The sequence below is a fragment of the Crinia signifera genome, chromosome 9 (assembly GCF_055691185.1).
Source record: "Crinia signifera chromosome 9, ASM5569118v1, whole genome shotgun sequence".
Taxonomy (NCBI): domain Eukaryota; kingdom Metazoa; phylum Chordata; class Amphibia; order Anura; family Myobatrachidae; genus Crinia; species Crinia signifera.
In genome coordinates this window covers 123,868,303-123,929,250 of record NC_139225.1, presented here as the reverse complement: position 1 = coordinate 123,929,250, position 60,948 = coordinate 123,868,303, and the positions used below count along the sequence as shown (strand labels likewise).

Here is a 60,948-nt window from a genome sequence, read left to right as displayed (position 1 = left end):
AAGGACTCTACCTTAGTGACACTCCTCTGGTACCACACCACCTGTCATCCACTCCTGTGGACCAACCGAGCACTACACTCGGTAATTTGTGCCATCTTGGACCGACCCAGTGGAGACTCGGTGGAGGAGACACATACCCTACTAAGTGTGGTATTTATCCTATTAATATTGTGCTTTCCTAGGGGTATTATAGGAACGGACTCTCCGGCACACTAGCAACCCAAAGGGGGCTCCCTTCAATTGTCTCTATTCTTTAATTTACATGCATTGTTTTTAATAGTTACTAATTAAAATTGAGTCAAAGACCATACATTCAATTATCATTTTTCATTGGTTTTCATCACATGTGCGCTGCTCAAACTCTTTTCCTTTTTAAGTGACTAGGTTTACACACTTTAGGTCTACACTGACAGAAGATCGACACAAGCAAAAGGTCAACATGAACATGGTCGACACAAGTTTTACAGGATTTTTTTTTAACCGACCTGTTTGTACTTTACCATTCCAGTGGACACAGAGGGGGGAATATAAGTGTGCTCAGTGCAGCGAGGCACCATGCCTAAAGCATGGCTTGTGCAGCGTACCATACGAGGGGATGTGATACACTTATATAGTGTCTAGGTCGACATAGACACACCGCAAAAAATGAAAAACTTTTTGACCTTTTTCATGTGTCGACCAAGTTCATGTCAACATTTTGCTTGTGTTGACCTTCAGTCGCTGTTGACAGAGTATGTCAACCTACTCACCGTCGACCATTAGTGGTTGACGTAGTGATTGTCTACTATTTATACCAGAACCTTTCACGCTAGGTCAGAATAAATACCAGATCACTTCCTGAGTCAGAAAATATGTCATATAAAGTGTAATACCAAATATAGTAAGAGAATGCATATGCAAATGGAAATGCAGCTAAAGCGATTCGCCCTCCTGTGCCACAGCCGCCCTCTTGGCCATTTGGATCAGGTCTCCAGCCACAGTGGCCTACCAGCTTTCTTTCATTTTGGGCAACAGCTGGAGACTCTGTTATGACAGTAACAAAACAGTGTACATTCAGTGATTACTGTAATTAATGATGGCAAAATTAAAGGCAAGAGGACCGGAATAATAAAAAAAATGGTACTTGTGTATTATCACGGCGCCCACTAAGCAATTTTAAAAATTTAATTTATTCACTGCTCTCTCAGCCCCGGGGGATCGCATCGCATCTCAAGCAAAATCGCATGCGATTTTATAGGGTGTGCGATGCCATGACATTAGCTATACCATAATATCATTGTATGACATACAATGATGTTTTATCCCCCCCCCCACTATCCACGCCACCCTGAAAGCGTGGCGAGTGCATTGAGCCCCACGAGGGGCATTGGAACGCGTCCTACGATGTTTTCATTACCCCACTATCCACGCCGGAGTGGAGTTGATTTTATATAGTGTGGCAAGCGCAGCGAGCGGACGTGGAATACATGTAAAGTAATCCGTGTCTGCTCGCCACGCTTCGGGCTTGGTGGCTCGCTGCCCTCGCCACACTATATAAATTCAACTCCACGCGGACGTGTATAGTGAGGTAATGAAATCGTCGGAGGACGCTTTCCGCCGCCACGCTTCGGGGTGGCGTGGACAGTGGGGGGGGGGCCCTAAAACATCATTGTATGTCATACAATGATATTATGGTATAGGTTATGTCATGGAATCGCACAACCTATAAAATCGCATGCGATTTGGCGGGAGGTGCGATGCGATCCCCCGGGGCTGAGAGAGCAGTGAATAAATTACATGAAAAAAATCAAATCGCATCGCATGACCCTTAAAATGGCCCATGCGATGTGATTTCCCTACGGTGCCGTACGTAGCAAAACTGGGCGCCATGATAATACACAAGTACCAAAAAAATCTATTTTTCAGATCGCAAAATAAATTGCTACAGTGTATGTACATCAGGAACCTCTCCAGCACTTTGGGGGCTATTTAGAATAGGGAGACTAGTCCATTGGCTGACAGAAATTGGTGATTTCTTCCTACACTTCAAGGGGTCACCTTGATTCGCAAGCATGGGGAAGTCTATTTAGCAGCTGTAGCCCAGACTACACACTTACTGTCCTCTGCTGCCATCTAGTGGTCCAGATTTTATATACAATAACATGGAAGTGTTAAAGAGTAGATACAAAATACGGTACTTGTTTCCTAGCACGGCGCCCACGATTTTCATCTTATGGCATCGCATGCGATGCGATCAGACCCGATTTTTAATTGTACAGGCACCCTGATGGGTGATTACTATGTTAAATGCAACCCCATTGTTAAAACCACCCCCACTATCAACGCCAACCTGAAGCGTGGTGAGCGGCGGCGGTACGCGTCCTCTGCCCTTTTCATACCTCCACTATCCACGTCGGCATGGAGTTGAACTTATAGTGTGGCGAGGCTGAAGTGTTTTGCGAGCGCAGCGAGCCCCGCGAGGGGACGTGGATTACTTCACATGTATTCCGCGTCCGCTCGCCATGCTTCAGGCTCAGTGGCTCGCTGCGTTTGCTACACTATATAAAATCAACTCCACGCCGATGTGGATAGTGGGGGTATGAAAAGGTTGGAGGACGTGTGCCGCCGCTGCTCGCCACGCTTTGGGTTGGTGTTGATAGTGGGGGTGGCGTTAACAATGGGGGTGCATTTAACATAGTAATAACCCATCAGGGTGCCTGTACAATTAAAAATCGGGTCTGATCGCATCGCATGCCATTGTAATGGCATGCGATGCAACGCGATATTAAAATTGTACAGTGCGGGTCTTACGACCCGAAAATCGGGTCCCATCGCATACCTTAATTAGTGGTATGCGATGGCATATGATGGGTGCCGTGCTAGGAAACAAGTACCCAAAATACAATGCCTTGCTTTCCACAGTATGCTTGTATATTTAACGAATTAACCATGAGGGTGGGTTTACAATTAAAAAATCGGGTCTGGGGGGCATTTAACATTGGGTCCAATGTAAAAATCGGGTCGGTCGTGTCGCATCGCATACCTTAAGATAAGGTATGCGATGGGACCCAATGGGTGCCGTGCTAGGAAACAAGTACTAAAAAAAAAAAAAACCCTGCAACTCTGCCCAGCAACCATAAGATGCATGCCAGCCATAAAGAATAACCTGAATCTGTAATACACCAGGAACGTTGCACAGACATTTGCGTCCCACTTGCACAATTCAATCTATGTATACAGCAGAAACAGCTCATTGACTTGTCTATGTAAGAACCGAAGTTTTGTTTCAATCTTCAGGCAAAACAAAACTCTATACTTGCGCAGCAGGAGATCCCCAAGTAACACCAGCAGACCTCTCGCTCCTTCCACTATCTGCATCTGTTTGTAATGAAAACACCCTTACTGGTATGCAGCCAATAGTCAGAATGCCGAATGCAGCCTAATCCCTTAGCTAGATATGGTCGTACATACTTGAAGACACTTTAAGTATAATTGTATTTCTGCACTATATAATCATAAATTTATGGTTTCAGGTCTGCTTGCAAAACCTATCCGGTATACTAGAGAAGTATTAGATTAGCATGTTGCACAGTCCCCTTATATCTACACTCAGGGCAGTATTCAATGTCCCTAATCGCGATGTGCAGGGAATCCTGTTTAGGATTCGCTGCACATTCGCCGTGTTTCGGAGGGCTGGAGCCCTCGCTGCCAGCCCTCGCGGACACAGTATTCAATGAGGCAGGGGCTCGCTGCCCCTGACAGCGAATGTGAACCGCCGCAGGGAGCCTGAGGACGGCGGCAGGCAGGGAGATGGAAGTCTCCCTGCCTGCCCCAGAATGTATGTGGGGGGGAGGTGGGCTCTCCGGGAGCCAGGCAGCACAGGCTGCCCCCCGGGAGAGCCAACAGGGGACCAGGTATTCACTGCACCCGATCGTGCATATGTAATGATCAGGAGCAGTAAATATATGAATATCTAATGAGCGGCTCTTGGCTCCCGGCCCCCTGCTGGCTGCTATGTGTAAAAAAATAATATTTTTTTTTTTAAATTAAATATATATTCATGTGCTATAAGCACATGAATAAAAATAACATGCCCCTTCTCAGAATAAAATTCCTGATTTTTTTTACACCAAATGTAAAACAACAACAACAACAACAACTTTATTTTAAAAGTTCACTTTCCACTTCACCATGAAAAGATGGCGATTTGCTACACGGCGACACACGGCGAAAATCACTTAGAAAGATGGCGAGAAGTGCATGTTGAATAGGGTGATTCGCTTTCTGACCCAAAAAATCACCTTCCAACGCGAAAATAGCACAAATTCGCCGTGAAACGGGGCGAATTATCCTCATTGAATACTGCCCTCAGAGCCCTAGGTCAATCTTATGTGTGTGATAACCCAAAGCAGACCCAGTATGTAACCAATTGGTCACATAGATAACAAAACCATATCTACCAGTAGGTGTAGTCCAGTAGGAAATAGTCTATTTTAGGTTTCCTTGCTCTAAGCACATTCTTTTACGCATCATGCGACAAACTAGAATCTTTAAACCAATAAAACATTGTGGCTTTTAATAAATGTGGAGACAACAAGCAATCATTCAGCTGGTTAGTACCTAAAGTGATTGGAGGTGACATTTCTCTTGTGAAGAAAACTGATGTCCTAGAATGATGTATATAGGGGTTACCTAAACCACACTGTCTCACTCCACCCCCCCCCCCCCCCCCCAAACCTTGCTTCTAGCAATGTAACCCTCCCTACTAGTGCCTACACTCCACCACCTAACCATAACCTTATTCCCCACGGCCTAACTGTAAATCCATCGACTAGTATCTAAACCTAACAACTCCCTCCCCCTCTTCCTTCGGCATCCTGGTGTTGGCTCTGGTCTCCCAGTGGTAGTCAAGAGGCCAGCATTTGTATAATGAACGCTTGCATGCTAAACGGATCCTGATTGGACAGCTGCAGAAAGCCTGCTTGGACCACATATAGCTGTTAAGGGAATGCTTTCCTTGCAGCAGGCAAAGTTATTGAACCTCATTTTGTTTTTCAGATCCAACTCCCCTGAAATACTTATTTCTTACAATTGTTAGTTTACAGTCATAAAGTGTGACTCGCATTTACAGATGTAGCCGCGATCATCTATCCTGTTGGTCTGCCATCCTGGCTTCCTCGTCCCGCCATGAGAAATATCCTGTTATGGTGCATTATGGTAATTACACAATTAAATGGTGATGGGCGAGACAACAGCATTCACATTGAATAGTTTTAATACAAGAATATTGTTAGCATTGTGACAAACCTTGATCATCTGCATTTACTCATTTACATAAGGCTTCCCGCTTTCTGCATCTAGAGGACATACCATTGGTACAGTAGCTGTAATGGCCTAGTGGTTAAGGCCACAGCCAGGCAGAGCAACTATTTGTTTTTTTTGTTTAATAAAATATGTTTATATTTATTCTTTACTTGTGCACATAATTTGGGGTGCCAAAAAAAAAGCACGCCTGGTCAGTTTCTCACAGAGTTTGTTCTACTATATGCATGTGGACTCAGCTCCTCCACATCGGACGCTACACTGCTAGTTGACCTGGTAGTGCACTGCAATATACTGCAAGAAGCAAACAGGCAGATTGGAAGTGGTCACATAACCTCAGCTCAGCAGAAGAGACGCTATAACAAAGCGGTTGGTGCTCAAGGCTTCACTCTGGGTTTTGCCACAATGTAAGCAATATGATTGTATATAAACAAACTGCATTTAATGTCGATGCTGCTGTCATTTGCTACATAGTCGCTCATTCAACTCCAGGGACTCTGAGGGGAGACCTATGAGGAACTCAGCATTGGCTCCTTCATGGCATGTAGGCTCTGCCAGCCGCCATTTTGTTAATATGCTACAGTCTCACATTCAGCCCCGGGGATACAGTATGGAAATGTATGCTGAGCTTAGCCCACCTTAACAGAGCGAACCTAAACATATATAATCTGTATTCAGCTATTCTGTAGCCCAGTGCTCATCTGTAAAGCATACTGTACATTACTGCATGTGACATACAGTAAAGCAGTTATTGGACTATATTACTGTACAGCAAGGTTTGCAAAAACACGCTATAGCGCATATTTTACTCTAAATTGGTCACCAGGGACTCAGTTTGTCAAACTGAAGGGATCCGTGAGGATGTGCTGTGGCTGTGACCCAATCATTGTGCAGTGGCTGCCCGGCAGCCAATCACTATACCGGTTTATGATGTGTGGCTGCCCGGGAACCAGGCGCAGAAGAGCAGCTGCCCAGGAGCCAAGCTGGGGTTCCTCCTCCTTTGCCCCCTTGGCTGCTGGAGGATGTGCACCACAGTGATGGTGGTGCAGGGAGCGCTCTCCTACATACTGCCGCCACGCTGCGCTCTCCCAGAGTCGTCCCAGTGAGCACAGCGGAGCTACTTCTGAATAGGGCCAACTTCCTGGTCAAGGCTGGCCAAGCTGGGGCTTAGTCAATGCCTACTACGTCTAGAGAAGGCCCCTGAGGCACTGCCTGGGTGCCAGCAGAGCATCATCCCGAGCCCAGGTCTATCTTCTGCGTGTGCCCATATATGTAGTATGTGTATGTCATGTGTATCAGAATGCTGTGCTCCTGACTTTGCACTGCTGTGGAGGTCACTGAGGCTCACTGTGCGGGATTTTTAATGGCTGGGGAGAGGAGGCAGCTGGTATAAGGTATGTGCCATGCAGGGAGGGAGGGGCTGGCACATGCCTTATACCAGCTGCCTCCTGTTCCCAGCCATTAGAAGTCCCGTACAGTCTCGGATTCAGAATCATGTCTTCTCTAGTAAATATGCATCTTGCTTTATGCGAGTGGGCCGATTGATACTTCCTCCCCGACCCACATGTGCCATGCTGGGGAGAAGTGGAGAGAAGGCTTTATTCCGTTGGGATGCAGAAAAGGTTAAGTAAGGACCTAACCTAGGGGCTCCAGGAACCCACTATTTTTGGGTTCTCAGACGGCACAAATTTAGGTCAAGACTGACAACATGTTTGCGAACAAAGGAAAAATAAATAAATCATTGGTCGGTAACCATCAAATTATTTGATCCCCATACGCTCCCCTGCGAATGGATGCTTATGTAAAAAACATCCATTCACAAAGTGGCGGGGATGTGCAGAAGGTGTGGGGGCCGGGCATTTGCTCCCCTGGCAGGCGACGTTACAGCAGCGAATTAAAGTTTCTTAGCAAGCCAACCAGAATAACCCCCTGTATTTGGACATCAATTTAATTACATATATCAAGTGTACTTTCTTACTAAAAAAAATAATAATAATAATAATCTAATAAAAATACACGTCAACTACTGATTATGTCCACATGAGAATTTGTAGAAGAGTAGAATCTCACACCCCTGGGTAGTAAATGCGCCCTTGCATATTTCCCCGATATAGGGAACCTTGTATACATTAGCACGTAACGAGGAACATTCTAACACAAACACTCAGGAAAGAGCAACCTCCATCCCTCCCAGAAACCAAATTACTTTCCCTTAGCACGATAGCACAGAACAGCATTTACCCATTTATAAACATGACATTTATGTGCCTTGTGTATCTACCATAATGCAACTGTTATTACAGCCCATAGATTACATTCCTAGTCTGTAAGGCAGCTTACATGTAAATACTCCTTTCTAAAGCGCAATGGAAAACAGACGCAGAAGACAAATTAAAGAAAACCATAAAAGGAAAAATAATTTTATAATTTAACAAAAGATTCAAGTTTTCAGTAAAGCTCAAGTAGTATTGCACAAAAATCAATAATCAATCATAAAACACAATTTAAAAGGGTCTCATACACATTAAATAATGTTTTAAGTGATCATCGGGACATCCTGTATCCACTGAAGAACGTCTTAGTTTTCTTTTAAGTTTACTCTTTGCCAAAGCGGAGGGTACAACATACCCTCTTAACCAAAGTGTGAACTTGATGAACATACATCTTATTTCAGCCTAAACTACTATTAAACTATGATTATCTCCAATCTGGTAAACGGATTTACAATTTATTGTACTTTGGATGCCTGCTGATGACATATCTACTTGTGAGCTGGATATTTCGGTCATCAAGAGAGATTCATTTTACTTGACCATAATATCACCTTTATCTACTAATAGGACATGGCGGGCCAGTTAGGTAAGATTTTGAGGGGGTATTCAAACACTGTCGTGCTCCCGCAGCCATCTCCCGACAGGGGAGATGGCTGCGGGGCCCTATTCAATGCGGTCTTCCCCGACAGCAGTGAACAGGGTTTCACCGCAGAACGTGCCCGACATCACAAGCTATCGGGCTCGTTCTGCCGAGAAAAGCCAGAAATAGGCGAGCTCCTCTATTTCCGCCCTCAACTCACGGCCACGCCCCTTTCTCGCTGCCCGGGACATTGAATCCCGACTGCCGTGCTCCAGTCGAGCCAAGCGAGATCGGGACAGGGGCACGGCCTTGAATACCCCCCTTAGCCACAGTCTGTGGGTTTTTTTAGAACATTGTTCGGCCTAATATTTGACACCGGTATTAAGAGAGTATTAAAGTTGTATAAATCTTAAAAAGAAGCAAAAAAGGATTATAGAGAAGAAAGAGGTTTCCTGTAATGGATTGTAAACTTGGGATAGTAAGAACATGACACAGGAGAATGAATGCAGAGAGGGGGCATAACGAGCCTTTCCACAATCCCTGCTTGCAAAAGAAATGTATTTCTATATTTTCTCCAGTTACTCACACAGTAGCAATCTCTGCGGCAAGTGCAATCGGCACAACAGCGCCATCTATCCAATTATAAAGAATCCGTCACCGTGCATGAAGTCACAAAGCAATGGCAACTATGCCTTTCATAAGTTCTTGTATCTGATTTTACTTCACAAATCTAATTTCAAATTGCATACAACAGCTGATCAGTCAAAACATAAAAAAGAACAATGGCAGAAAAAGAAAAATGGAGCATCTTATGTGAAAGATTTCGCTACAATAATATCTTCCCTGTCCTCACGTAACATAGGATAGCATCCGTACCTTAATCTGAGCTAGAGCTGCTCATGAACAGGCGAGGATCCCCACCTGAAACATTTGAAGTAGAGATGTGCAGATCCGGATTTAATGATATCTCAAAACGGGATCTTATTGACTGTCACATGTTTTGGCTCCAGGTAAATTCGGATCTGTAGATCTCTAATTTGAAGGTTTACCAAACTAAAACTACTTTAAGTCAGCCGCTCTCTGTTCTTTTACAGGTACAAAGCTTATTAGGTCGCTAGCAACCTGTGACACCACTGGGAATATGTATTGTTAGTTCACGGAACACCTGTAACATCTTCTGGTTTCTAGCTTTATTCACATGTATAGTCATTCAGCCAATACCGTGGCTGCCGAAACTGTGTGCAGGTGATAGGTACACATAAGCGGACAGAAGTGGGAGCATCTGTGATACACCTTACAGTGGCACAAATCCCCAAAGGTTACTTATACGGTGCCAAATTCCCATACTCTACAATGGGTGCATCATCTGAAAACAGAGCACAAAAACCTGGATGGGTTCACTCATTTTAATGCCCAGGTTGCAAAGCTTAAGGACAGCACCTTGATGTAAAGGACACAAAGCAGAAGCCATCCCCACCATGTTTCAGTTTATAGAAGCTACCGTCCTGCCACAGACTGCCCACAGTGACCCAAAGCTACAGCTGGGACATGGACATTTAGCAACAAATGCTCTAAAAAAAAAAAAAAAAAAAAACACAAAAAAACTAGAAAAGCAAACAATTACTAAGGACACTGTATAAACAGACTAGTCGCAAAACACCATTTATAAAAGTAGTCTTCTCTTGATACAGCAGTGAAGGGTCCTTATGCCTATATGCTAAGCTGAGGGCTTATAATTAATAACTATGGCAACACATTTAGAACAGAAATGGAATCGATCACTGCTCTGTTATGGGATACACAGTCTGGTTTTCACCCTGGACAGGGAGAGACTACATCAAGGTTTGGTCGTCATCTTGACAAACAATCGCAATTGTATTATCTTCAGCTGATGCAGGGGTGGAATTCATGGAAGCCTAAAAGAAAGAAGGGGAAAGAGAAAATAAAAAAGACAACATGTTATAAAGTTGCAACAAATTAAGGAAAAAATGAAGTAAGAGAGCTCGTCCTGTTAAACACCCACTATTAGTAATTGGCCGAGGCTTCATCTACAGACACACACAATTTTTTCTAGGGCTGCTGACTTACCAATGCCAGCAAATTCATCTTCTCTTCTGAAACTAAGTTCTCAGTCTTCAGCTGCTCAACAACACCTTCTATGGCCTCCAGCTTGGAGCAGTGCTTCTGGTGTCTGTGCTGAAGAACTTTCACTTTATTCTGCAAGTTCACCACTACAGACACCAGATCGCAGGTGGATAACGTTTCAGAGACTCCATCTGGTTCTTTTGGAGGGTCCGTAGAAAGTGGTTCCGACATGGTGACAGATGCCTCCTTTCCATGCTTTGACACAATAGGAACCGTAGACGCTATGGGTCTTGTGATGGAGGTTGACAGCACAGTCTCAGGAGAAGGCATTAATGGTGGAAGAGGGCCTGTCGAAACAGCAGGGACAACGGTGGCCGTTTGCATGGTCTCTAAATAGGCCATTAAATCTTCTGCAGACATTGATGCTGGTGGCGCTGCTGGCACTCCGGTTTCAAAACACGGCTCTATCGATATGTTTTCTATAACTAGAGCACCGCTACCGGAATCCTCGCTCACCGCAATAAAAGTGGGGAGCTCTTCCCCAGCACACTGCAAGACTTGACCATTATAAAAGCCACACTGCAATGATGTGGATGCTAGCTGCTCTTCCGAAAGGATCGTTACTGGCTCCACCAGTGGCATTTCATGAATCTGCTGTGCCCCCGTCACCTGAATGGGTAACGCTACAGATGGAAAGCCTTGAGAGGGTGCCAGAGCCAAAGACAACCCATCAAAGGACTCAACGATATGAACGAGTGGTACCAAATTCACCGCACCCATCACTGTATTGTGAACAGCAAGTGCGTTTGTATTCTTGAGCAACACCTGTGCTCCGTCTATGGACATCTGACTGGTTGACGAGTTTGGATCTAGTGTAACCGCCAGTGTGTTGGAAAGAGGCAGAGTCTCGCCGATGCCTACATGTGAAACACTAGGTATGCAGACTTCACCATTTGCAGCCTGAGCAGATGCCAGTGTCTTAGGCTTCGCAGCATGTGTTCTATTCTGAAACATAGGAAAAAGAACAATAAGCCCCCTGATCACCAGTTTCCTGGCTTACACTGCAGTAACATGGGTAAATAAATAGTTACAGCAGCAAAAGCAGAGACACATATACAAATGAGAGGCAAGTGAAGTGGTTTCTTTCTTTGGGCGGAATGCAATGGTTTTTATGGGCGTCTAAATTAATGGGAGTTTATAGGGGCCATTCAATGGTTGCTCTGATCCGACACCCATTAATGGCGGCAGATACATTTCAGATTGCACCCGATGGAGGCAGCCAGCTGAGCGTCCTACAAGTAGGTAGTTTGGGCAGCCAAATAACACTTTATATCTGCATCCATTGGTTAAGTTGTGTTTAGCCGCTTTATGTGGCTAACCCCTAACTAATTAGATGTGATAATTAACCCCTTCATTGGTAATACCGAGAATTTTCCGGGCTATGCTTCAGTGTCCGGATTGCCGCTGGTTAGCGCTCCGGCACTTGGCCCCTTCCGCCGTTCCCCTCCCCTGCATGGCTGTGACAGTGTGCGACATCACGCCGGTTGCCGGGGGCAGGGCCGGGTTGCCGGGGGACAGATGTTGACATAGTGCTCAGCGGCACTGCCCGGTCCCGGGACACAGCATGGTGGGGTTTTTTTTAAGGAGCGCTCCCTCTAAAAAAAAAAAAAAATAAAATAAAAAAAAAAAAACCCTCGCCCAGTGGGGAGTGCTACCTTAAAAAAAAAAAAAAAAAAAAAAGCACACCACTGAAGGGGTTAAAGTGCACTCAAAACAGTAGAGTTGCAACAATGGGAACTCATAAAATTTGAATACCATCCTGTGTCTTATTCGGAGACAATCTCAACTGAACTAGAACAAATGTTCAATTGTTCTATATGTAATACTTTCTTCTGCGGACAGCTTTTGATAAAATGTTCTCAATTAACTCTTACTTAATCATTGATATTCCAGACGGCTGTTAAATTCGGGAACCTTTCAGTGGCTGGGTATAACAAGCTACTTTTGGGACACTGCTCCAAAATGACTGTGCAATTACCTGTGACACATCTATGGTTTAAATGTCAGATCTAAACCTTTTTAAATTTCTTCTGAAAGAATCCAATCTAATATTTTACTTAAATGACATTGAGCTTGTCCCAATATTTAAGGATGGATAACCACAAAGAACAATAATCGTGGTTATAGGTCTAAAAGTTCACATCAAATCCCAAGTTACTTAAATAAATGTGCATCTAAAAAGGACCTATCCTACAAGAGATTAAAACTGGCATTGTATAACCATATATCACGGGCACGTCTAAGTTGACCCGAATATGCTATATTATCTAAGATATTAGCAAGACAACCATACAATCTCTGGATTCAGATGTATACTCAATTATCCATGACGAAGATGTATCACCCCCTAAATAGCTATATGAAAATGTCAGCTTTTCCTAAAGGATAGAACAGACAGCGTGTTGGAGATGAAGTGTAACACACCGCTGAGCTCAGTAATATGGCTGCAGGAGCATGGAAAGGTTTTAAGATCTATGTATTGAAAGAGCTGGTAAAGGCCATCAACAGTTGTCAGGTAGTGATTTTACAGAAGGGGACACCATGTTAGAAAATTATATAATACTGAACATGTGTTGGGCCGGTGGGATTCGGCATGAAAAATCCCGACGCCGGAATCCCGAAATCCAGACAAGGGGGGACGGGGATCGCCCCCCCACCCCCCCCTGCGGGCTCACTGCGCTCGCCACGCAGTGGGCCCGGTGCCTCGCTACGCTCGGCACACTAATTTATTCTCCCTCCGAGGGTGTCGTGGACACCCACGGGGGGAGAAAGTGTCGGGATTTCGAACGCCGGGATCCCGACCACCGGGATTTAAACTGCATCCCGGCCGGTGTGTCCTCAAACATCTTTGCTTCAGTCGTGGTTCCATGAGACGGATAGTGTTGGGCTTCTTATATGCAGAAACTTGTAGATCGGTGTGCGACTGAGTCTCCAAATCTGCGTACTACGATGCAGTGGGGTGTGGTCTAGTGTCCAGGTAGACTATCAATAGGCTGAAATTAGGAGGGGGGGGGGGGGGGTTGTCATCAATGTTGACACCTGTTGACATGGTCCCTAAATTAGTGTAGTGCGTACACTCGCCATGCTTCAGGGATGGTGCCCCATTCTGCTACCTCGGCACACTTTACCATACCCAACTGAAGCCCACATGGACGTTAAATTATTAAAAAGTCCCAAATAGCAAACGGTAAAAAAAAGCACGTTAATGTTGACCTAGACATTGTAGACCTATCAACCGGATGCCAATGCAGTGGCTGCTTTCCATGTCAAGTTCAATGGTGTGTCAGACTCGCACAGAGACCCAGTCGCATATCAAACTAATCAGCACTGTCTTCTGGTGCATCCAAGTCACACAATGTTGCGAGCAAGACGCATTTTTAATAATACAAAAATATAGACTCCAACACTAGCGCAGTTCTACAGCTCATTTACACCCACACCAGGTATCTCCTGCTGTGCAACATACTGAGGCTAGATGTAGGAGGACACATAGCAGAATTATACAAATAGACGCTGGATAAATATAGTTGTATGGGATGATAAAAAGGTTGCACACAACTCTTGCTCGCTCTCTCTCCCCACCCCCCCTCAAATCAGTAAAAGGTTATTGCAATTATGCCTATAGTTTCTTAATGATTCCAAGTATTGTACTTTCTATTAGAGGGGGGTGTCTGTCTAAGTCAGGCATGTCCAACGTTGGCCCTCCAGATGTTGTGAAACTAAACATCCCAGCATGCTTTGCCACAGTTTTGCTATTAGAGAATGCTAAAACTATTGCAAAGCATGCTGGGATGTGTAGTTTCAAAACATCTGGCGGGCCAACGTTGGACATGCCTGGTCTAAGTGAAACTGCATTGCACCACAAGCCCCATAGGAACCAAGTATAAGGGACAAATGGCTCTTGACTGAACGGTTGCATCACTTGTTGAATCAGGACCTAGCTGCCATTTCTACATGTGGAACCCTCCAATAAAAGTGCTCCATGCTACAGTATGTTGAGCAAACAAAATTAAATGGGCAATGATCTTCAAATGAATATTTAGCACCTGTGAACACAAAACACCTACCACAGCACTGGATGAGAAAATGGTTGGAACAGCATCATGTCGGAGATAGCGGACACCCCAGCGCACTTGGAAACAAGAAGGTTTGAAGTGCTTGCTGCACAGATACTGGGTTTTGGTGGGGAAGAAATTCTCCATATCTATGTTTGCCAGCCATTGCTTGAGCCGCACTTTGTCATGTAAAGGAAACCTAATCAGACACAGACACAAACAAAAACAGGTACACAAATAAAATTACAATTCATAGTGTTTATTCATATAGTACACACATATCCTGCGGAAAATTACAGATTATTTAGCCATTCACATCAAAGGCCCCAGTAGTATTTAGTCTCTTTAAGAGTATGTACTGTATCTACAGGAGGTAGGGAATACAGGGAGATCTGTATCAAGTAGTGAAGAGAGGAGACATTGCTCAGAGCATCCAATCAGCTTTAAGGTAACACTTCTGAATTACATTCTAGTGTTTATTCTAGCACCCGGCCAGCTTTGAAAACTCATGCAGTTACTCCCCCTAGTGCGTTTGTTTCTACATTTGCTAGGGAATACAGCGGGTGAAGTATCAGGCAGTGAAATGAGCAGAGAAGTTTCCTTGGTACTTGTTTCCTAGAACGGCCACAATCGTGAGTGATCGTGGCTCTTAATTAAGGGACACGATCCTCACGATGTGGCCGATTTTTTACAATTTTTTCCCTTTGATTGACAGAAATCGGGTCAATCGGTCGGTCGCGACCAATTAAAATCGGCCGCGATGCGACCGACCGATTGACCCGATTTTTCCATAGACTTCAATGTTAAAAAATCTTTTAACATTGAAATCGGTCGGTCTTGTGCCATTATAATGGCACAAGATGAGATGGGCTTGATTAAGTCCATCTCACATAGGTAAAAATGATAAAAAAGGTGAAATGGGCCAATATGACCCATTTCACATTTTTTATGTGCCCGCCATGACCCCACGATAGACGTCAACCTGAAGCGTGGCGAGCGCAGCGAGCCCGCGAGGGGCGGCGGTGCGCGTCCTCCGACCTTTTCATTCCCCTACTATCCACTAGGGCGTGGAGTGAGAATAGAATAGTGTGGCGAGCGCAGCGAGCCCGAAGCGTGGCGAGCGCAGCGAGCCCCGCGAGGGGACGCGTATACCTGTGAAGTTATACGCGTCCCCTCGCGGGGCTCGCTGCGCTCGCCACGCTTCGGGCTCGGTGGCTCGCTGCGCTCGCCACACTATTCTATTCTCACTCCACGCCCTAGTGGATAGTAGGGGAATGAAAAGGTCGGAGGACGCGCACCGCCGCCCCTCGCGGGCTCGCTGCGCTCGCCACGCTTCGGGTTGACGTCTATCGTGGGGTCTAGCCCACTTAGTAACATTTGGGGGGGCAATTGAAAATAATCATGTGAAAAAAAAAAAAAATCGGGTGAAAAATCGGTCGGTCGGATCGGTCGCATCGCATGCGACCAAATCGCATGCGATGCGATCGATCCGATTTTTTATCTTACGACCACAACGATCTAAATCGTTGTGGCCGTTCTAGGAAACAAGTACCGTTCCTTTATAGCAACCAATCGACTTTCACATATCATTTTATAGAATGTAGTGTTCATTCCAGCACCCACCAGCTTTGGAAACCCATGCAGTTCCTGTTCCCTGCCTGGGGTGTCGCTGTCTGCTGTAGTGCTTCTAGCACAGTGTGGTCTGTATATCAGCACTGATATGAAAACCAGACCTGTGCTAGAAACACCACAGCAGACAGTGACAGCCCAGGCAGGGAACAGGAACTGCATGGGTTTCCAAAGCTGGTGGGTGCTGGAATGAACACTACATTCTATAAAATGATATGTGAAAGTCGATTGGTTGCTATAAAGGAAACTTCTCTGCTCATTTCACTGCCTGATACTTCACCCGCTGTATTCCCTAGCAAATGTAGATACAAACGCACTAGGGGGACTTTTTGGGCAGAGAGAACCTTACCAAGTCCACACGAATAAGGCAGTGGTAGAATTCAACTCATGAACTCAGTGGTTAGAACACATTGGCAAAGTGTGTAGTAGAAACCACAGTTGGTGTATGAATGTGCATATAAATTATGAAGTGGGTGTAGAGATACATAGTGTACTGAAGGGGGGGGGGGTGGAAAAAATACACACAACAGAATGTAAAACAACCTTTAAAATTAATTGCGTCCCTGAGATTACACATGCATTACATTGTACACACACTGCATGTTCCAATGCGCGATAAGTGTGAAGAGCGGTCACATGCTGCAGCCTTGGCAAGACAGAAGAGCAAGTAAAGTATTGGGTGATCTGGCAAATATATATATATATATATATATATATATATATACGCACACTGTATCAATCTCAAAAAGTTGTTGCGGTCGGGCCGGTGCAAGCTGTCTCCCATCCTAAAATTCTGGATCTCAAAAAGTTGCTGATTTATACCTTGGCTAAGACAGGCTGCTACTGCAAGTGGAGATATGTAGGGGCCTATTTACCAGAATCGGGTAACACCCCCCCCCCCCCCCCGATTCTGGTAAATAGGCCCCTACATATCCCCACTTGCAGTAAATAGGCCCCTACATATCTCCACTTGCAGTAGCAGCCTGTCTTAGCCAAGGTATAAATCAGCAACTTTTTGAGATCCAGAATTTTAGGGGATGGGAGACAGCAACAACTTCTCCATCCCCTCCAGATCTACGGCCTCATGTACTTACTTACAATACGCCTCAGCTGTCGCTACATTAGAACAGGCGAGGCCCCGACGGGGTGGCTATACACAGCCAGGTGCTCCCCAGGGGTCCACCCTCCCCCGAGCCGCCGCTCCCGCCTTCCGTACACCGCGCTGCTGCACTCATATTATACTCACTTGTAGTAACTTTCTATGCCTCCCTCCGACCTCCTACAATCCAAGACCACGCAGCACTTCGGCATCGTCTCTCAGTCTCTCTTGCCCTCTCCAAATCTCAGAAATGACGTCTTCCGTTGGCCTGTGACGTCACACTTACGCACACCGGACCTGCGCCGCAGTAACCCAAAAGTTTCCGGCGGCCATTTTGATTCCGGGCAATATGTCCTGGCTGTGGTGGCCGCTTAGTGTTGGTGACACGTCATCAGGCTGCGACTCGATCGTCTGACAGAAGGGGGCATGGTGAGCCCTGCTCAGGGCAAAGTAACAGCGTGTGAGCCTGAGGGAAGGCCGTGCCCGCAACAAAGATGGCGGCCTGGGTGCTGTGTGACTGAATTAGAAGGTAAATATTGTGGACAGTGAGAGTTCTAAGTGTTTGTTATAAGTCTAATGCATTCTCCATAGACTTATATTACCTTCTGTAGCCCGTCCCCTTCCTTCCTTATAATACATGAGTGAGGTTGCTTTTTCATGGGAAAGAATAGTTTAGAGATTTAACCATAATAATAGTATAGTCCAGTGTTCCCAACTCTACACAGTGTGTTATCTTATTATGTCTATAAAGTGTCATGTTATGGATTAGGGATAGTCTTTGGGCCAGCCTGATAAAAGTCAATGTTTAATAAAGCTATTTTTAATACAAACAATAATATGTAATCATACTCAGAGGAAGTTATTCTGCGTGTTGTAGTTCAGCAAGGTCTGGGTGCAGTTCATCGAAATAATTGCATTTATACATAGGCTTGCCCGGGAGAAGATGTCTTCAGAGGAATACTGTGTAGTGACATGTTGGTCGCTACGGAGACGCTTGGAATCTGACCACCACCAGGCAGTGACACCTGTATAGTTGTATTTATTTGTTTATTTACAGTTCTCTTATATAGCGTAGCATATACCATTGAGCTTTACACTTGGAAACAACAGTGATAAAACAAACTAGGTAGTAACAAACCGACATAGAGGTAGGAGGGCCCTGCTCGCAAGCTTTCAATCTATAGATTTAGTGATAAAAGCAATGTCCCATTAATTAGCAGAGTCACCGATAGCATCTGATGTGCTGGGATACTTTTCTGTTCTAAAGCAAACAACGAAAGAGGATTTGTTTCTGAAAATGTTCCTATTTGTCAGTCTCTTCCATGCATTTGTATACTGAATGTGATTCTTACTATGCTCTCTGATACTGTGAGCCTTAGGTTTTCATATGAAGTGCAGCATTTCTGAGGGGAATGCAATTCTATTATCACATACAGTAACTTGATAGGGTTGTAATGTGTCATGATCCGTAGAGACATTGCTGCAGGTGATGTGCCTGGATGCAACAGCTCAGAAGATCTTAAAGAAGAATAAAGGTGCCCATACACTAGTAAGATATTTCTTCAGATCTGGCTGGTTGGAACAAAAACATGGTTATGGATGAGTGACAGTTTGTCAGTTTTCCAGCATTTCCAAGCAAATGGTCAACTGTCATTTGCTCTCACCCATAACCAGGTTTTTGTTCCAACCAGACAGATCTGCAGATAAATCTTCGTGTGTATGGCCACCTTAAGGCTTCTTAATATTAACGTATATACTATGTGTGTGTGTGTGTGTGCAGTTTGGATGCCGGCGTTCAAAATTCCGATGCCTCCATTCCAACTAATGCCAGGAGACCAGTGCTTGAATCCCAACATCAATGAGAATCCCGACTGCCAGGATGCCAAATGTAACATTGCCGGGAGTGCTAGGCTTAGGCTGGGGAAGGAGGCAGTGAGGTTTAGGTTGCAGGGAGGAAGGCATTTGTTAGGGTTCAGCACTTAGAATAGGGGAGGTTAGGCTGCAGGGTGGTGGATTAGAATAAAGCACCAGCGGGAAGAGTAAAGCTGTGTACACACGGTGCAATATATTTCTCAGTGTCCCGTTTTCATCAGCGACCAGAGATGAATGTCCGATATGCAGCATACATCTGGAGGCAGAGGAGAAGGGACATCTGCGCGTGCTGAAAATGTGGGTGTGATATTCATATGTCCCCAATAGTGCAGTGCCACATGGGGTGCAGGCAATGAAAATGGGGGTGTTATATACATATGCCCCTAATAGTGCAGTGCCAGATATACATATGCCCAAATAGTGCCAGATACACTTATGCTCTCACAGTGCCAGAAACAGGTATGCCCTTTATGGTGCCAGATATGCCCCCACAGTGCTAAGTATGCCCCCACTGTGCCAGATATGCCCCCAATAGTGCCAGATATGCACCCACTGGGCCAGCACTCACCGTTATTGCTGGCTGGCTGGCCTGGTTGTGTGCTCCTCATCCGCTACTGCTGCTAGTGGACACTACAGTAGAGCAGCACAGCACACAGCACATTGTGTGTCTCTCACTTCCCTGTGAGTGGGCCATCAGCAAATCAAAGCTCACGGGCCGGCTTCTGATGGGCAGCCGGCCCGCAAGCTCTGATTGGCTGATGGCGGCCCAGTCACAGGGATACACAGTAGCTCTCCTCCCCTCGGAACTAGCAGTGGCGATCAAGGGAGGGAGAGACGAGAGGAAGGGAGAGACTGGTGGGCAGCAGGCAATGGTCGAGCCACCCGGATCGCTGCCGCAAGGTACCAGTAGCTTGCGAGGGACGGGTTGGCGACCAGTGATCTATACCATAAACATCTCAATAATTAACCTCATTAGAGGTGTGTACATCATTAGATGACAATTAGTATTTTGTATGTATATGTTTATGTTTTTCTCTTGACTAGAATCACTTGAATCCAGACAGTCAATAGGTCAATTAACAAATATGCCTGGTAACAGAAATACATAGCTGAAAACCATAGAAGGATTCTTTGTTAGGGGAACAGTATGCTTACAGCAATTATAGTGTTGTCTTCTGCAATAACCTGTAATTGCCAGAGTGTTACATAAGTATTATTTTCTCTGTGATTTAGGTGAGGCACTGCACCATGGCTGGGAAGATGAAGACCATGTTGGAAAATTTAGACCACTTTCTTGAGGTCCTAGCTTTGACAAGAAGTGTTCATATCAAAGACTGGGATGTCCTCAATGTACAGAGAGCTCTTGAATGGGGAAGTTATTTTCAACATGTCCACCATCGGTTCAAGGCCAATAACTCCTTCAAAAATGTTATTGATGGTCATCTTATGGTAAAAAATGAGGAACTTCGTGTTATCATGAAGAATTATCAGTGCATAACTTTCAATGACCTTGGAAAAGGCAAGGCAATTCTGTGTATGTCTCTTCTCCAGAACAATGCGGTTCCCATTCATGTATTCAAACATCTATTTGAGCTGCTCCGAGAATCTGACTCCAAGGATATTGAGTCTTTGGGTCTACACCACACCATATCACAGAAAGTGGCTTCAGAACTCTTCCTCTCTCTACCCTTTTTAATTTCCGATGAATCAATGGATAATCCAATAGTAACAACCCAAGCTGAAATACTGAAGAGCAGCCTGGATGGCAGATTAAAGGTGTTGGAAGATAACCAGAAGTTGTCTGTTGTCTCAGATGTTCTTGTTGGGATTTCTCGACCACATGTCTACCACCTGATAGCATCTATGTTGCTGTCTGATAGTGCATTGAGTTCCCAGCAGCAGGGTGGGTTGTCTGAACTTATTTTGGACTGGCTTCTCTCAAATGATCTTACATGGACTGGCTTCTGCCTAAATGTAAGCTGCAGGGTCATGGCAAGTTTAAGTTCTAGGTGCTCTAAATTCCGGAGTGCCTATTTGGATAACTTATTTCAGCTGGGTGGTGGTATGGAGCAAGACTCTTCTGGAAGATGGGTTAGTAATGCTCCTGAACTTTCTTTTGATGGTCTGATACATCGTTATAAATTCCTCTCGAAAGTGTCTGATGATGTAAAAGAATCTATATTAACCAGACTTCAGACCCTGAAAAGTCATGACGGGGACTATGATGTGCCTGGAATTAGTATATGGACTGATCTATTAAATGAAATACAAAATTCCTAACATTTTGTAGCAATAAATTTGATGTTAATGTCTTGCATTTCCCAATCAATTAATTATGTTTTTAAATGACTGGTGCTATTTTGTATTTTTTATTCTAACCTTTGTTTTGACATTTTTGAGTTTCTTTCCAGCCTATTTGTTGCATTGGAGAGACAAATCAATTTACCTGGCAAACTCTCTCAATTTTCTAACACTCTAAAATTTATGGAATAGTTCTGTTCTATAATAAGCATAACTTTTAATGGTATTTATATTTATTTTGTAAATGGAAGTGTTATGGATGTATATATTTTAATATATTGGTATAATAAACATGGTTTACCAGGCACAAGTAATAAGGAGTGAGGTCATACACCTGGGGTGACATTCTATGGGATGCAATTTTGCTTTTTTTGCGGTAATTAGACCACAAAATGGCGATATCGCATTTTTCATAGAAATCGCAAATTTAATGTGATGCGCTAAGGGACTGAAATCGCATATTATGTGCGTTAAGGTATGCTGATAAAAATTGCGAGATTAATTTGCATTTTTATCGCATCCAGATGTTTTCGTATAGAAAAGTATACAAGTCGCTTATTTAATGCAATGCGCATTTGCACATCGCATTTTTTAGGTGCCTAATTATCGCACTTATTTCAGACCAGGGTCTGTTTGGCGAATTAGCCAGAACCCTGCACAGATCGCAATGTTCTGTGCAGGGTTCTGCTGTAAAAAATAAAAGAAAGGGTTAAAATGAAAAAAAAACGAGCGCGGGGTCCCCCGCCCGAGTATAACCAGCCCCGGGCTCACTGAGCCGGTGCTGGTGACATAAAATCAGGGTCCCCGACAAATAGGGGTCCCCTTGATTTCATGAAACCAGCACAGGCTCAAGGTCCGGCGCTGGTTCCCAAAATACGGGGGACAAAGTGACTAGGGGTCCCAAAAAACTCGGCTCCTGATTGGCCAGAAATCATTCTGAATACAGACGCCGAGGAAGTAACATCTCAGCGCATCTAGAGCAGAGATGTTTCCTCCTCGGCGTCTCTAGTTAGAATGATTTCTGGCCAATCAGGAGCCGAGTTTCTCGGCTCCTGATTGGCCAAGAAATCATTCTGTGCAGAGACGCCGAGGAGGAAACATCTCAGCGCCTGTCAAAGTCCTGCGAGCCGGATACCAGATTGGAGCAGCGCTGTCACCGGAGAGGATTCCGAGGTCGTCGCCGGGGACCAGGTGAGTTGGATTTGCTTCCTTAGGTACCCCTGGGGACTACCTTGGATCCCGGACCCCGGATTCTGCAGCCCAGGAGCCCCGGAACCCCAGGACCAGCCCCGGAACCAGGACCAAGGCCCCGGAACCGGACTCTTCTGCCCTGGAGCCCCAGAGGACGGACCCAGGGACCGACCTACGGGCTCAAGGTAGGTAAGTATCAGTGTGCGTGTGTTTTGTGTGTATTAAACTTTTATTTTACAGTGTGTCAGTGTGATTTTGTTAACTATTTTTTGTACTGCTGAACTACAAGTGCCAGCGGGCCCTTTAATGCCCCGCATGCTGGGACTTGTGGTTCTCCAAGTCCCAGCATGCGGGGTAGGCTTGCTGGGACTCATAGTTCGCCAGTATAAAACAATAGTTTGACTTCTTTTTTTTTACACAAGCCATCAGCCCGATGCCCACCGCCCAGGGGCATCGGGGACAGCCCCGGACTATCAGCATGGGCTGGTAAGTCCTGGAGGGGGGGGGACCCCTTCATTGGGGGGGTCCCCAGGACCCCTGCCCAGCCAGGGGGTTAATGCTTTGGCCGTGGGAGCTTATATAATAAGTTTCCCCCGGCTGTGGCATTACCCTGCTGGCTGGTTGTGTCCGGTGCTGGTTCTTAAAATACGGGGGACCCCTAGTCACTTTGTCCCCCGTATTTTGGGAACAAGCGCCAGACCTTGAGCCTGGTGCTGGTTTCATGAAATCAAGGGGACCCCTATTTGTCGGGGACCCTGATTTTATGTCACCAGCACCGGCTCAGTGAGCCCGGGGCTGGTTATACTCGGGCGGGGGACCCCGCGCTCGTTTTTTTTTTTACACTTTGCGCTGTCCTGCAAATGTGCGATTTTCAGACATGAAAATCGCACATTTTCAGGACTAAATAGAGCGCACCACTTCGCCGCAAATCGCCCCTCTTCGCACTTTTCAGCCTCCAATGCGCATCACATTAAATAATCGAATTTTGGCTGAAAAGTGCGAATTAGAAAAAGGCGATTTGCAGCGATGTGGTGCGCGAATAAAACATGCGCATTTAGCGCATCCCATAGAATCTCACCCTTGGTATCTGGTATGATACAGTGCTGATAAGACGGGGCGCAAATTTTGTGCAAATTGATACAGTTGCTGCAGCTGCTTGGCATCACTTTACTCCCACCCAGGACTTCAGATGTCAGACTAAGAGAAGACTGTGGCCAGGATTGGACTTGAGGGGGTGATACTAAATCCAGTGGAGGGGGTGGTGCATTGACTGCGTGTGGGATAGAGACTTAACATACTGTAGGGCAACCATACATTAAAAAAACATTTTGGCATGTTTGTCTTTAAGAGACATTTCATGCCAGTCCATCCAAAACAGGAAGGCTATTCTAGGTAGAAATAGAGAAAGTGTAAGTGTGTTGGATGCGATCCACTGGGACAGAATTGTTTCTTTGAATGGCTGCTGCTAGTTTGGCTAGCAACAATCTCTGTCCCGATGGGGGTCTGTTTTGGACTGATGACATATATATGTCCCAAGGAGCTCATTTTGGTGTAGGGGAGATGTCAATATCATAAGTCGTTTTTTATTCATTGGCCTATTTCTTGCTAAAAGTTTTATACCTCTGGACAATTCCACATGCAGTGAAACAGATCTGCATCTGGGGAAGCACATTTGAAGCATTTAGAGTTTTCAGCCTTTCCCATTAGTAGTATTGCCTACTCTATTTTTAATATATACCTTTTTATCTTGCCTATTAGTATCAAGTGACAATAGTCAGAATTTTTTTAAACATACAGTATATCCATGCGTATACATTCCAAAAAAATGGCTGCATCTATCATATGCATGCATACTTAGATGTTATAAAAGCTGGCTTTCAAGAAAGTACTGACTGAAAATAGACTCCAGCATTTCTTTGTTTACTTTATTATTCTATATAATGAAAATCTTTTGTATAGGCTGGTAATACAAGCTTTCATGCACAGTGTGAGATGTACTAAGCCACGGGTTCTCAAAGTCAGTCCTCAGGACCCCACACATTGCATGTTTTGCAGGTCTCCTCACAGAATCAAGCAAAATAGTTAGCTCCACCTGTGGCTCTTTTAAAATGTGTCGGTGAGTAACGAGTGCACCTGTGCACCTGCCGGGTGACCCGGAAAATGTGAACTGTTTGGCGTCCTGAGGACCGACTCTGAGAACCACTGTACTAAGCTATGAAAAGTGATTAAGTGGAGAGTGATAAACTACCAGACAATCAGCTCCTAAGTGTCATTACAGGTAATGTTTGAAAAATCACAGGAGCTGATTGGTTGGTCCTTTTTCGCGATCTACATGATCACTTTTCCAAGCTTAACACATCTGGTCCATTGAGTTTTATTTTGATCTTTAACTGCCACTAGTTCTAGATACTATGGGATATTTTCTTAGAATTGTCCTGCTATTTTTCTGTATATTAAAGATTATAAAGCACTTAGGGAAGAAGATGCAGACTAAAACACCGGCTCCGGATACCAGGATGGTAAATACTTCTACTGCCACAGTGTACTTCCCTTTGGTGCTCAGGTAAGTTGGTATGAAGGTGACCCAGGCACTGAAAAAAGCCAACATGCTGAATGTAATGAACTTGGCTTCATTGTATGTGCTAGGTAAGTTCCTAGCAGGAAAAGCTATAGCTAAACACCCCATTGCCAGACAACCAATCAAGGACAGCATCACAAATAAGCCAAGCCGTTCTTCACACGCAAGGACAATCTGACCTGGCTCAGAGTGAAGATCACGTATGGCGGTAGGTGGACATGTTCCCAACCACAAGCCACAGATAAGAGCCTGGACAGATGAGCAGAAGCCCACAATGGAACATGAAAGCTTTTGCCCCATGAATCTTCTCAGCTGGCTGCCAGGTTTGGTGGCATGAAAGGCCAGAACCACAAGTATAGTTTTTGCCAACAAGGAGGAAACTGAAACCGTGAAAGACATGCCAAAAATAGTTTGCCGTGTTAAGCAAGTTATCTGTCCTGGATAACCAATGAAAAGCAGGCAGCTGGAGAATGTGAGTATGAGAGACACTAGAAGAAGGTAACTTAGGTTTCTGTTGGTGGCTTTTATTACTGAAGTGTTTTGATAATGAATAAAGATAACAAGGACGAGTAGAGAAGCCAGGGAAAGCACAATGGCACTGGAAGCTAGAGATGCACCAAGCACTTCGTGGTAGGACAAATAGATCACTTTCTTTGAGATACATTTATCTTTCCATCTATTCGGCCATTGGTCATCGGGACATTTCCAGCAGTTGATCATATCTGAAAAAAAAAATTAAAGCTACATTTTATATGAGAAATGTTTTATTTGGTAATGCTGAAAAAACTGTTTCTAAATTATTTATGGTTTAATTACAAAAGATTATCGGTTTGGTCATACCTATGTTTTAGTAGCTTTTACCATGGTTCCACACATGCCTAAAGCATACTTGCCTACTCTCCCTCATCCGCTCACTTGTAGACCCAAAGGATGTGGGTCAATGATGTAATTCGTACTGAATTAAGTCATCGTAGTCCAGTCACCTGCTTTATACGCTAGTATCCCGGGCCTTGCACACATCTCCGCATCAACCCTATATGCCATCTCTTGAACCAACCTGGCCAGAGCTGCCAAAGAATTTGTGGGACTTGGGACTGACTAAATAGGTAGGAGAAAGAAGGGGCACAGGAAAAACAATCAGGGGGACAAATACAAATTCTGAGCTTGGATACACCTGTTAGCCTGGTTTGTGACAATTATAACAACTAGATATAGTGGACATCCCAGTGCTCAGGATGCCGATGGCCAGTATCCCGGCAGCAGGTTTCAGGCAGTAAGAATTGAGGTTAGACACATGAGGGGTAAAACAAATGATTGATGATCTAGGTAGATTAGAGGAATGGTCAATAGCATGGCAACTACAGTTTAATGCCAAAAAAATACAAAATCATGCACTTGGGTCTCAAAAATACAAAGACTAAATATAGTATAAATGGCACTATAATGGAAACTACTGAGGAACAGAGGGATCTAGGTGTCACTATTTCAGGGGACTTAAAAGCAGGTAGGCAATGTAACAAAGCAATGAACAAGGCAAGTCAGATGCTTGGTTGCATAGGGAGAGGTATCAGCAGTAGGAAGAAAGAAGTAATAATGCCACTGTATAGGTCATTGTTACGACCTCACCTAGAGTATTGTGTTCAGTTCTGGAGGCCATATCTCCAGAAGGATATAAATACAATAGAGACTGTACAAAGAAGGGCAACTAAAATGGAGCATGGCCTACATCACAAAACGTACCAGGAAAGACTAAAAGATCTTAATATGTATACTTTGGAGCAGAGAAGGGAAAGGGGGGCATGATAGAAACTTTCAAATATATCAAGGGATACATCGCATATGAAAGGACTGCATGCAATCTTGCTGCCCGGGACCTTCCCTATCAGGGTCGGATGGCCATACACTGCTGCCATATACCGCAGTAGTGTATGGGCACCTTAAAGGGGATGGTTAGGCTGCGGGAGAGGTGTGTTATAGTTGATTTGGATACACACTATAAGATTATCTTTCCAGTCTGGTTGGATTGAAATTTGGTAATTTCTGGGAGTAAATGACAAATGACCATTTGCTCCCAAACATGGAAAACAGACAAAAATGGTCATTCAGACAAATTGGTTAAATCAATTTACGCAAATTAATGTATTTGTCCATTTTCCATCTTTTGAGAGGGTTTAGGGTTACAGTAACTAAAACCCATCTAGATTTCCGCTCACAGGTTGACGGCTTGCTGAGCGCTGGGATATCGTAGACAGCCCGTTTTATAGGGATGCCATAACTTCCTCTGCAGCCACATTACCAGTGTGATTGCTAATCTCTCCACGGGGACAAGGCACACAGTCATAGCAGCAGGCTGGCTTTCCTTCCTGTATGCTTCTCCTGGATCCTACCGGGCAGCTCTCACTGCAGACAGAACGTGGTGTCACCTACAGGAGAATGGAAGTAGAAGTACGCTTAGGGGTACTGGATAGTTCTACATTATTTAAGAATATATAATTGTACCTGGCCATGTAAATTTATGTGTAATTTGGGGGCTTATAGTCCACACGCAGTACTGTGAATTTTGCAGCGCTGCGTATTGTTTAAACATGTTTTTATGGGAACACCCATGATACTCTGGGCGTTTACTATGGACGTGTCCACTCGCCACCTTCTCATGACCCCCGCCCGCACTGGTGGGTGCCCGCTCGCACCCAGCATATGTGCATGTGCAGAAATGCTCGGGGGAAACAAGTAGATTAGAATACCCCCCTTGATCTGGTCTTCATTATCCATTGTGATATTTCTAATTTCTCAATTTCATCAACTTCCATATATAGCCTGTTCTTGTCCTATACTGTTTTCCGTATTTTTTTCTGTACTCTGTAAACGGGCACTGCAGATCCCTTTGGGCGTCATTAAAATAAAGTGTAATAATAATAGAAATATAGGTACTTGTGTAGTTTCATGGCGGCCGGCTACGCTACGTTGTCAGCCTAGCCGGTGCCATGAAACTACAGTAGGCAGCACTGGGAGCAGGGTGGTGGGTGTTGTGGTTTATACTTACCCTCCTCCTGGGGGCGATCCCCCGATCACTCCCCGGCGGCAGTGACGGTCTCTTCCCGGCGGCAGAGTTCAGTCCCCCTCCTCCGGCGGACGCTGTACATAGTGCCGCTGGCGGCGCATCACATGGTTTCCCTGCTCCCTCAGCGGCACTACGCTAATTGCGTACAGCATCCGTCGCGAATGCCGGAGGAGGACTGAATGCTGCCACCGGGGAGTGACCGCGGATCACAGTAGGATTCAGCGGGGATGCGATGCCCATGGATTACAGCCTGGAGTCAGCGGGGATCGATGGTGGAGGGTAAGTATAGACCTGCCATTTCACACCCACTACCCCCAATATCCACGTCATATCCGCACTATCCACGTCATACCCCCAGTATCCACGTCGGTGTGGAGTTGATTTTATAAAGCATGGCTAGTGCAGTGAGCCTGAAGCGTGGTGAGCGCAGCGAGGATACTGGGGGTAGGTGACTGGCCATGTTTTTGCGCTGCCTGGGCCAGTAAAGCTGCATTGGTAGACACAGAACCTGGTTTCAGCACGCCTACAAAACAATGATGGAGGACTCTATTGGCATATGCAAAGTGTGGGTCATGGGCCTGTACAGTTTTAACAAACACTGAAGAGGTATGTAAGCCACTGGGTTTGTGCACATGTCTGAATTAGGCCCAAGGACAGCAGAGACTATGTACCCGTGTTATTAGTATACTGTAGGTGGGAGAAGGGTAGGCTCTAGTGGATTTTTAGATACTATTCATAGATTTCAAAGGTTAAGGTCCATACACACTGGGCGACTATGGCATGTTCTAGCCACCACAGCAAACTACCCCAGCTCTTATACCAGGGTGATCTTGAAATACTGAACTGTTTTTGTCTTAATAGAATATGTCACCCTACCTGGGCAAAGTGGTCTGGCCACCTAATAGTAGATTCATTTAAATATAGCTCTCCTCCTGCACGCCAAGTGATTTGGCCAACTGTGACATCAATAAGTTTCTTCTTATTATTCTTATTATTAATTATCCAATTAATCAAGTCATACATTGGAGCAGTGCCTCCACTCTCATCAAAATAAAAGTCTTCACCTGCTGTGTTTTGAAAATGGATTTTCTTTAGTATTCTGTGAAGCTGCATGAGATACAAGTGGCAAAATGGAAATAAAGAAGGACGTCATCATTAAAGCTTCTCCCGAAGAGCAGACTCTAGGTAGGTACTGAGTTTGCGCAGGAGAAGACACTGGCGGGCATACAGTTGCAAGAAAAAGTATGTGAACCCTTTGGGATTACCTGGTTTGCTGCATAAATTGGTCACAAAGAGTTCTGATCTTCATCTAAAGGCCCCCATACACTATGCGATTTGGTCCCGATTTCACCTGATTCAGATGGATCGGGCAGTGAAATCGGGCCAAATCGCATGTCCAGACACCAGGTCCGACCCGATGCGCGGTCCTGTGCACACCGGATCAGAGTCGGGAGGTCGGACCGGCTGCACATAAGATTTGCTAAATCTTATGTGCAGCCGGACAAGGGACGCCGGAGCAGGGTGCTGTGCTGCGGGAAGGTGGAGGGAGCAGGGTGGCGGGGGCGCTGCGGGTGGATGGCGGGGGACACTGCTAGTAGGGCAGAGGCAGCGGACACTGCGGGGGACAGTAACAGAGGCGGCAGTAACGGAGAGCAGGGCAGGGGGAGCCGGGAGCTGTCAGTGCTGGTAAAAAAAAAGCCCATACAATGAATGGGCAGCCTGTGATTGGCTGAGCACTCTCTTAGCCAGTCAGCAATTGGCTGAGAGAGCGCTCAGCCAATCACAGGCTGCCCATTCATTGTATGGGCTTTTTTTTCTCAGCACTGACTGCTCCCGCCTCCCCCTTCCCTGCTCTCCATTACTGTGACTGTCAATGTCCCCCACAGCGTCCCCTGCACGCTGCCTCTACACTGCCTCTACACTACTAGCAACGCACCCCACCAGTAGCCCAGCAGTGTCCCCGCTGCGCAACATTTTAAATAGGATTTTCTCCCGCCACTCGCCGCTACACCGGACCCTGCGGTGAGCGGGAGAATAGAAAAAATCCTATTCAAAAGACTGGGCGGTCACTGATTGGCTGAGAGCTCAGCCAATCAGCGGCCGCCCAGTTTTTGGATAGGATTTTTTTTTCTATTCTCCCACAACTCGCCGCTGCTGACTCTCCGGTCCCTGCCCCCTGCCACGGACCCGGACCCTCTCCTGCATCCCCCCGGACCCTGCTCTCCCGCTGCTCCCCAGGTTTACATGTGATAAATCGAGCCGATTTATCACATGTAAAAAATGGCACATAAAGTGCCAAATCTTATCAAGCTCTCACAGGGAGAGCTCAGGGGAAGTCGAGGCCGACTTGTCCTTAGGACAAAGTCGGCCAAATGTATGGGGCCTTAAGTCACAACAATAGACACACACGGTCTGCCTAAACTAATACCACACAAACAATTATATGTTGTCATGTTTTTATTGAACACACCATGTAAACATTCACAGTGCACGGTGGACAGTAAGTATGTAAACCGCCTTGCTGACCATCAAATAATTTTTTTCTCCGTTCGCAGATAAATCCTGAACTGACTTTTATCTTGGCTGGAGATGGGCAAATTCAGGGTTTTCACTGACGTCATGTGAGGTCAGCTGCCAACCCCACAGTGTAAATGAATACTACTGTATTTATGGCCAGAGATGAAATACTGTCACTAATTAAACTAGATCATCCCTAATTCCTATTTCAAATTGATATAATAAAATCACCATCCACGGATGTACGTTTGCAGGTGTCGCCCCCTGTCCATGCTTTTCTTGCCAGTACTTGGATGCCAGAAACTCTTGAAGGGCATAGGCCAAAGCATAAACAGCATTATATATCTGGTAGCTTTCCGCCAGTGTCTCCAAACCCATCATCTTCTTTTTCTTACTTAGGTCATGCTGGCATGTGTGATAAAGCAAATTCCCGTTGACGCTTTCACACTGATACATAAAAACTTTATATTGCCAAATAAAAAAGTTTTCTGGGAATTGGTCCAAAGTTGTGTTCCAGATAAAAGTCATCAGCCCGGGGATTTCAATTGTTCTACTCTGGAAGGCCAGAGCACCATGGAAAGGACTGAGGTCCAAGTTGTCTACAGTGGGAGTCAGTAAATGTCCCATGTCTGTCATGAAGATCCAGACTTTGTTAAACATTGGTAATTTGTGCAATAACAAGTATAAATTATATGTAAACTCCAAGTTGGCCCAGAACACAACAATTGTCGCTGAGGAGGCAGAAATGACCTTGGACATCCGTATATATTCACTGGACCAGTACCTTGTAGAACTGAGGAACTTTTCTATGAAATCAATACAACCCCCACCATTGACAATAGAGACTTTCAATTTCTGTATTGTATTTTCATTACTTTCAACATTTGAATAAATGATTCCAACCCAATTCCAACCGAAATGCTTCAGCACTGAGGTCAGGGTTTTGTGGAGATGGATAGAACTGGGCACTGTGCGGTAGAAGTGGGGAAACCTCAGAGAGTCACTCAGAAGAGGATCTGTGGCAGCATAACTAATCTGTAATAAAAAAAAGTCATGAAATGTAAGATAATACTTAAATAATTTCTATTTACACAAGAAAGAATACAGGAAATGCCAATAAAATAAAATAATAAGACAGATTTTAGACCCAAATCAATTTTTAATCCCAAGTACGTGAGGGGAAATTTTCTTGATACATTTTTTAAACTAGTGTCTGAATATATTGAAAAGATGGAGACAGGCGTAGAATCTATAAGAGAATACTGATATTGTAATAAAACCCGCAGATAAGGGGGTCAGGATAGTTATATAATACAATGGTCAATACAGTGATAAAGTTCTATGCCAACTAAACGATAAGGATACCTACACAAAATTAAAAGGAGATCCATCAGAGAAAATTGTCAATGAGATCTAGATTCTGATCGATGAATATAAACAGAAGGGTGTCTTGGAGGAAAGAAAAGCTGCTTTCTTATATAATACTGAACCATTGATTCTGGTATTATACAGTATATACTCCCCAAAGTCCATAATAACCCCCTGAATCCCCCAGGAAGGCCATAGGGTCTGGCATTGGTCACTGCCTATCTTCCTTCATTGAGCACTACCTGCAGCCCCTAGTAAGTGAGAATAAATCCCACCTAAAATATAAAAAGGTCTTTATTGCATCCTTTAAAAAGGTTAAATGGGAGTCAAGCATAGTATTAGTGACAGCGGATGTTTATTCGTTATACACCATTATTGGACATAAAGAAGGATTAGAAGCCACCTCAAAAGCATTGGAAACTAGTGAATTTTTGGAGGGACTACAATATTTTATAGTAAAAGTCATGCAATTCATTTTAACTAACAATTACTTAGTTTTCATTATAAATTTTATCTTCAGATGATTGGCACAGCTATGGGCACCAGGTTCGCTCCAACCTACGCTAACATCTTCATGGGACTATGGGAAATTGAAAATATTTGGAACCTTAATCTCTTTGGAGTGAACCTGGTGTCCTGGCTGATATACATAGATGACAGGTTTTTCATCTGGAAGGGGGAGGAGGAGTTTTTAACAGAGTTGTATTCTTTTCTAAACACTAATAGTTTTAATATTGAATTTACTTTTTCTGCAAGTAAGGTCGAAGTTAATTACTTAGATTTAAATATACATAGAGGATAACAATATCCACACAAAGAATTGCATTGGTACTTGTTTCCTAGCACGGCCACACCGATTTACATCGGGGTGGTCGTGTCGGAAAAATCGCGTCGATCGCATCGCATGCGATTTGGTCGCATGCGATGCGATCGACGCGACCGACCCGATTTTTTGATTGAATCAAATGTAAATTGGGTCCCTGGGACCCGATTTTACATTGGATTCAATGTGCAATATTCCCTAGACCCCCAAATTTTACTACGTAAACCCCACCCCACGATAGATGCCAACCCGAAGCGTGGTGAGCGCAGCGAGCCCGCGAGGGGCGGCGGTGCGTGTCCTCCGACCTTTTCATTCCCCTACTATCCACGTCGGCGTGGTGTTGAGAATATATAGTGTGGCGAGCGCAGCGAGCCACCGAGCCCGAAGCGTGGCGAGCGCAGCGAGTCCCGCGAGGGGACGCGTATAACTTCACAGGTATACGCATCCCCTTGCGGGGCTCGCTGCGCTCGCCACGCTTCGGGTTGGCGTCTATCGTGGGGTGACGACGGGGCCAAATATAATGTGAAATGGGTCATATTGACCCATTTCACATTTTTCACATTTTTTTCAATGTGAGATGGACTTAATCAAGTCCATCTCATCTTGTGCCATTATAATGGCACAAGACTGACGCGATGCTCACGATTTCAATGTTAAAAAATATTTTAACATTGAAGCCTATGGCAAAATCGGGGGAATCGCGTTGGTCGCGTCGGGACCAATGTTAATGGTCCCGACCGACGCGATGCCCCCGATTTTGTACCTTTGCCGGCAAAATGGACCTGATTTCAAAGGAAATCGAGTCCATCGTGGGGATCGTGTACCTTAACTTAAAGGTATACGATCCCCACGATTGTGGCCGTGCTAGGAAACAAGTACCATTGCATTAAATCCATGACTCAAGCACCTACATCCCAGATAACAGTTACCACCATTCAAATTGGCTCGAGTCAATCCATGGGGTCAATTTAGATGAATTAAACACAAATGCTCTAAACAAGAGATTTACCTAGAACAAGCAGAGTTGATGCAAAATAAATTTGTAGTATCAAAATATCCGCCTGAAAAGGTGGAAAACACACAAAAAAAATTAGGTAGCATTAATTCTGAGGGAAGAATTAATTAAAATTAATAATAAACCGAAAGGGAAGAATAACGCCTATATTACAAAATATAATAGCCAATATAAAATTATAGAACACACTTAAAATTTTGCAGCTTTGCGAGTCCACCAAACCCCGCCTGCCCGTAGGTCGTCCCCCCCGCACTCGGAGTTGCCTGCAGGGCTGTGAATGGATGTTTAGCATAAACATCCATTCGCAGCCTTGGGTGCAGGGGAGAAATCATTTGATAGACACCGACCATCAAATTATTGCTCCAGCACTCACTGAAGTAAGACTCCGTGTGGGAAGTGGACGGACAGCTGATATCTGCTGGCGTCAGCTGCCTGCATATGGTCACCGGGCATATGCATGGGAATGACCAGCGTTTTCATGGGAACGGCCATCAAATACTGGGCGTTCCCATGGGTGCAACCCATCGCCACAAACCACGCCCTGTGCCGGCACTGCTAAGTGTGAATGGGATGGCAAACTAGCAGTTCGCCATGCCCGCTATAGATACTCGCCATCGCTCCCCTGCGTGAACAAGCAGGGGAGCGAGGCAATCAGTATAGGGGCCATTATTTAGACAATGGAAGATTGCAAGGAGGGACCCAGTGATAGGTCAGTTATTGCCTGCAAGGCCCACATGCTTATACAAAAAAGCTCCAAACTTAAGCTTAAAATTAATGTGTAGTGCTTTACCACCAACTAAATTGATGTCAACGGGAAAATCCAAGGGATTTTTTTTAGGTGTGGTAGGCTGTAGGAATGTAAAGGGAATTGGAAATAAAATAAAGGAGGTTGAGATCAATGGAAATAAGTTTATAAGTTTGATTTTATTACTTGTAATTCCAAAAATGTGGTATATGTCATTAAATGTGGAGGTGGACTCTGGTATATTGGGCGCACATCATGCGGCTCCTCCTCCCAAATGCCGCTATTGGCTGCCTAGTGGCCAATCAGGAGCCGCTAAGCCGGCAGGCAGCCAATAGCGGCATTCGGGAGGAGGAGCCGCAGGATGTAAACAAATTCCCGGCTTCTCCTCGGTCCGGTTTGGTGTCGGGTTTAGTGTGTTTCCCCCCCCCCCCCCGGGGATTCTACTTTGGAATGAAGAGGACTTGATCTTCTACGCCGGAGGACCTGGTGAGTATGGTTTCCTTCCACAAGTACCTATAGGATTTCTTCAGGACATTGACGGCAACGTACCTATGGGCTCAACATAGGTAAGTATCTGCATGAAAGGGCTATGTATGGAATAAAGTTTTATTGTTCTGATGTGTCAGTGTGTTTATTTTACTATTTGAACTACAAGTTCCTTGAGGTTCTCCAAGTCCCTGCATGAGGGGGAGGCTTGCTGGGACTCATAATTCCACAGCAATATACAATGGTTTATGCTATTTTTTTACACCACAATCAGCTCGATGCCCACCGCACAGGCGCATCGGGTACAGCCCCAGGTTTCAGCCTGGGTAGGTAAACTCTGGAGGGGGGACCCCTTCATTGGGACCCCACTCCCCCAGGACTCTTGCCCAGGCTGACCGGTCATGGGGTGAATGCTTTTTCCAGGGGGGGGGGGGTGACTTGTATAAAATGTCTCCCCCGGCTGTGGCATTACCCTGCTGGCTGGTTGGGCCTGGTGCTGGTTCTTAAAATACGGGGGACCCCTTCTCATTTTGTCCCCCCATATTTTGTGAACCAGGACCGGCCCTTGGGCCTAGTTCTGGTTTTAAAAAATAAGGTGAACCCTATTCATTTTTACCCCTGTTTTTTTTTAAACCAGGACCGGCTCTGTGAACCTGGGGCATGTTACGGCTGTGGGGGGGGACCCCATGCCATTTTTTTTTTAATTATTTATTTATTCTTCTATTTTTTTTACACTTCTGCCAAATACACTAGGATGAATGAATGGTGATTCCTATTCGTATTCTGTCAATGGCGTATACATTCGTAGTTGTAAATACAAATACGAATGTGCCATGAATACGAATAGGAATTTACGTATTTTCGGGATAGTAAATCCCAAAAATACGAATGTGTAAAAAAATAGGTGTATTTTTGTATTTGTATTATTGTTCTTTTTTTTTTATTTTAACACTGTTTATTGAATGAATCACATATAAATGACAAGAATAATATTTTGGCAATTACAATTTAGCTATAATTTTAGCTCTTACCAAATAGTGATCCAATATTTTTAATTAAAAGAGAAAAGAAAAGGAACCTCGCGAGGGTACATTCCAGCGAGGTAACAGAAAAAAAAAAAAAATAGTATGAAAGAGAAATGACAGGAAAGAAAGGAAAGCGAGAGAGAAAGAAGGAAGGAAGGGATGACCTCCGACCAGGATAACACAACAAAAGGGGTATAAATAATTCTAAGATGTTAGATTTAGAAGAAAAATAAAAAAGGAGAAGTTGGGGATATGTTGAATGCATTTTAAAAACCAAGTGGGGTGGGAGTACCCTAAGAAATCAACCAAGGGGCTCATGTTTTATTAAATGTATTAAAGGAGTTACATATACTAGCCATTATATGACATACCAAATACGAGACATAATCGCTTGCAAAGGGGCTGGGGAGGACTTGTTCCAGTCAGTAGCAATTTGACATGTCATAGCCGATATTATATGATGGAATAGTTTATTTTGGTGGTGGGTAAGAGTGGGCAGAGCTAAGGGAAGCAGGAAGTATTGGGGATCAGGGGGGATAGTAACATCGAATAGACCCTAGAGCAGGGTGATAATTTCCCTCCATGTATTGGTAATTTTCGGACAGGACCACCAGATATGCATAACTGTACCCTCCGCCGCGCATCCCCTCCAACACCTATCTGAAGTATCTGGGAACATAGTTTTTAAACAAGAAGGTAGGTAGTACCATCGATATAGCAGCTTATACACATTTTCCTTAATCCTCACACATATTGAGCTGGAGGCGGCATTGTCCCAAATCTTAGCCCACTCTTCAGAATCTATAGTGTCCTAGGTCACATTCCCATGCTAGCTTATGCGGGTCTTGAGTAGAGCCAGAGTCTTCTCCCAAAAGTGTATAGATTACAGATATTAGACCTCTAGTGGATGATCGTATCCAGCAGATATATTCAAAAGAGGTTAGGGGTCTAGCTGTGAGAACTGATGTGATTTTCGAGTGGAAGTGCCGAATTTGCAGAAATCAAAAGGGTACTTATGTACTAACTGGGCTGCCGATTTTGAAATCGGGTCCATCGCATCGCATCCGACCATATCGCATGCGATGCGATGCGATGGACCCGATTTTTCCATAGGATTCAATGTTAAAATGGACATTTTAACATGGAATTCAATGGGAAAAGGGGTCCTTTTCATACCCCTACTATCCAAGTGGGCATGGAGTTGGATATAAACCTGTGGCGAGCGTAGCGAGCCACCGAGCCCGAAGCGTGGAGAGCATAGCGAGCCCCGTGAGGGGACACAGAATACCGTCCCCTCGCGGGGCTCGCTTCGCTCGCCACGCTTCGGGCTCGGTGGCTCGCTACGCTCGCCACAGGTTTATATCCAACTCCATGCCCACTTGGATAGTAGGGGTATGAAAAGGACCCCTTTTTCCCAGTGAATTCCATGTTAAAATGGACTCAGTCCATTTTAACATTGAATCCTATGGAAAAATCGGGTCATCGCATCGCATGCGATATGGTCGTATGCGATGCGATGCGATATCGCATCGCATCGCATCTGATTGTATGCCTTAAGTTAAGGCATACAATCAAAAAATCGGCAGCCCAGATAATACATAAGTACCATCAAAAGAAATCTGTGGTTGGGATTGCCGTTCCTTCATGGATGCCTGAAAACTGAGAAAAAATGGCATCACTGGCTATATCATTAATATAGTAAATATTCTCAAAGATTAGCAGGGTAGACATTGTGGCCAGTCCCACCTCCCCTGCCTCAATATTCACCCAAACTTTCCCCGCACCCCCGGGATTGCGGCATACACCTATTTTTTACGATTGTATCTTAATAAATGTCCCCCTCTGTGTTTAAGGCCTAAATGTCCTGTAACCATTCAATATCTATATTGTAGTCTAGACAACTACCCGAGTTAGGTCACGTGACTGGGAATGGAGGCCGTATTGAAGTATAGGACTTATGGTCCAGGAATCTGAACGTCCATCCTTTGTCACAGCAGCGGGAAAATCGCATACCGGAAGTGATGTATTGTGAACTGAAAGATGGGACAGACCAATCATATGGAGGATTGGAGGAACGTGACCGGAATTGGAAGTCACAGGGCATGCTGGAGATGCTAGTTTGGGACTGAGTATGCTTATTTAGGGCTGAATAGGAATGGAATAAAAAGGAAACAATCACATATGAAGATAGATATTGAAAAAGATTCAAGTCGAATCGAAACGTGTTGGTCAGTGGTGTGTGGAGTGGAGGCTGGAGTGCTGCCGCTTATTGTGGAGAACTACGCTGGAGATTTGCCCCAATACCCAGGGTTGAGCGTATTTAAAAATGTACAGTTCTTACAAGCTGATGATAACATATCTGATTTTTATGTGTTTTTTTATTACATTATATTGTCTCCCTGTATTTATGTTTCCCTTGTGGAACTGGGGAAATTGAGACCAGCTGTGAATGAACATACAAGTGCTAGTTAAATAGTGTACCACTTTCCAAATAAATCTTCCATGCAACCGCCATTGTAAGAATAGCGCGGCAGATGCCCAGTATGACTTAGACACATGCTCAGTATGATCTGACCATACTTGCCTATTCTTCCACAAGTTGAGGGAGACTCTTGATCTTTCAGGCGGATCTCCCGCATCCTGGCCAGTTCCTAGAGAAGTGTGCAGGATGAGAAGATTTACAGGCAATAGCTGATCCGCAAGGTGGGGGCGGTGCTTGATGACGTGAATGTATATCATTTTGCCCTGCCCCCTCTATACGGACCTGCAAATAATGACATTTTCTGGATGGGACCTAGCCCCGTCCCCCTGACAGTGCAAGCAGGGTCTTCTCTCCAGGTTTCTCTGAGAGAGAAGACCATGAAGCTAGGTAACTACACTGAAATGACAACAAAAAATTTGAAAAACTTGTGTCGACCGGGTCACTGTCAATCACATTCCCGTCAATCTAACTCTTGTGTCTTTTTTCTGTTGCTGTCTATCTAGACGCTGTCGACTATCTTTAGGTGTCTAACTAGACACTACGACCATGAATGGTCGACCACATGATCGCCAATCTAAACACCATCAATACACTATACCAGAACCGTTTGAACAGATATCAATGAGAAAATATAATGGGTGAAATGTAATAGGATGATAGAATCAGAAAGTGAGAGATTCGGTAAGAAATCTCCAGATTTATAAAGAAGAAATTATTGACACTGCAAAATCAAACTGGTTTCTTACCGAATCTCTAACTTTCTGATTCTCTCATCCTATTACATTTCACTGATGATGTTGCTTGCAGGATTCACGTAACACATATCCTACCTGTGGGTAGCCATACATCCCAAATGCATTTGCCACTACAAGAGACAGTGCGCAGGAAGCAAATCCCACCACAGCAATCAGGTGATCTGGATTCCGGCATCTGTAGTTTGGAATCTGGAATTCCCTTCCCGTCAGTATTTTCATGTAAGCTTCCAGTGTTATTGGCTCATTCAAATAAGACTCGTATAATTGAAATCCCAAAGTTATATTTGATAGAAGATCTAAGTTTCTATTAATTTCCTCAATGGCAAAGAGAAGGGTAAACATTGTTTGATATTTTTCCTGATAGACGCTGCAAATATAGACATGGGAAGATGATTAGGCTAGTGTACAAAGTCGCATTTTATTTTATTTGTCTTCGTACAAGCTTATATGTTTCTACTAGGAAAGTATATCTGCTAAACAGTGATAGGCAAGCTGACAGTCTCCTGGATCCTGCGGGAGACAAATGATTTTCCAGGACTCCTGGAAGCATGACCAATCCCCCCCATCATGTGACAATTTGCAATGAGGGGATAGGGCTTAATGGCAGGACTGCTCCAGCCCCACCCACCACCCACCTGCTTCTACCAAAATTACATTTTTTTTCAATGATTTGATCTCCATGATTAACACCAAAGTTGCAACTATTACGTTCACATATGATATCACTACCATCGGAATTTCTCAAGTCATGAAAAGAAAACTATTTGTGTCAAGTCTGTGTGTCCTGCGATCCTCTAATTGTAAGGGTGGCCATATACTAGTGCAGTTTGGCCACTTATCGCCCGATTCCAACGAATTGGGCTGAGAGATTGGGTGAAAAGTGGCCAAATCACATGTGCATGACATCCGATATGATACGTGATCCTATGTGCATCAAAGTCGATGATCGGACGTACTGCACTTCTGACCTCCGACTCAAACAGCGGGAAATGGGAAAACAAAAGATATATTATATGCAAAAGGACCACATACGATATATCCTATGTCAGGGGTGTCAAACACAAGGCCCGCGGGCCAAATCCGGCCCACCAGACCTCTTCATGTGGCCCGCGCAGCCGCCGCCAGCCTTCACCTTTTGTTCTCGATTTTTTTTTTAAACAAGAAAGCCGCCTCTTCAGCGCATGCGCGGCAGCCTACAAGCCAGAGAACGTCTGCCCTCTAGCGCAGTGCCGCCGGTCGTCAACCCCTCCTCCGCTCCCACCTGCTGTATAGGAGCCAGAGAGAGGAAAGAACAGGTCCGTCGTGGTGAATGGTGCTGCTGCTGCTGTGCACTCCAGGTCACTTACTGCTGAGTGTGCACTGCACAGTAACCGGGACCACGCTGCCCCCCACTCCTGGATAGATAGTGCGAGGAGCGCTACTCACAGGAGGGAGGGGGAAATGCGCCTGTGTGAGAGCGCAGCTGTGTCCTTGGTGGTGGAGCAGCTCAGACTGGAGTGGACGCATCAGAGCGGGTAAGTGTCAAACTCTCTGCCTATGTGTGTGTGTGCACTGGCACATTGCAGCCCATTATTAATTGCTGTGTCCCATGATAATAAGCAGGACATATGCCCTAAGACTGAGTGCTGCCCCTCTGTGCAGGCAGCGTGTGCCCTAATGCACTGCAGTTTACAGCAATAGCAGGAGGAAAATGCTACTGCTGAGTTACAGTGGTATTATTTGGGACATACTTGTATGAAGGACACTATTATGATAATAAAGAGTGGACACATAGTCCTACAGATACAACCGGCCCTTTGAGGGTGACCAAACTGCTGATGCGGCCCCCGATGAATTTGAGTTTGACACCCCTGTCCTATGTGATCCTATGTCTGAGAAGGGGGATCGGCTGTGAGACTACTCCCCTCGGAGAACTCACATTAGTGTATTGAGTCCTTAACCTCTGACTGGCACGATGTGCACTGCTGATCATAAAGGTAATGTTATGTTTATACTTCTTTATCCCGACAAAAGCTTTTTAAAATAAAACTGAAACATTGAGCATTATATAATGTTAGTCATCTGATTATATTTTTCATTTACGGAGATGGCCATTTCTATCCAAAGTCTTATAAGATTAATTTTGAGAGAGAGAATCGTTTGTCACATAAATTAAATAAGAACGGGAAACAAAGGAAAAACTGAAAATTTGTATCATTAAACACGGCTTACAGTTTAATGCGTATAAATCTCTGCAAAGCATGAATTAATTGTCGGACAGCTATTTTTTCTTTCACTTGCTTCTCTAAAATCAGCACTACCCAGCTCGTAGACCTAAACCTTCATCAACAGACAGACACCTACCGGAGACTTTATATTGTGGAGAGGAATAGATTGCAATATAGTTTAATTTTGTTGGTGGCTTTTCCTGTATCTTCTATGCCAGTGGTTCCCAACCTTTTTTGTCTCTCGTACCCCTTGATTAGGCTTTTCATTTATGAGTGCCCCCTCGTGAAATTTTCAGGGGGCGTGGCCTAAAAGGGGGTGTGGCTTAACAGGGGCAAGTCATACTGGTAATGACGAGAAAAAAAAAAGTGCAACCACTTGACCACAATATAAGCTCAGCCCATTCTGCAGACAGCATATAAAATAACAGAACCTTGTCAAATCTCTATTACTGAAGCAGCAGACATTCCAACGGATCACGTTAGCCTTCCAATAGTGCCAGATACACATATGCCCCCAAAAGTGCCAGATACACATATGCTCCAATGGTGCCAGGTATGCCCGCACAGTGCCAGAAACGGGAATGCCACCACGGTGCCAGGTATGACCCCATGGTACTGGGTATGTGCCCACAGTGCCAACAATGCCCCTACAGTGCCAGCAACAAGTATACCCCCATAGTGCCAGCAACAAGTATGCCCCACAGTGCCAGCATTGCCCCACAGTGCCAGTAACAAGTATGCCCCACAGTGCCAGCAATGCCCCACAGTGCCAGCAATGCCCCACAGTGCCAGCAACAAGTATGCCCCACAGTGCCAGCAACAAGTATGCCCCACAGTGCCAGCAATGCCCCACAGTGCCAGCAATGCCCCACAATGCCAGTAACAAGTATGCCCTCACAGTGCCAACAATGCCCCACAGTGCCAGCAATGCCCCACAGTGCCAGTAACAAGTATGCCCCACGCCTGAGAAAATACAAAATCCCTCCCCCCTACCCCCTCTCCCCTCTCCCCAAGGCCACAGCAGAAGCACATAGTCAGCAAAATTTGTTACTTACATAAATGTAGTCAATCCGACCTCCTGGGCCCTGGCTGAGCTGGCTCCAGGCTACCAAGCAGCGTGTGGAGTGGGTCTGCTGGCTGTCCGCACTGCAATGTCAGCCTGCCTGCGCATAACCGCGCGGGTACCTCCCTCCTCTGTCCCCTGCTTGGCTAGTCTGGATCAGAGGAAGGGGGAGGCACTACCCGGCAGTCACCACTCGCATGTCACACTTACACAGTGACATAGCTCCGCCTTCACGCCGGGTCCACTCTGCTCTGAGTGGTCTCCCCGGCTGAGGCTCCCTCTATGCCCGCCTCCGCTCCTTCATTCAGCCGCCCAGACCAGTCCCCGCCCTGTGCGCCGCTCGGCGCTCACAGACAGTCACAGCCGCCTGTCAGTCTACATATCAATGTGACAGGCGGCTGTGACTGTGAGCGCCGAGCGGGGCACATAATAAAACACAGTCTCTCAAGTCCGGCGCCCGACCACAGCCACCGGCTCGTCCCCCTGTAAAAATGGCCCTGCGCGGCCGCCATTACAGGCCGGGCCGCGGTGTACCCCCCAGCGTGTGGACGCGTACCCCCAGGGGTACGCGTACCACAGGTTGGGAACCGCTGTTCTATGCTATTAACTAGGTGCCTTTGCCAGTAAACTGTAATAATCGAATATATGCCCTCTTGTGTTTAAAATTTGTTTTTTACTTTGTCATCAGCAAATTTACTCTTATAGAAATTATCACTGCTCGACTCCCTTTTGTCATAGATTAATATTTCATATCCCTAATAGAATTGTGAAAAACCACATCAAACTCTGTCCAGTGGTTCTCAAGATTATCCCGAACAAACATACAGATGCCTTCTGGAGACTTTATATTATACTATGTACTGTACATATACTGAGTAACAACAATTTATTTTAATAAATACTAAAATGGAATTTATAATCACTATGAAAGGTACACTATTAATAAAAAGTCCCTTTATTGTACATGTATACATAACATTTACAAAATAATATAAAAAAGGAATTATAGTGACAGCAAGTAGCTAATAATATCATAGGGGCTCTATGTTCTGAACCCTTGGAGAGAGATAAAGTGGATGCAGATAAAGTACCTGTTATGGTTTGTGGGTGTGAACTCACAGCTGTGACTGCTGTTTAGGACAGCCACGGCGAACCCTACTCTGCCTCTGTTGACCTTTCCTGAAGGATGGCTGGCACCTGCAAAAACCAGGGCTTTGCTTTTAATAGCCACATTTGAAGGGGCAAATTAGGTCCACCCCAACTCCGGTGCCACCTGGTCATGAGGGGTCAACAGACCCCAATATCCAGATTATCCCAAACAAGGATATATAAGAACCTGGAATATTGGTTGAAAGAAAACAGAAGAAAAAAAAAAACAGACACAAGCTGTGCCTCCAGCTTGTAACAGTACCAATCAATTAGCCCCTAACTGTCACATCACAATCTGCATGACAGTTATGAGCGGTTTGGTTGGTACTTTATCTCCAGCCACTCTGATCGTTCTCTAAAAAGCTTGCAGAGTTGCACACCTAATCTATTCATCACCTTGTTCCGGACCAGCCCACCATCAAATCAAATCAAATTTTATTTGTCACATAAAAAATCATACATAGTACAACATGTAGTGAAATGCTTTTTAATACAACTACATTACGATAAAGTAGATAAGGAGGTCACGGCCCATTGTCTATGATTGCCTCAGTGCTGTTCAAAACCTTTTTATTGTACTGTATATGTTTTATTCCTGAAGGGGTCATTGACACACCTCTCTCTAATGTTGGTATTTGTTCCAATCGCTCTCCAAAGCTTAGACCCCTGAGATTTGGTAAGGAATCTCCAGTTTTTTTTAAAGCGGCAATCATTTACACTGCAAAATCAACCTGTCATTTTTCAAACCCAGTCTGTAACATGGCAGTTAAGAGGGCAGTTTATCACTCTCCAGTTAATTACTTAAAGCATGTCACATCTGGCCCATAGTGGTTGAAGCGATGAATGTTAAAGTTAGTACAGGTCAGGTCTCCCTTATCTCTGTATTCCAAAATCCGAAATATTCAGAAAACCATGGTTTTACAGAGTATTTAGGGGTTTTTGAGCGGTGTTTCCCCCCTGCCCCTCTTTTTCATACTTACCTCGTCCCCTGATGTCTACAGCTGCCTTCAGGATCATCTCCAGTGGCATCTTCGGTCCCAGGGGTGCATTGCGTGAGTGCGCGTTCGCTCTGGTGACATCACCGACTCACTTGCACAATGTCTGCCTGCTCGCTGTCACCGCTTTCCCGGTCAGTATTCAACTGACCCCCCTGCATACGCCAATTCCCCCTCTCTCTGTGTTTGGAGCGAGGAGGAATCGGCATATGCAGCCGCAGAAAATGCGAAACTTGCGGCTAAATGCAGCGGGCTCCCTGCATTAGCCGCGACTCTTGCTGTTTAGGGGAATCCTCGCTGTCCTGTGGCAGCAAGGATTTCCCCGGAACAGTGAATACAGTGAGTGGGCAGCTAGGGGTTTAAACAGCAAGGATCGCTTGTTTTCTGCAATCCCCGACATTTAATTCCCTCGCTGGCCGCATTAAAATATGGGCCACAGTATGCCGGGTAGCAATTTAACGTACCTGACAAGATGAAGCACCTTTATCTTTATATACAAAACATATGCAGTAGTAACCGTCTATACACGCTCTTAAAAAAATGACAGTAATATATATATATATATATATATATATATATATATATATATACATACACCCCTCCCCTAACCTCCGCCCCATCATACACTGCCAAATCCTGGCTATGCTACTTATGACATCACTTACTATCACGCTAGGTCAACCAAGCTGCTGTAGTTGGAGAGGATTACCATATCTAAATAAGATTACCAGAACAAAATATTTTAGGGGGAAAGAAAGATATTACAGGGCAAGGCAAACAATGGCACTGTACAGAACGGTTAAACTGTACTACAGTATACTGATTTCTACAAGCAGTAACCCTTTCATACAGTATTAAACTGTTGACATATTCAAACATTTACATTGAACAAATGCAAAGGGGTGTACTGTAATAGAGAGGGTTCCAAGATTCACACTACTTACAAAATGTTTCTGCTACCCACTGGCCTAGTCATGAACGTCAACTTTGTATCACTGGGTATCAAACCATGAATGGACAAGATGGCACCAATTACCACTTCACCTGGGTGATATAAACCTTGCGTTATAAAGTTACTTGTGACAGCCATCGATGTTTCCAGCATGCAGAGAACAATATCCAGGTAAGGCAGTGACATGTATAACATAGGTATGAGGTGCATGTTGGTAGTCAGTTCTTGATTTCAGAAGTCAAGTAGAATAATAAAGATTATTCTCTGCTTTTTTCCAGATAATCTTTGTTGTATAAAAGTCTGTTGGAGGCTCCATAATCTGCAAACACGGAGACGGTCTGGATAAATGTTACTGGTGATAATTGCAGGCCAGCTCTCCATATTTATAAGTCACATAGCGGTCGGGATGATGCGGAGAATATATTTTTTTCTTTCATTTATTTCAATATTGGAAATGATAGGTTGATGCTATTTTTCTATATAAAGATGCAGCAAATAATCGGTTATGTCACGGCGATACCACCCACTCCCCTCCCCGTCTTACACTTACAGAGTTGTTGTGAATATTAAAAATAACATAATGATGAGATGAGTCTGGTTTGTCAGTGGGAGCGTTAAAATAAAATTATAATTATTATTATTATATTTGTATATATCTAGCAGGCGATACAGAATGTTCTGAACAATTTTTTTGATAATTTTAAATGTATAATCCATCAATGATTTTTTTCCCCTTTGGAAATAAAAGTCAGTAAAAACTGACTTTTATTTCAGACGGAGATGGGCGAAAAGGGGGCGGGCGCTGAAGTCATGTGATGTCAACCACCTGCCCTGAGCAGGCATCAGCCCGCCTGGTTCCGAGGAGAATGCCCAGCATCTTAATAGGGACGCCCATAAAACGCTGTCCGCTCCCCTGCTTCAGCTCCACCCCTGCTGGAGCAAATGTCTGAGCAAGAGTGATACTCACCAAAGCCTCATAAACGCGCATGTGAAAACCGTCCACCATCTGACATGGTGCTGAATCGGCTCGCTTGTTCAAATCAGCAGGTTCTTGATGTTACATTCATAACGTTCCCCTCCGTTCCTACTTATCCTATTGTATTTCGTTCATCCACCCACCTATTTTTAGTATGTTAACTCTTATGAGTAGGGTCCTCCTTCCTCACGTACTCACCCTACCTCATTACCTCACCTGTGCTCCTGTCCTGTTCTTCCCTTCCTCTACTTCATCTTCAGTCTCCTCGACAATTTCCACACCTACTTCTAAACTGATGCTGATTTTAGTTCTACCAGCTATACCCCTATTTATACTGTATTTTTCAACACACCCTGTACGTTACCTTGTAATTTGTTTTTTTTTGTTTGCTATGTACGGCGCTGCGGACACTTTGCGGCGCCTTATAAATAAACGTACTACTACTACTAGGGACAGCAGCATCCCATTGTTTAAAATCCTAAAAGGGGTGCTAGAAGTATATTTACCTTCTCCCCTCTAAACCCAACCCTCTTTACCGGATGCCTATCCCTAACAATCCTCCTTCCCACGCCATCTAACTCTAAAGGTGCATACACACAAATTTTTTGACCAATTTCATTGAAAGACATTGATGACCAATTTCCCTTGAACCCAGTGTCCTGAACAAAAGATGCTGACGAAAGACGAAAGATCGAGCTACAGTTTATAGGCTCTTTTTGAAAGATATCCAAATTGAGCTGCATGCACAGTTGACGAACAACCTTGATGAACAACTGGCGGGTATGTGCATCATCATTCGTCGTTCCTCGCATTCACGCTGAAAGATATTTTTGACTCATTTCGTTCAGAATGGCAGAAATGAACGAAATTGGTCAAAAAAAATTATTAAAAAAAAATTGTACAGTGTGTATGCACCTTATCTCTCCCTCTTAAGGCCCCCATACATTAGGCCGACTTGTCCTAGGGACAAGTCGGACCCAATTCTCCTGTGAGCCGCCCGGCAGCTCCCCGGGAGGCTCACATACAATTTGTCACTTGTTTAGCCAAATTTTACATGTGATAAATCTCTTGCGATTTACCACATGTAACAGGGAGCTGCAGCGGGCGGTGAGGAGCAGGGGGCAGGCGGTGAGGGGCAAGGGGGCGCCGGTGATCAGGGGGAGAAGTGGGGCGGGCGGCGGGTCCCGGAGCACTTAGCTGGCCGGGCTGGGGCGCAGGGAGCCATTCAAGAAGCTACTGCCGTCAGCGGGAGCAGGGGGGGGTGGGGTGGGGGGCGGCGCAGAGTACCAGAGAGCTGGGCAGGAGAAGACGCTGCCAGTGCCAGGCAGCGGCGGGACTCGGGAGCAGAACACTTAAAAAAAAAAAAAAAGCCCATACAAACGCATAGGAAGCCATTGATTGTCTGAGACCTCTCTCAGCCAATTAGCGATTGGCTGAGAGAGGTCTCAGCCAATCAATGGCTTCCTATGCGTTTGTATCGGCTTTTTTTTTGTTTTAAGTGTTCTGCTCCCGCCACTCGCGCTGCTGCTGCAGCGTCTTCTCCTGCCCGGCTCTCTGGTACTCTGCGCCGCCCCCCCCCTGCTCCCGCTGACGGCAGCTTCTTCTCCTCCTCTGCCGGGCTCCCTGCGCCGCTCCCCTGATCCCTCCTGCTGGCTCGGGTAGGTCCCCCCGCACGGCTCCGGGCAGCACATAAGATTTAGAAAATCTTATGTGCAGCCCATCCGACCTCCCGACTCCGTTCCGATGCGCACGGGGCCGCGCATCGGGTCGGAGGGCATGTCTCCATATGCGATTTAGGCCAGTTTTACGGCCCGATTCATCCGAATCGGGCAAAATCGTGCCCAAATCGCATAGTGTATGGGGGCCTTTAGTGCCTAAACCTAATACCCCATTTATGATTTGGATGCCAGAAGTCGGGATTCTGGAGCTGACATGGAGAGTGATGTTGATATTCTGAAGCCAGTGTTCTGGTCATAAATCAAGATTCCGGCACCGGTATTCTCAATTGAGTCATGCTGAAATGTGCAGAGAGAATTAGATTTGGGTGGGGTTTTACTTCAAAGTGAGATCTATATTGCAGTGTAAAAATAAAGAGTCAGTATTTTCCCTGCACAGAAACAAAATAACTCACCCAAATCTAATTCTCTCTGCAGAAGTTGTAGTCACAGTCACTGCCTGGAGACAGTAGTCACTGTAGTCACTGTCTCCAGGCACTGAACAATTCATTATTTTGGGGGGGAATTTGTTTCCCGCACTTCACTGAGGGAAGATCTGTCCATCATAAACCCTTATGCAACAGGTCTATGCCAGCTCATGGCTCTTCACCATCCATAATTGACTGGTGTAGGAAAACGGAAAGATTTATTGCTTTTGAGACATTGGTCCATTGGGACTTTTTCTACCATTGCAGATTGTGGGATCTCTGACTAAAACATTAATTGCATCATTGTTTGAACCACAACTGTTCTTCCTGTGTATATATAAAAAAAAGGTACTTGTGTACTAGCATGGCGCCCCGATTTTTTAATCGAATCGCATCGCATGCCATACACCCGATGGCATGCGATGCGATGCGACGCGATTTTAACTCATATTCGATATTAAATTGTATAAGCACCCTAATGGGTGCTTTTAAGTACCCTAATGGGTGCTTACAATGGTTAAATGCACCCCCACGCCACCCCCCAAGTATAAACATGAGCCTGAAGCGTGGCGAGCGGCGGCGGTACGCGTCCTACGACCTTTTCATACCCCCACTATCCACGTCGGCGTGGAGTTGAGAATAGAAAGTGTGGCGAGCGCAGCGAGCCACCGAGCCCGAAGCGTGGGGAGCGGACGCGGATACCTGTGAAGCCCGCGAGGGAACGCGTATAGCTGTGAAGGCATCCGCGTCCCCTCGCGGGGCTCGCTGCGCTCGCCACGCTTCGGGCTCGGTGGCTTGCTGCTCTCGCCACACTTTCTATTCTCAACTCCACGCCGACGTGGATAGTGGGGGTATGAAAAGGTCGTAGGACACGTACCGCCGCCCCTCGCGGGCTCGCTGCGCTCTCTACGCTTCGGGATTGATCATTCAGATGGAACTATCTCCTTCTATTAGTTGAAACAATACAAATCCTATGAGTTCAGGTATATGAATGTAGAACTGGTTTTCAATGCCTTAGTAGTGGTATCATGGAACCAGCTCAGAGGTCTGCATGGCCCTTATTCAGATCTGATTGCAGTACTAATTTGTTCTCAAAATGGTCAAAACCATGTGCACTGCAGGAGGGCAGATGTAACGTGCAGAAATAGTTAAATTTGGGTGGAGTGTGTTGAGACTCAAATCTAAATTGCAGTGTAAAAATAATGCAGCCAGTATTTACCCGGCACAGAAACAAAATAACTCACACAAATATAACTCTCTCTCTATATATGTTACATCTGCCCCACCTGCAGTTCACATAGGCCCTTATTCTGATCGGTGCGTACTTTCCCGAATTCTTACGGAGCGGGCCGCACGCCACGCTGTGCGGACATAGTCCGTAGAAACGCCCACCGAGCCTCCGCATTCGGACGGACTCACTCTTTAAGTAGAGGGCGTGTTTACGGACGACATCCAAACCTTGCGTGTGCAGTGGACACACACATATTCTGCACGGTCTTACAGCGTATGCACGGTCTTACCGCGTCAGAACGGACGGGAACATGGCAACAGTGCAACCCTGGGCATGGCTGGGGACTTGAGAGGGCCAGGACCCGCCCACTTCCGCTTTGGAGCCCAGCAACAGTTGCCAGGGCAACCCTGGGCATGGATGGGGGCTGGAGAGGGCCAGGCCCGCCCACTTCCGCTTTGGGGGCCAGCAACAGTTGCCAGTGCAACCCTGGACATGGCTGTGGGCTTGAGAGGGCCAGGACCCGCCCACTTCCGCTTTGGGGGCCAGCAACAGTTGCCAGGGCAACTCTGGGCATGGCTGGGGGCTTGAGAGGGCCAGGACCCACCCGCTTCCGCTTTGGGGCCAGCAACAGTTGCCAGGGCAACTCTGGGCATGGCTGGGGGCTTGAGAGGGCCAGATCCCGCCCACTTCCGCTTTGGAGGCCAGAAACAGTTGCTAGGGCAACCCTGGGCATGGCTGGGGGCTTGAGAGGGCCAGGCCCCGCCCACTTCTGCTTTGGAGGCCGGCAACAGTTGCCAGTGCAATCCTGGGCATGGCTGTGGGCTTGAGAGGGCCAGGACCCGCCCACTTCCGCTTTGGAGCCCAGCAACAGTTGCCAGGGCAATCCTGGGCATGGCTGGGGGCTGGAGAGGGCCAGGCCCCGCCCACTTCCGCTTTGGGGCCAGCAACAGTTGCCAGGGCAACCCTGGGCAGGCTGGGGGCTTGAGAGGGCCAGGATCCGCCCACTTCCGCTTTGGGGGACAGCAACAGTTGCCAGAGCAACCCTGGGCACGGCTGGGGGCTTGAGACGGCCAAGCTCCGCCCACTTCCGCTTTGGGGGCCAGCAACAGTTGCCTGGGCAACCCTGGTCATGGCTGGGGGCTTGAGAGGGCCAGGACCCGCCCACTTCCGCTTTGGGGGCCAGCAACAGTTGTCAGGGCAACCCTGGGCATGGCTGGGGGCTTGAGAGGGCCAGGCCTCCCCCTCTTTTGCTTTGGGGGCCAACAACAGTTGCCAGGGCAACCCTGGGCATGGCTGGGGGCTTGAGAGGGCAAGGCCCCGCCCAATTCCGCTTTTGGGACCAGCATCAGTTGCCAGGGCAACCCTGGGCATGGCTGTGGGCTTAAGGGTGCCAGGCCCCGCCCACTTCCGCCGCTTTGGAGGCCAGCAACAGTTGCCAGGGCAACCGTGGGTATGGCTGGGGGCTTGAGAAGGCCAGGTCCCTCCCACTTCCGCTTTGGGGGCCAGCAACAGTTGCCAAGGCAACCCTGGGTATGGCTGGGGGCTTGAGAGGGCAAGACCCCGCACACTTCCGCTTTGGAGGCCAGCAACAGTTGCCAGGGCAACCCTGGGCATGGCTGGGGGCTTGAGAGGGCCAGGCCTCGCCCACTTCCGCTTTGGGGCCAGCAACAGTTGCCAGTGCAATCCTGGGCATGGCTGTGGGCTTCAAAGGGCTAGGACCCGCCCACTTCCGCTTTGGAGCCCAGCAACAGTTGCCAGGGCTACCCTGGGCATGGCTGGGGGCTGGAGAGGGCCAGGCCCCGCCCACTTCCGCTTTGGGGGCCAGCAACAGTTCCCAGGGCAACCCTGGGCATGGCTGGGGGCTTGAGAGGGCCAGGACTTGCCCACTTCCGCTTTGGGGGCCAGCAACAGTTGCCAGGGCAACCCTTGGCATGGCTTGGGGCTTGAGAGGGCCAAATCTTGCCCACTTCCGCTTTGGGGGCCAGCAACAGTTGCCAGGGCAACCCTGGGCATGGCTGGGGGCTTGAGAGGACCAGGCCCCGCCCACTTCCGCTTTAGAGGCCAGCATCAGTTGCCAGGGCAAACCTGGGCATGGCTGGGGGCTTGAGAGGGCCAGGCTCCGCCCACTTCCGCTTTGGGGGCCCGCAACAGTTGCCAGTGCAATCCTGGGCATGGCTGTGGGCTTGCGAGGGCCAGGACTCGCCCACTTCCGCTTTGGAGCCCAGCAACAGTTGCCAGGGCAACCCAGGGCACGGCTGGGGGCTTGAGAGGGCCAGGCCCCTCCCACTTCCGCTTTGGGGGCCAGCAACAGTTGCCAGGGCAACCCTGGGCATGGCTGGGGGCTTGAGAGGGCCAGGACCCGCCCACTTCCGCTTTGGGGGCCAGCAACAGTTGCCAGGGCAACCCTTGGCATGGCTGGGGGATTGAGAGGGCAAGGCCCCGCCCACTTCCGCTTTGGTGGCAAGCAACAGTTGCCAGGGTAACCCTGGGCATGGCTGGGGGCTTGAGTGGGCCAGGACCCGCCCACTTCCACTTTGGAGCCCAGCAACAGTTGCCAGGGCAACCCAAGGCACGGCTGGGGGCTTGAGAGGGCCAGGCCCCGCCCACTTCCGCTTTGGGGGCCAGCAACAGTTGCCAGGGCAACCCTGGGCATGGCTGGGGGCTTTAGAGGACCAGGCCCCGCCCACTTCCGCTTTAGAGGCCAGCATCAGTTGCCAGGGCAACCCTGGGCATGGCTGGGGGCTTGAGAGGGCCAGGCTCCGCCCACTTCCGCTTTGGGGGCCAGCAACAGTTGCCAGTGCAACCCTGGGCATGGCTGTGGGCTTGAGAGGGCCAGGACTCGCCCACTTACGCTTTGGAGCCTAGCAACAGTTGCCAGGGCAACCCAGGGCACGGCTGGGGGCTTGAGAGGGCCAGGCCCCAACCTCTTCCGCTTTGGGGGCCAGCAACACTTGCCAGGGCTACTCTGGGCATGGCTGGGGGATTGAGAGGGCCAGACCCGCCCACTTCCGCTTTGGAGGCCAGCAACAGTTGCCAGTGTAACCCTGGGCATGGCTGGGGGCTTGAGAGGGCCAGGCCCAGCCCACTTCCGCGTTGGGGCCAGCAACAGTTGCCAGGGCAACCCTGGGCATGGCTGGGGGCTTCAGAGGGCCAGGACCCGCCCACTTCCGCTTTGGAGCCCAGCAACAGTTGCCAGGGCAACCCTGGGCACGGCTGGGGGCTTGAGAGGGCCAGACCCCGCCCACTTCCGCTTTGGGGGCCAGCAACAGTTGCCAGGGCAACCCTGGGCATGGCTAGGGGCTTGAGAGGGCCAGGACCCGCCCACTTCTGCTTTGGGGGCCAGCAACAGTTGCCAGGGCAACCCTTGTCAAGGCTGGGGGCTTGAGAGGGCAAGGCCCCGCCCACTTCCGCTTTGGGGGCCAGCAACAGTTGCCAGGGCAATCCTGGGCATGGCTGGGGGCTTGAGAGGGCCAGGACCCGCCCACTTCCGCTTTGGGGGTCAGCAACAGTTGCCAGGGCAACCCTGGGCACGGCTGGGGGCTTGAGAGGGCCAGGCCCCGCCCACTTCCGCTTTGGGGGCCAGCAACAGTTGCCAGGGCAAGTCAGGGCATTGCTGTGGGCTTGAGAGGGCCAGACCCCGCCCACTTCCGCTTTGGGTGCCAGCAACAGTTGCCAGGGCAAGTCAGGGCATTGCTGTGGGCTTGAGAGGGCCAGACCCCGCCCACTTCCGCTTTGGGGCCAGCAACAGTTGCCAGGGCAACCCTGGGCACGGCTGGGGGCTTGAGAGGGCCAGGACCGGCCCACTTCCGCTTTGGAGCCCAGCAACAGTTGCCAGGGCAACCCTGGGCACGGCTGGGGGCTTGAGAGGGCCAGGCCCCGCCCACTTCCGCTTTGGAAGCCAGCAACAGTTGCCAGGGCAACTCAGGGCATGGCTGTGGGCTTGAGAGGTCCAGACCCCGCCCACTTCCGCTTTGGAGGCCAGCAACAGTTGCCAATGCAATCCTCGGCATGGCTGAGAGCTTAAAAGGGCCAGGACCCTCCCACTTCCGCTTTGGGGGCCAGCAACAGTTGCCAGGGCAACCCTGGGCAAGGCTGGGGTCTTTAGAGGGCAAGGCCCCGCCCACTTCCGCTTTGGGGGCCAGCAACAGTTGCCAGGGCAACCCTGGGCATGGCTGGGGGCTTGAGAGGGCCAGGACCCGCCCACTTCCTCTTTAGAGGCCAGCAACAATTGGAAGTGCAACCCTGGGCATGGCTGGGGGCTTGAGAGGGCCAGGCCCCGCCCACTTCCGCTTTGGGGGCCATCAACAGTTGCTAGGGCAACCCTGGGCATGGCTGGGGGCTTGAGAGGACCAGACCCCACCCTCTTTCGCTTTGGAGGCCAGCAGCAGTTGCCAGGGCAACCCTGGGCATGGCTGGTGGCTGGAGAGGGCCAGGCCCCGCCCACTTCCGCTTCAGGGCCAGCAACAGTTGCCAGGGCAACCCTGGGCATGGCTGGGTACTTGAGAGGGCCAGGACCCGCCCACTTCCGCTTTGGAGCACAGCAACAGCTGCCAGGGCAACCCTGGGCATGGCTGGGGGCTGGAGAGGGCCAGGCCCCGCCCACTTCCGCTTTGGGGCCAGCAACAGTTGCCAGGGCAACTCTGGGCATGGCTGGGGGCTTGAGAGGGCCAGATCCCGCCCACTTCCGCTTTGGAGGCCAGAAACAGTTGCTAGGGCAAACCTGGGCATGGCTGGGGGCTTGAGAGGGCCAGGCCCCGCCCACTTCCGCTTTGGAGGCCAGCAACAGTTGCCAGTGCTCTCCTGGGCATGGCTGTGGGCTTGAGAGGGCCAGGACCCGCCCACTTCCGCTTTGGAGCCCAGCAACAGTTGCCAGGGCAATCCTGGGCATGGCTGGGGGCTGGAGAGGGCCAGGCCCCGCCCACTTCCGCTTTGGGGCCAGCAACAGTTGACAGGGCAACCCTGGGCACGACTGGGGGCTTGAGAGGGCCAGGATCCGCCCACTTCCGCTTTGGGGGCCAGCAACAGTTGCCAGGGCAACCCTGGGCATGGCTGGGGGCTTGAGAGGGCCAGGCCTCGCCCACTTCCGCTTTGGGGGCCAGCAACAGTTGCCAGGGCAACCCTGGGCATGGCTGGGGGCTTAAGAGGGCCAGGCCCCACCCAATTCCGCTTTTGGGACCAGCAACAGTTGCCAGGGCAAGCCTGGGCATGGCTGTGGGCTTAACGGCACCAGGCCCCGCCCACTTTCGCTTTGGAGGCCAGCAACAGTTGCCAGGGCAACCGTGGGTATGCCTGGGGGCTTGAGAGGGCCAGGACCCGCCCATTTCCGCTTTTGGGACCAGCAACAGTTGCCAGGGCAACCCTGGGGACGGCTGGGGGCTTGAGAGGGCCAGACCCCGCCCACTTCCGCTATGGGGGCCAGCAACAGTTGCCAGGGCAACCCTGGGCATGGCTGGGGGCTTTAGAGGGCCAGGACCCGCCCACTTCCGCTTTGGGGGCCAGCAACAGTTGCCAGGGCAACCCTTGGCATGGCTGGGGGCTTCAGAGGGCAAGGCCCCGCCCACTTCCGCTTTGGGGCCAGCAACAGTTGCCAGGGCAACCCTGGGCATGGCTGGGGGCTTGAGAGGGCCAGGACCCGCCCACTTCCGCTTTGGGGGCCAGCAACAGTTGCCAGGGCAACCCTAGGCACGGCTGGGGGCTTGAGAGGGCCAGGACCCGCCCACTTCCGCTTTGGAGCCCAGCAACAGTTGCCAGGGCAACCCTGGGCACGGCAGGGGGCTTGAGAGGGCCAGGCCCCGCCCACTTCCGCTTTGGGGGCCAGCAATTATTGCCAGGGCAAGTCAGGGCATTGCTGTGGGCTTGAGAGGGCCAGACCTCGCCCAGTTCCGCTTTGGAGGCCAGCAACAGTTGCCAGTGCAATCCTGGGCATGGGTGGAGGCTGGAGAGGGCCAGGCCCCGCCTACTTCCGCTTTGGGGCCAGCAACAGTTGCCAGGGCAACCCTGGGCACGGCTGGGGGCTTGAGAGGGCCAGGACCCGCCCACTTCCGCTTTGGAGCCCAGCAACAGTTGCCAATGCAATCCTGGGCATGGCTGGGAGCTTGAGAGGGCCAGGACCCTCCCACTACCGCTTTGGGGGCCAGCAACAGTTGCCTGGGCAACCCTGGGCACGGCAGGGGTCTTTAGAGGGCAAGGCCCTGCCCACTTCCGCTTTGGGGACCAGCAACAGTTGCCAGGGCAACCCTGGGCACGGCTGGGGGCTTGGGAGGGCCAGGCCCCGCCCACTTCCGCTTTGGGGGCCAGCAACAGTTGCCAGGGCAACTCAGGGCATGGCTGGGGGCTTGAGAGGGCCAGGACCCGCCCACTTCCTCTTTAGAGGCCAGCAACAATTGGCAGGGCAACCCTGGGCATGGCTGGGGGCTTGAGAGGGCCAGGCCCCGCCCACTTCCGCTTTGGGGGCCAGCAACAGTTGCCAGGGCAACCCTGGGCATGGCTGGGGGCTTGAGAGGGCCAGGACCCGCCCACTTCCGCTTTGGGGGCCAGCAACAGTTGCCAGGGCAACCCTGGGCATGGCTGGGGGCTTGAGAGGGCCAGGCCTCGCCCACTTCCGCTTTGGGGGCCAGCAACAGTTGCCAGGGCAACCCTTTGCATGGCTGGGGGCTTGAGAGGGCCAGGCCTCGCCCACTTCCGCTTTGGGGGCCAGCAACAGTTGCCAGGGCAACCCTGGGCATGGCTGGGGGCTTAAGAGGGCCAGGCCCCGCCCAATTCCGCTTTTATTTATTTATTATTTATTTATTAACAGTTTCTTATATAGCGCACACAGATTCCGCAGCGCTTTACAGAGCATAGTTATAATCAAAAACACATAACAAATTACAGTACAAGACAGTTTAGGACAAGCACATGGTTAATATAGATAGTTGCATCAGGGGACAGGACACTGAAGCAATCATCAGGGTGGCAGAGGTTTATATATTCTAAGAAAGGCACATGAGAAGAGTGGGACCAGCAACAGTTGCCAGGGCAAGCCTGGGCATGGCTGTGGGCTTAAGGGCGCCAGGCCTCGCCCACTTTCGCTTTGGAGGCCAGCAACAGTTGCCAGGGCAACCGTGGGTATGCCTGGGGGCTTGAGAAGGCCAGGACCCGCCCACTTCCGCTTTGGAGCCCAGCAACAGTTGCCAGGGCAACCCTGGGGATGGCTGGGGGCTTGAGAGGGCCAGACCCCGCCCACTTCCGCTATGGGGGCCAGCAACAGTTGCCAGGGCAACCCTGGGCATGGCTGGGGGCTTGAGAGGGTTAGGACCCGCCCACTTCCGCTTTGGGGGCCAGCAACAGTTGCCAGGGCAACCCTTGGCATGGCTGGGGGCTTGAGAGGGCAAGGCCCCGCCCACTTCCGCTTTGGGGCCAGCAACAGTTGCCAGGGCAACCCTGGGCACGGCTGGGGGCTTGAGAGGGCCAGGACCCGCCCACTTCCGCTTTGGAGCCCAGCAACAGTTGCCAGGGCAACCCTGGGCACGGCTGGGGGCTTGAGAGGGCCAGGCCCCGCCCACTTCCGCTTTGGGGGCCAGCAACTATTGCCAGGGCAAGTCAGGGCATTGCTGTGGGCTTGAGAGGGCCAGACCCCGCCCAGTTCCGCTTTGGAGGCCAGCAACAGTTGCCAGTGCAATCGTGGGCATGGCTGGAGGCTGGAGAGGGCCAGGCCCCGCCCACTTCCGCTTTGGGGCCAGCAACAGTTGCCAGGGCAACCCTGGGCACGGCTGGGGGCTTGAGAGGGCCAGGACCCGCCCACTTCCGCTTTGAAGCCCAGCAACAGTTGCCAGGGCAACTCAGGGCATGGCTGTGGGCTTGAGAGGGCCAAGCCCCGCCCACTTCCGCTTTGGAGGACAGCAACAGTTGCCAATGCAATCCTGGGCATGGCTGGGAGCTTGAGAGGACCAGGACCCTCCCACTTCCGCTTTGGGGGCCAGCAACAGTTGCCAGGGCAACCCTGGGCACGGCTGGGGTCTTTAGAGGTCAAGGCCCCGCCCACTTCCGCTTTGGGGACCAGCAACAGTTGCCAGGGCAACCCTGGGCATGGCTGGGGGCTTGAGAGGGCCAGGACCCGCCCACTTCCTCTTTAGAGGCCAGCAACAATTGGCAGGGCAACCCTGGGCATGGCTGGGGGCTTGAGAGGGCCAGGCCCCGCCCACTTCCGCTTTGGGGGCCAGCAACAGTTGCCAGGGCAACCCTGGGCATGGCTGGGGGCTTGAGAGGGCCAGACCCCGCCCACTTCCGCTTTGGAGGCCAGCAACAGTTGCCAGGGCAATCCTGGGCATGGTTGCTGGCTGGAGTGGGCCAGGCCCCGCCCACTTCCGCTTCGGGGCCAGCAACAGTTGCCAGGGCAACCCTGGGCATGGCTGGGGACTTGAGAGGGCCAGGACCCGCCCACTTCCGCTTTGGAGCCCAGCAACAGTTGCCAGTGCAATCCTGGGCATGGCTGTGGGCTTGAGAGGGCCAGGACCCGCCCACTTCCGCTTTGGAGCCCAGCAACAGTTGCCAGGGCAATCCTGGGCATGGCTGGGGGCTGGAGAGGGCCAGGCCCCGCCCACTTCCGCTTTGGGGCCAGCAACAGTTGCCAGGGCAACCCTGGGCACGGCTGGGGGCTTGAGAGGGCCAGGATCCGCCCACTTCCGCTTTGGGGGCCAGCAACAGTTGTCAGGGCAACCGTGGGCATGGCTGGGGGCTTGAGACGGCCAAGCCCCGCCCACTTCCGCTTTGGGGGCCAGCAACAGTTGCCAGGGCAACCCTGGGCATGGCTGGGGGCTTGAGAGGGCCAGGACCCGCCCACTTCCGCTTTGGGGGCCAGCAACAGTTGCCAGGGCAACCCTGGGCATGGCTGGGGGCTTGAGAGGGCCAGGCTTCGCCCACTTCCGCTTTGGGGGCCAGCAACAGTTGCCAGGGCAACCCAGGGCATGGCTGGGGGCTTAAGAGGGCCAGGCCCCGCCCAATTCCGCTTTTGGGACCAGCAACAGTTGCCAGGGCAAGCCTGTGCATGGCTGTGGGCTTAAGGGCGCCAGGCCCAGCCCACTTCCGCTTTGGAGGCCAGCAACAGTTGCCAGGGCAACCCTGGGCACGGCAGGGGGCTTGAGAGGGCCAGGCCCCGCCCACTTCCGCTTTGGGGGCCAGCAACTATTGCCAGGGCAAGTCAGGGCATTGCTGTGGGCTTGAGAGGGCCAGACCCCGCCCAGTTCCGCTTTGGAGGCCAGCAACAGTTGCCAGTGCAATCCTGGGCATGGGTGGAGGCTGGAGAGGGCCAGGCCCCGCCTACTTCCGCTTTGGGGCCAGCAACAGTTGCCAGGGCAACCCTGGGCACGGCTGGGGGCTTGAGAGGGCCAGGACCCGCCCACTTCCGCTTTGGAGCCCAGCAACAGTTGCCAGGGCAACCCTGGGCACGGCTGGGGGCTTGAGAGGGCAAGGCCCCGCCGACTTCCGCTTTGGGGGCCAGCAACAGTTGCCAGGGCATCTCAGGGCATGGCTGTGGGCTTGAGAGGGCCAGACCCCGCCCAGTTCCGCTTTGGAGGCCAGCAACAGTTGCCAGTGCAATCCTGGGCATGGCTGGAGGCTGGAGAGGGCCAGGCCCCGCCCACTTCCGCTTTGGGGCCAGCAACAGTTGCCAGGGCAACCCTGGGCACGGCTGGGGGCTTGAGAGGGCCAGGACCCGCCCACTTCCGCTTTGAAGCCCAGCAACAGTTGCCAGGGCAACCCTGGGCACGGCAGGGGGCTTGAGAGGGCAAGGCCCTGCCCACTTCCGCTTTGGGGGCCAGCAACAGTTGCCAGGGCAACTCAGGGCATGGCTGTGGGCTTGAGAGGGCCAGGCCCCGCCCACTTCTGCTTTGGAGGCCAGCAACAGTTGCCAATGCAATCCTGGGCATGGCTGGGAGCTTGAGAGGGCCAGGACCCTCCCACTTCCGCTTTGGGGGCCAGCAACAGTTGCCAGGGCAACCCTGGGCACGGCTGGGGTCTTTAGAGGTCAAGGCCCCGCCCACTTCTGCTTTGGGGACCAGCAACAGTTGCCAGGGCAACCCTGGGCATGGCTGGGGGCTTGAGAGGGCCAGGACCCGCCCACTTCCTCTTTAGAGGCCAGCAACAATTGGCAGGGCAACCCTGGGCATGGCTGGGGGCTTGAGAGGGCCAGGCCCCGCCCACTTCCGCTTTGGGGGCCAGCAACAGTTGCCAGGGCAACCCTGGGCATGGCTGGGGGCTTGAGAGGGCCAGACCCCGCCCACTTCCGCTTTGGAGGCCAGCAACAGTTGCCAGGGCAATCCTGGGCATGGTTGCTGGCTGGAGTGGGCCAGGCCCCGCCCACTTCCGCTTCGGGGCCAGCAACAGTTGCCAGGGCAACCCTGGGCATGGCTGGGGACTTGAGAGGGCCAGGACCCGCCCACTTCCGCTTTGGAGCCCAGCAACAGTTGCCAGTGCAATCCTGGGCATGGCTGTGGGCTTGAGAGGGCCAGGACCCGCCCACTTCCGCTTTGGAGCCCAGCAACAATTGCCAGGGCAATCCTGGGCATGGCTGGGGGCTGGAGAGGGCCAGGCCCCGCCCACTTCCGCTTTGGGGCCAGCAACAGTTGCCAGGGCAACCCTGGGCACGGCTGGGGGCTTGAGAGGGCCAGGATCCGCCCACTTCCGCTTTGGGGGCCAGCAACAGTTGTCAGGGCAACCGTGGGCATGGCTGGGGGCTTGAGACGGCCAAGCCCCGCCCACTTCCGCTTTGGGGGCCAGCAACAGTTGCCAGGGCAACCCTGGGCATGGCTGGGGGCTTGAGAGGGCCAGGACCCGCCCACTTCCGCTTTGGGGGCCAGCAACAGTTGCCAGGGCAACCCTGGGCATGGCTGGGGGCTTGAGAGGGCCAGGCCTCGCCCACTTCCGCTTTGGGGGCCAGCAACAGTTGCCAGGGC

At 48.7% G+C, this 60,948-nt stretch overlaps 3 protein-coding genes across 4 annotated transcripts; 1 reads left to right on the top strand and 2 right to left on the bottom strand.

Annotated features, from left to right (window-relative positions):
- Positions 1–8,056: 8,056 nt before the first annotated feature.
- LOC146035931 (uncharacterized) lies at positions 8,057–17,428 on the bottom strand. Its single transcript, XM_083159647.1, has 4 exons — positions 17,230–17,428; positions 14,367–14,553; positions 10,243–11,244; positions 8,057–10,070 (listed from the first exon to the last, which is right to left on the bottom strand). Exons 1-4 carry the CDS (start codon positions 17,292–17,294, stop codon positions 9,987–9,989), a joined length of 1,338 nt encoding a protein of 445 aa, XP_083015773.1. The 5' UTR covers positions 17,295–17,428; the 3' UTR covers positions 8,057–9,986.
- FANCF (FA complementation group F) lies at positions 17,224–21,541 on the top strand. Of its 2 annotated transcripts, none has more exons than XM_083159648.1 (2): positions 17,224–17,611; positions 20,188–21,541. In XM_083159648.1, the coding sequence occupies exon 2, from the start codon at positions 20,203–20,205 to the stop codon at positions 21,232–21,234; it is 1,032 nt and encodes a 343-aa protein (XP_083015774.1). In that variant the 5' UTR covers positions 17,224–17,611; positions 20,188–20,202; the 3' UTR covers positions 21,235–21,541. The 2 variants fall into 2 exon arrangements, with proteins under 2 accessions (XP_083015774.1, XP_083015775.1); XM_083159649.1 differs by lacking the exon at positions 17,224–17,611 and adding an exon at positions 18,106–18,230.
- A 3,291-nt stretch (positions 21,542–24,832) lies between these two features.
- On the bottom strand, positions 24,833–44,749 carry LOC146036917 (vomeronasal type-2 receptor 26-like). The gene is made up of 6 exons (XM_083160760.1): positions 44,701–44,749; positions 43,663–43,768; positions 39,377–39,668; positions 30,849–31,637; positions 27,321–27,447; positions 24,833–25,746 (listed from the first exon to the last, which is right to left on the bottom strand). The coding sequence occupies exons 1-6, from the start codon at positions 44,747–44,749 to the stop codon at positions 24,833–24,835; spliced, it is 2,277 nt and encodes a 758-aa protein (XP_083016886.1).
- Between the last annotated feature and the right edge of the window lie 16,199 nt (positions 44,750–60,948).

Bases quoted from the DNA above. Each gene is read 5' to 3' on its own strand.
- LOC146035931 (XM_083159647.1), bottom strand. From the start codon at position 17,294: ATGCCGAAGTGCTGCGTGGTCTTGGATTGTAGGAGGTCGGAGGGAGGC. The intron at 14,554-17,229 runs GTGAGTATAATA...GTGTCTGATTAG, and splicing joins GGCATAGAAAGTTACTACAA to GTTTCCTTTACATGACAAAG. The intron at 11,245-14,366 runs GTAGGTGTTTTG...CCTATGTTTCAG, and splicing joins TTTTCTCATCCAGTGCTGTG to AATAGAACACATGCTGCGAA.
- FANCF (XM_083159648.1), top strand. From the start codon at position 20,203: ATGGCTGGGAAGATGAAGACCATGTTGGAAAATTTAGACCACTTTCTT.
- LOC146036917 (XM_083160760.1), bottom strand. From the start codon at position 44,749: ATGCCACTGGAGATGATCCTGAAGGCAGCTGTAGACATCAGGGGACGA. The intron at 31,638-39,376 runs GTAGGATATGTG...TTTTTATTACAG, and splicing joins GGATGTATGGCTACCCACAG to ATTAGTTATGCTGCCACAGA. The intron at 25,747-27,320 runs GTAATGTGGCTG...TTTTTTTTTCAG, and splicing joins AGAGATTAGCAATCACACTG to ATATGATCAACTGCTGGAAA.